Raw genomic sequence first — 66682 nt, forward strand, 5'->3', positions numbered from 1 at the left:
GTGGATGGGTGTCTCCTAGTCTCAGACTCCCAGGCATGAGAACCTCCCGAGGAACTAGGAGCAGTTTGCAGGAGTGGAATTACAGATGTTTCCGTTTCCTATTACATATGTGATATCTGAACACGGAGCAGTGACAACACAAAGGATTCTTCCTAGTCCACAACACAACTTCTCCTAATGCTGAGTAATAATGTAAGCTACAAAAATGGCTTAGTGCTGCCAATCTGAGGATGGTGGGGAAGATGAGATCCTCTTGTAGGAGTCTCTCATTGTGCCTATGTTGGAGGAGCTCTTTGTAGGTCAAGGTTTTTCTGGTTCACTTGAATACAGGCCATGGCTTTCAGAGAGTATTATCTTGAGTTACTCACCTAGCTGCCTAATGGGTGCCTCTCTCCCTCCCTTCTTACCTGGCTCCTATGATCTCACTAACCACTTGAGCTTCCCTCTTACAGACTGTTTCATCATCCTTTTACTTGTTCGCTAGGGTTAGGTAATCTGTACTCATCCAGCCCAGCCCTACACAAGCAGAAAGATTCTTGTAAAGTGTAGGCTGTTTCGTCCTAGGTAGCTAGTTCTCTTCCAGCACTGGCCTTTTATCTTTCTTTTCTTTTATGTATGATTTCTTTTGTGTCTAAACCATAACAAAAATAAATATCATTAATAATGAGAAGCTAAAGTAGTTACCATCTGAGGTAGCTTAAGTCATAGAACACAGCTATTTGGAGCTATTGGGAAACTGCCTGTAAAAAGTGACCGCAGAATTATTGTTTAAAGGAAGTTTACTTGAGATCAAACGTCATCTTTTAAAGGCCTGTCTTTATTCTCCCTTGTTCCCTCAAGCTTTCTCTGATGTGGTTGGACTAAGGAATGCACCAGGTTTTTATATTTTTCTTCCCCTAAAGACTTCTAGAGAAGTCTGGCTTATAAAAATCAAAGTCAGAAAGGCAAAGTTTCTCCATGCTTTTTGGGGTGCAAGATCCTTGGAAAAATGGGAAATCTGTGGTTACAACAAGGAAGTTGTTAATATTCCTTCCTTCATGATCTCATTCAACATTTATTGGAGCCTCATTGTGTTCTATGACCCATGCCAAATGCTGACAGGACAAAGAGAAACAATGCAGAGCTCTTGACACACAGAACCCCTCAGGAACAACCAGGAACCCCCCAGAAACAACCCCTCAGGAACAATCCAGGACAGATAACCCCTCAGGAACAACCAGGAACCCCCCAGGAACAATCCCTCAGGAACAATCCAGGATAGATAACCTCCCAGAAGTAGCCACACCGATACCATGAAAGGAAGGGAAAGGGGGGCGGAAACCAAGGAAACCAATCACAATGATCAACATATAAACTCACCCACCCACCCAGGATGACAAACAACAGAAACATAAGTGAAGGGAGACAGTGGACAGTGTAAGATATGAAAATAATAATTTATAATTTATCAAGGGTTCATGAGGATGGGAGGGTAGGGGAGGGAAAAAAGGAGGACCTGATATTAAGGTCTCAAGTAGAAAGAAAATGTTTTTGAAATGATGATGTCAACATACGTATAAATGTGCTTGACACAATGGGTGTCCTAGACACAGAAATATCATTATGGGGATGGGTTTCAGATGGGAGAAAAAAGAGAAGAGGCATAATTCAACAGATGTATATTAACCATGGCTAGGCTTTGGACTATAAGTCGCAGGTACAAAGGTGAAAAATAGACATTCTTGATTTTTAGAGGGGGGTTTGTGGATAGTCTATAAAAGGATGAAGCACGAAACAAGAAAGTCAATACCTGGAGAGTAGCCATGGTGGAGATGTAGGCAAAATAAGTCACAGAATGATTGATAGGTAAACATTTCTGGTCATAACTGTGTAGAAATGTGCTTCTGGGAGTCTCAGTAAGCTCATGCATGTTCCTTTTTGGGGGGGGGCACCCTTCCCTAGCCCCAAAGTCCACTTTTAGCATTGGGGACCTTGCTGCTCCATTCCCTTGCTGTTCTGCTGCACTCTCCCAGTGCTTTGTCTCGGTGTGGTGGAATCAGGTCAGGTGCAATTCCCACACTGTGTCTCTGGTGCTGTCCCCTGTAGCACCATGGGTCAGTAAGGGGCATCATGTCTCATAGTGGGGCCAGCCATGTTGTCCTCTCTGTGGACTGGCTGCTCTAATCAGGAACATCATCCTCACAGCCTGGTGGGTCAGGACACATGTTCCTTTAGAACACATGACATCAGCAGCAGAGCTGGCAACAATAATATCCCTCTCTATACATTCATGGAAATGGCTACATTGCAGGGTCTGAGATTTCTGAACTTTTAAAGTACTCTTAAAAGAATTATCTATGTGTTCTCTCTGCTCCCTAACTCCACCCCCTGGAAAGTACAAAAATGGATTTGTATCTTAACAGATTGTACTTGCCTGGCCTAGACAAGGAAAGAAATATTTTCAGCCTAGCCCACCTGTCCTTTTGAAAATCTGCAATTGCAATCCTATATAGTAGAAGGAACGCAGACATTACAATCAGATAGATCAACTGTTGCAATGTGAGCTGACGTTAAGGAAGTAATTTCTTAGTGCCTCTGTTCCTCATCTATGGCATTGGTATAATGATCACCAGCCTAACAGGCTTATTGGGAAGACTTAAATGAACTCAAATAGCTGAAAAGACTTGAGTTGACACATTCTAAGCACTTGATAGATGTTTGCTTATTTTTTTCCTATTAAAAAATGCACATTAAAAATCCCCAAGGCTTTTAGATGGAGGAGCCCTGGTGGTATAGTGGTTACAGGTTGGGCCGTGACCTGAACAGTTGACAGTTTGAAACTACCAGCAGCTCTTCTATGAGTCAGCATTGACTTGATGGCAGTGAGCTGTTGAGTGACTAGCCCTAATCAGTCACTGTGGTGAAGAAAGGATGACAACTTATCTCTCCAAATGGTCTCCTAGCAACTCTGCCCCCAAAGGGAGAAGGGCTACCTTTGGGGGAAACAGATGGACCATATTGCTCTTTGCAGCCCCTTAGAATTTCATCATAGAAAAAAAAATTGGCAAAACATTAGGATGAGGAATCATGGCAGGGGTTGTGACAACAAAGCAGCCTATCATATAAGCTTCATTGAGATTGAACAAATTTTACATCTTCTCCTTGCCAAGAGCAACAGTGATAATAGTAATACTAGAAACAGTAGCAGTAGCAATAACAATTACTTCCTGGATTCCCTTTGCTGACAAAAGGTATGTGCACATTTTATGTGTCACTTTTGCATATAAAATTTCTATCTGCCTCTGTAACTGGAATTTCTTGTTGTTGTATAATTGCCTATTTATGACTTGACCTCCCCTTATCTCTAGGAACCACATAATGGCACGGACTGTGTCACCTTCATCTCAGTTCAACCACAGGCCTGTCACTGAGTAGTACACTAAGTAGATGGTTCATGCGTGTAAAGTAATAATACGTGCAGTGATCTTATCACCTCATATAGGAAGGCGTGTGTCAGAGGAAGAGCACTTTGAAGTAACAGAAACTGAGTTTGAAACTCGGCTTTGCCTATTTTTGATTGACATCAGACATGTCTCTGAATCCCTTGACCTACTGTCCTGAATTGTAAAAATCAAGTGGTCTTACTAACAGGATTGTTGTGAGGAATGTCAAGCGATTCACTGTGCATAATGCATTGCACATAATGGTCACTCAATAAAGGGAAGTTCTAATTAATTTTTATGCAGCATTTGAATGTCAAAAAGGTTAATCTACTTTTCTTTCTCTCTCTTTCTGGGATGAATTAATCAAGCAGGACCTCAGACCTCTCGAAGGGCTCACAATAAATATGAGGAAGAGTTAGTATATATAATATTGTGCTGGGCAAAACTGGAAAAGATTTCTTTAAGATGTTAAAAAGCAAAGCTGTCACCATGGTATTTTCAATGGCCTCAAATGCGTGTGCAAGATGACAATAAATAAAGAATCGATGTCCTTGAGTTAAGTTATGATGCTGGCGAAGAATATTGACTGTTTCACAGACGGCCAGAAGAATGACCAAAATTTTGTCAGAACAGCTACCGTCAGAATGCTTTTTAGAAGCGACAATGGCGAGACTCATTTTACATACTTGGTACATGTTATAAGGAGAAGAACGTTCCGTTTGTTAGAAGACCTTCAACGAGCTAGCTCGACAAAGGGGCTGCATCATAGACTTACACCTAGCAAAGACTGTGAGGACGGCGCAAGATCAGGCAGTGTTTCTGGACCGGGCAATGTTCTGTGGTTCAGGGAACAGTCTCTGTCATTCCGCCGCACCCAACAACGGGGTTGGTGAAAAATAGCGGAGCGCTGTGCAGAGTCCTGGGGCAGCACAGAGAAGGCAAACAGCCTTGGAAGCGACGCTTGAGCTGGAGTGGGGGAGGAGTTTGGCGTGACATCTCCTCCGCTTCCGGAACCAAAGTGCTGCGGGAGCGAGCCCGGCCCGGTGGAATCTCTTTACCGGCCCGGTCAAAGCCGTTCCGTCAGTCCCCTCCGCTTCCGGGAACCGTGCCCGCGGGAGTGGACGTTCGGCTGGCCTCTGAGGTGGTAGCAACCAAGGATGAACGGAGGCCTAGGAAAGGTAACGGAAGTCCCACGCGCAAGGGGCACGAGGGTGGAAGGAGGAATCCAGCTGGACGCGGCGCGCGCCGACCTCCCCGCGCCGCGGACATCCGGGTCAGACTGGCGAGAAGCCTTCCCGGCAGCCTTTGCGCTCCGTTGCCGCATCAGGGCCTGCGCTCCCTCTTCTGCTCACCGGGTGCCCTCGGCCCTCTTTTCCGTTGAGACGCGGATTGCCCATTGACCGGGGAAGGGGCAGGCCGAGCATAGGCATCACGATACTAGGACCTGGCCCAGAAATTTCGCATGACCTTGGGAAGGTCATCTTCGTTTTACATTGTCATCAGATAGCAATTACTTCTGCGAAGGTCGTTTTGGCTTGATGAACTGATTGGGATGTGAGGCTTCTTGGTGATAAAAGAGTAGTGATGAACCGCATTTTCACTTCCAAACCTTATTTACGTGACTGGCTAAAACCGTATGAACACCGTGATTGCATCCAGATTTCCGTTGTGTTCTTTCCGTTGACCCTGCTGCGCGAAGTAGTGGCTCGTTTTAGCCGTTTATGTTACAAGGTCAATTTGTGTATTAATTGTAGAAATTTTTTCCCGGAAACATAGTACAACATAATCATTGCTGCTCATTCATGCCCTTAGAATGTCTCTAGGTTTGAGTTTTCTTAAGGACCCAAGCCATACTGTATCATATGTTATTGTTCACGTTAGCCAATTTGTGAGATTTGGGGTAAAAGAAAAAAAAAGAATAGTTTCAAAATTCCGTAGCTTGAAGATGGTCAGATGGGTGTTTGCGTTCCTGCGCTTAATTGCTTTGGTTCTGAAGAAGGCTGGAAGGAAGGGGTGGTTTGTGAAGGACACCTGTTTCCAACCATTGGGCACACCAGGAGAGTCCATACAGAACCCCTCAGTGTGTGATGCCTCTTACCTCTGCCTCTGCTACCCTGACTTTGCTCCCCCATTCTGCCAAGTGCTCTGGCCATTTGCTCTCCTTATTTCCCAAATGTTGCACTATTTTCTTGATTCTTACTCTTGTGCCTTCTCACCCAAATGTTTTATTCTCGGAGGTTCATCTTTTCCATAAACCATTCTGAGCATCCTGTCAGAAGTGTCTGTTCTTTTTCTGAATTCCTAGCAGGGATCATCTTTGGATACTTCATTACTGTCAGTAGTCTTGTAACCATTTTTGCCACGGCCTGTCTTGAATTATTCGTTAATAGTGTATGTTTATTAGGAACGCTCATGGGAATTGCATGAGATATGGGTTCAGCCCCTTACTAGCTGTGTGACCGTGGGCAGCCCATTTTACCTTTCTCTAAAAAAGGCTGTTGATGCCCACTGCATGGCATTGTAAAGATTACAAGTGTACAATTTCTTAAGATTTTCACAATATAACCTCACAGTCCTGGCACATAACAGAGGAGAAAACAGAAGCTCCAGGAATAGAGTCTAGTAAATAATAGGTTCTCAAATATTTTACAGAATGAATGACTTGCTTATAGATCATAAATATAACCTGTAAGTCATGGTACTGAGACCGGAGACTCGGTTTTCTTTCTTTTTTTACCCTTTTCACAACAGGTTGATTTTATTGATTGTAATCATCACAATAGGTATCCCATATTGCTGTCAGATATGGTCTCTATGGGGTTCACTGTAAAACCATCAGGCTGTCAAGGATCTCTGGGCCTCTCTATGCACCTGGGGTTACTACATGTAATGCTGGAGTCCACCTGAGACTCTTGCTTTTGGTCTAATTGGTTCAGTCTCTTTTGTTTTGCCCTCTTTATCAGCTGGTGATAACATACATTTATCATTGGTCTGGCTGCTCCTTTATGCTTTCTTGAAGAGTTCCTAGTATCTGGGATGATTTTATTCTCAATGAGGTCTTCTGAGCCTCGCTGTAGGACTTCCATTGAGCAGACCTCTTCTCTGTCCTTTTTTTCCCCTGTGCTTTTGAATGGCTGATTGCTTTGTGCTGATGGTTGGCTCTTCCAGGTTTGTGGTGGTTGGGCTGGTCCTCTCTCGTGGTGGGCTGGTCCTCGAGGACTCATGGTGATTGGCTGTTCCTTACAATTGCTGGTCAGTGCTTTCTTCACTTGGCAGTGCTTTCTTCACTTGGAGGGGGCTGTTCCACACTTGTAATTGGTTGTTCTGTGGAAGAGCTAAGCTCATCTGATTGGAAGGCCACCTCTATGTTGATGCCAGCCAAGAGTTTACCCCTCAGCGCCTACTGGTCCCAGATGTATTCCTTGGGGCCTAGATTTTCTACCTCTCCCAAGTATTTCACAATTTCATAATAATGCAGGTTTTCCTTCTCTGTGCAACGAGAAACGAAACCTTCTCTGCTCTTTCCATTTGTCTGCTCTTTCGTTGTATGTGATTCATACAACCAATTATATTTATCTCACATTGTAGTGTAGTAAATGATTTGCATATCTAACTTCTTCACTAGAAGGATTTGTGGGAAAGGAGCTGTATTTTCTTCATACACCTAGTTCATAGTGTATTTGGTCTAAATAGGTACCTGACAAATGTTAAATGAGTAAATAAATTAACAAATGGTGATGCTACATAGGAAGTACATAGTTGAACTTTTTCCTTGGGACCCTAGGAGTTTGGGGCTCAGATTATCTTGCATTTTAGATGGGTGAGAAGCCCTGCGTTGCTTGCATAAAGTTAGGTTGAATCATAAAATTTTTGTGTGTCAAAAGAGTAGTAGTACAGCAAGATGGATTTGGTTAAGATATTAATGCTGATACTCCTCATACTTCGGAAAAAAATATTGATCAATAGAGATGGCAGGATGGTGTCTGGGGAAGTCAGAATGCACCAGGGAAAGGATACTGACTCAATTTGCACAGAGAATAGACGACCCTGGAGTGTCTAACTCGCAGCTGGATGTCACTTGCCCTGAGATTATTACTCTTTTCCCAGACATTACCATTCTTGAACCATACAGTGGTGATCACAAAAGATATATGCCACAACAGGTATATGCCTAATATATTAGCCCAGAAGTAGCAGCCCTATAAAAGATAAGGTGTTTTTCTGGTAAAAATGAAGGCTAAAAAAAAAAAATGAAGGCTAAAATGGATCAGAGTTTCTATGAACACCTAGCAGTGAGTGTTGAAGCCAATTAGTAGGATGCCTGAGCCAGGAGAGCTAGAGGGTCCCAGTTGTCACTACCAAGTGCTCTGGGAAGGGATCACCTTAGAAGGTCCTGAGTAGAATGGGAGAAAAACATGGAGCAGAACTGGGAGTCATACCAGAGACCAAGCCAGTCTGGAACTGAACTCACCCATGTGTGAGAATAATCCACCAGTTAAAGCTCAAAAGGGCAGCTTTTACCCAAAGACAAAGTTCAGAGTATTAGGAAAGCATGGACAATGGAAACAGGAAGCCTCCAGAGGAAGTGAGGTAAGTTAGGGTATGTTGGGAGGATTGCAGTGAATAAGTTGAATTTTACTGTGTATTTTATAAAACTATGGTCTGTCTGTAAACCTTTACCTAATTAAGATAAATAAAAAATACACACAAAAAATTAATTAGGAGACTTCTGGTGGCATAGTGGATGACTCACTGAACTGCTAACCGAAAAGTCAGTGGTTTGAATCCACCATTTGCTTTGTGGGAGAAACATGAGACTGTATATTCCTGTAAAGATTTGAAGTCTCAGACTCCCAAAGGGGCAGTACTACTCTGTCTTCAAAGATCGTTATGAGTCAGAATTGACTCGATAGCAGTAGGGTTAAGAGGACACACATTTGAGAATACCAAAAAGGGCAAGAAGAACAAAGTCCACGAAGGTTATTTCCTGATTATGTCTATACTGTAAGTTCAGAAGGATGGGAACATTTTTCTATCTTGTTTATGGTTTTATTATTAGCATCAGTTACACAATTAAGGTACTCAATACATATTCTTTAATAAATGAGCTGAATAATCACCACCACCATTATCACCACTGTTAGCGTTTTAACCATTAACCATACACCTTGTACTTGCTAATCCCTTTTCAGGTAATGCCTAATCATGTCAAAGATTCTCTCATCCCCACCCCCCTCACTTTGTGATTTTTTTGCGTTTATTATTTATTTTAAATCATTTTATTGGGGTCTTGTACAACTCATCACAATCCATACATCCATTGTGTCAACCACATTTGTACATTTGTTGCCATCATCATTCTCAAAACATTTCCTTTCTACTTGAGTCCTTGGTATCAGCTACTCATTTTTTCCCCTCGCTCCCCTACCTTCCCTTCTTCATGAGTCCTTGATAATTTATAAATTATTATTTTGTCATATCTTACACTGTCCAATGTCTCACTTCACCTACTTTTCTGTTGTCCGTCTTCCAGGGAGGGGGTTTTATGTAGATCATTAGGAATAGGTTCCCTCTTTCTACAAAGTAAAATATTTTAATGAAATGTGTAAAGACCTAGAGTTAGAAAACCAAAAAGAAAAAAACATGCTCAGCTTATAATAAACTGAAAGAACTCAATAAAAAGTAAACCTTTAGTTACAATATTGAAAAATTCTGTGAGCAAAATATTGAACATTGTAGGACCCACCAGAAGAAGATGGAAAGAATACACAGAATCATTGTACCAAAAAGAACCAGTCGGCACTCAGCCATTTCAGGAGGGAGCATATGAGCAAGAACCAATGGTGCTGAAGGTAGAAGGTGAAGCTGCACTGAAAGCATTACCAAAACCAGGGCTCAGGAATTGCTGGAATACCAATGGAAATGTTCTAACAAGCTGATGAAGCACTGGAAGCACTCACTCATCTATGGTAGGAAATTTGGAAGACAGCTACGTGGTCAACTGACTGGAAGAGATCCATACTTGTACTCATTTCAAAGAAAAGTGACCCAGCAGAATGCTTAAATTATAGAACAATATCACATGCAAGTAAAATTTTACTGAAGATCATCCAATAATGGTTATAGCAGTACATTGACGGAGCTGCCAGAGGTTCAAGCTGAATCAGAAGAGAACTTGGAATAAGGGTTAGCATTGGTAGACCTTGGCTGAAAGCAGAGAATGCCAGAAAGATGTTTACTTATGTTTTATTGATTATGCAAAGGCATTCAACTGAGCCATAAAAAACCATGGATAGCCTTGAGAAGAATGGAAATTTTGGAATATTTCATTTTGCTTATGCAGAACTTGTGCATGGATCAAAATGAAGTTGTGCAGAAAAACAAGGTCTACTGCTTGGTTTAAAATCAGGAAAGGTGTGTGTCAGGGTTGCATCCTCTCACCATACTTATTCAATCTGTAGGCTGAGCAAATAATCAGAGAAGCTGGATTATATGAAGAAGAGTATGGCATCAGAATTGGAAGAAGGCTTATTAACAACGTGTGTCATACAGATGACACAACTTTGCTTGCTGAAAGAGAAGAGGGTTTGAAGCATTTGCTGATGAAGTGTGGATTCCAATTCAATGTAAAGAAAGCCAAACTCTTCGCAACTGGACAAATAGTACATCATAGCAAACAGAACAAAGTGAAGTTGTCAAGGATTCTGTCTTAAATCAGTGCTCATGGAAGCAACAGTCAAGAGATGAAAAGATGTGTTGCATTGAGTAAATCTGCACAGGACCTCTTTGGGGTGTTGGAAATCAAGGATGTTACTTTGAGGACTAAGTTGCACCTGATCCAAACCATCGTGTTTTCATTGGCCTCATACTTGTGTTAAAGTTGGACATTGACGAAGGAGACCTACGAAGAATCTATGCATTTAAACTGAGGTGCTGGCAAAGAATATGGAAAGTACCGTGGATTGCCGGAAGATCAAACAAAATTTTCATGGAAGAAGTATAGTCAGAATGCTCTTCAGAGGCAAGAAGGGCAAGACTTGGTCTCATCTACTTTAGACATGTTGTCAGGAGAGACGAGTCTCTGGAGAAGGATATTATGCTTAGTAAAGTAGTGGAGCAGTCAAAACGGGAAAATCTTAGACAAGATGGATCGACACAATGGTTGAATCGATGGGCTCACACATAAGAATAATTGTGAGGACGCACAAGTGGGCTGTTTCGTTCTGATGCACACGAGTTAGATTCAGTTTGATGGTACCTAACCACTCCGACGACAAAAGTAACTTCTGCTGCAGATTGTGGAGCCCAGGGAGAAAAATAAGAATTGTCAGGTAACTACAGAACTTACTTTGTGTCAGGATTATGTGATAGTGGAGAGTGGAGAGATCCCCTGGTTATGGAGTCACTGGAACACATCACTTATTAGCTTTGGTTTCCTCACTATAAAATGGGGACAAAAATATCTAAGTCACGGAGTGGTCATGAGGATTCGAGAGTGTGTCTTCTTGCAGGTTCTCAACAAATGGTGGGACTATTGATGCTACTATTATTGAAATATCAGTAGTATAAATTGGAGTCATTGCATTTTGAGACAGACTGGAGAACTTGCCTTTTGCATTCAAACAGACTTAGGTTTGAATTCCTGACACTCTTCCCAACCCTACAACTTGGAGCAATTTACCTAAGCTTATTTTTCCCCTCTATAACATGGAGGCAATCATTTGTAAAGGGTAAGTATAAAGTACTTAGCACAAAAGATATACTAAAAAACTGTAGTAACAATGCTGTTTTAAATGACATTGATTAATATATAAGCATAAATGTATTTAGATTGAAATGATCAATCCTGTTAATAATATTCATACAGTTGCTCTCAGTTGCTGGCATCACAGGTCCCAAACCCACTACTCTCAACAAGCTATTCTCCCACTAGAGCTGCGGTTCTCAACCTGTGGGTCGCGACCTTTTGGGGGGTCGAATGACCCTTTCACAGGGGTCCCCCAATTCATAACAGTATCAAAATTACAGTTATGTAGTAGCAACAAAAATAATTTTATTATTAGGGGGGTGGTCACCACAACATGAACTGTATTAAAGGGTCGTGGCATTAGGAAGGTTGAGAACCACTGCACTATAGGTTTTGCCCCGTGACTTTGATTCTTCAGAACTGTGCATTCTTTCCCTGGTTCCCGGTTGCCACGCTCAAGGGCCAGGTATTTTTATAACAGCTGCAGCAGCTGTGTCCTTAGTCATTCATTTCCTGCATGACAGCCCTCCTCTTCCACATTACCACTTGTTCCAGAGCCGGAACTGCTCATTTGCTGACTGAGGAGACGGAGGTTGGCATTTGTGGATACAGTCCCAAAATAGATCGCTTTTGTCCTGATAAATAATGCCAAGCATTGCAGAGGAGAAGAAACACATTTCCCAGAGCTGAAAGGGAGAGTTCATGCCATAATTTGAGTGCCTTCCAGAAAGTTGTCAATTCTGAAGTCTGGCTTTTTGATAATTAAATCCTAGGCTATTGTAAAGACTTCAAATTCCAAACGGTTAAAATGATGAAAAAGTCATCTCATCTACATCTCCCCATCCCCTAATGCTTCTGTATGAAATGACTCATTTAAAATAGATGCTCTGTCCACTCTCATTTCTGCTCAGTTTTTCATGGTTGAAAGGTCTTAGAGTGATCGGCTCTTAACTCCAGAGAGGGGATTACTAGCCAAGGTATGGCAGTTTGTGGGGAATCCAACTAGAGAGTTCAGAGTTCCAGGGGCTCTCAGTACCTGGCTCTGCATTTTTTGCTCGTCAGTATTAGTTTAAACATACTGCACACACCCTTTACAAAATCCTTTAGCATCTTATTTCATTGTGATTTTTTAGGAACATGTCGACATTTTGCCATTCCTACTGTCTATTCATGTCCCTCCCAGTCTTTATGACCTCATATTCTCCAGAGACCTTTGCTAAGTTGATATCTTTCTTCCCTGATTTCCTGAGCACTAACCTTTTAATTCATTTGAGAGAGGTATAGAGTTATGAGAAAATTGATGAGCTAAAAATCTAAGCTGATAGTAGCTGTATGATTTGGAGCAAATACTCAATCTCAGTTTCCTCAATTCTAAAATGAGGATAATATACTTACCTTGTAAGGTTATTTACTTTAGATATATGATAGTCACCAAAATAAATGTGAGTGCTTCAAAAATGGTAGTGATGGTTATCACATGTGTGCTTCTTTCCAGTCACGTGTTCATCAAAACAAACCTTTACTGAGTGTCTGCAGTGGATCTGAGATGACTATGACCTGACTTTTGCCCTGATGATCTCTTGGCTTAACACAGGGGTCCATGGTGATCTTAAGGATTTTAGTGAATCTTTTGATGTGTATATTGTGGATATTTTCTATACATGATATTACATATTATTTGGGCCTTTGCCCCTGGCTTCTTGCACAGTAGGCTGCCATCTGCAGTTTGAAAGCAAAGCACCAGCCGCTCCTCGGGAGAAAGCTGGGGCTTCTACTCCCTTAAAGAGTTGCAGTCTTGGAAACGCATGGGCAGTTCTGTGCTTTCCTGGAGGGTCACTATGACTCCACTGCAGTGAATTTGGTGGGGTTTTCCCTTTCTTACGTATAGGATATAAAGGTTTTCATAGTTCATGTTAGATTTTGTTTTTATATTTCCTCTCAAGTTAACTGTCTCCTTGCATAGTTGGCACATAATAGACTTTTTTTTTTTAAAATGAAGTTTTTCTTGGAGAATAGTTTTAGATTTATAAAAAAGTTACAAAGATCATAGAGTTTCCATATACCCCACATTTAGTTTCACCTATTACCAAAGTCTTATAGTAATATGACATTTGTCACAATTAATGATTCAATATTGATACATCATTAATCCCCCCCCCCCATATCTCTAGTTTTACCTAATGTTATTTTTCAGTACTAGGGTTCCATCCAGGATATCATAATATTTAGTTGTAGTGTCTCCTTAGGCTCTTCTTGACTCTGACCGTTTCTCGGACTTTCCTTGTCTTTGCATAATAGACTTTGAGCACATATATATTGAAGGAATTGAAATGGTTACCTTTAGTGACTATGCGCAGGATTTTCTCTTTATGCTATAGATGTAAGGACATTTAATAGTTGTCTAGTTATTTCATAAAAAGATCGCTCTATGCTACTCTCCCTTAGTGGGTGCCTCAGAGTCCAGGCTGAGTGAGACTGAAATTGTGGGGGAGGGAAGACTTAGGGCCAATGGCCACTGCTCAGGCCTCCTCTCATTGTTTATTAGTGTATCACTGAGGCGGTGTGCTGTAACAGAGGCAGAGACCTATTAGCCACCGAGGAGTAATAATTTCTTGGAATATAATCTCTCGACCTCTGTTGCTTTACCTGAAAATTTCCTTGGGGTATTGTTTTGAGATGTAAAGAGGATTTAAGAAGGTCCCTTGCATTATGCTATATGCTAGATACATCATAATTATTGATGGATACTAGAAAAAATAGATTAAGTTGGGTAACAGTAACAAAAAGCAGGGGCCTCTGTTTCTAAGCATTTTCTGTGGTGATAGAATAAGAGAGATGAGACATTGACCGCCTGCATGTTTGATGTTGACTCTAGGACACCTTTTTTGCTAGACAAGAACCTTGAATCCTTTTGGAGTGTGTATTCTGAATTTCTTGACTTCGTGAGAAGAGGTGCTTGGAAGCTGTGGATGTTTAAGATTGTCCTAACGTGTCTGTTTGGCTGTAGGTGCTGTGCCTGAGGAATGATCCCGTTTTCAAACAAGCCATTTCCCTCTTCAGGTAAGGATAACAATTAATAAGTAGAGCTAACCTCTGTATCCTTTTTCTTAGTTGACACAGAATTGTTCGTTCATTGTTTGCATGTCCAGTAAGCATCTCTAACCTAACTACGCGACATTTTACTCCTCCTTCCTAATTCTTAGTAAATGGCAGCACCATTCGTAGAGGTGCTCACACCAAAATCCTGGTCATTCTCGCCACTGCTCTTCTCTCTGCATGAAATTCGTTTTTTAAAATGTTTATATTTTGAAAAAAAATGTTTATATTTTGATGTTATTGAAAATACACGCAGCAAACATTTATCAATTCAACAATTTCTGCATGTACCAGTTAGTGATACATAGTGCCTTTTTTGAGTAGTATAACCATTCTTACCCTCTTTTTCTGAGTTCTTTCTCCATTGACATAAATAAGTATACTGCCTGCTTCTTAAGTTCCTATCTCATCTTTCAAGTTGTTTTTGTCACTTTGATACCATATAGATCGTTCATAAAAAGCATAAAGCAAGTTAGACGTTTTGTATTAGTAAGCTGAACTATTGTTTTGGTGTTTTTGCTTTCTTAAAAAAAATGTTAAACAGACTTTTTGTTAGGTGCTGAGTTAGTTTATTGTGCCAACTTGGCTGATAAACACATGTGGGGTTAATTGAAGGGCGGAGGGATAAATGGCTCAGTGAGCCTCGTCTTTCTAGTTCTCAGGTCCCTTGCTTTGTGATTGTCGCACCAGGCTGCAGCTGCCTTAGCAGTTCCCTGCTTCAGCTGGCAAGGCTGACTTCCTGCAAGACATTCCCAAGGATAAGCCACATGGACCTACCCCAATGCAGCCCTGGGTGCTGGATCAGACCCCTGCCAGCACTGAGATGCTTACACATTCACTGACTCGGCTTTCCTCCTGCAGTCAGCATCGTTGCATCTGTTATGTGAGATAGAGGAGGACTTTGTGGACTGGTGTTGGACATATGGGTTAATGAGCTAATGTTGGACTTGTGGGTTTGGGCAGCCCTGGGTTGGGATGTTTTCTTGATGCACATTTAACCTATATATTAAACTCTATCTCATACATGAGTTTCTGTGGATTTGTTTCTCTAAAGTACCCAGACCAACACAGGCACCATCAACTCTGCTCCGACTCATAGGGACCCTGTGCACAACAGAACTAAGCACTACACGTTCCTATGCCATCCTCACATTGTACCCATGCCCAAGCCCATCGTTGCAGCCGCTGTGTCAATCCATCTCATCGAGGGCCTTCCTCTTTTTTGCTGCCCCTCCATTTTACCAACCATGATGTGTTAGTCTGGGTGCTTTAAAGAAACAGATCCACAGAAACTCAAGTGTAAGAGAGAGTTTTATATAAAGGTTAAGTGCACATGAAGAAAACATTCCAACCCAGGGCTGCCCAAGCCCACAAGTCCAACATTAACCTTTATGTCCAACACCAATCCACAAAGTTCTCCTCCATCTCACAAGACAGACGCAACGATGCCAACTACAGGAGGAAAGCCGAGTCTGAATGTGTAAGCATCTCAGCACTGGCAGGGGTCACCACATGCGTGCTCCAGCACTCAGGGCTGCATCAGGGTAGGTCCATGTGGCTTCTCCTCAGGGACATCTTGCAGGAAGTGAGCCTTGCCAGCTGAAGCAGAGAACTGGCTCAAGCAGCAGCACCCTAGTCTAACCATCACAAAACAAGAGACCTGAGAACTGGAAAAGTGAGGCTCACTGAGCCATTTATTCCTCCGCTCTTCAATTAACCCCACATGTGTTTTTCGGCCAGGTTGGCACAATAACCTAACTACCTCACATGATATCCTTCTGTAGGGACTGGTCTCTCCTGACGGCATGTCTAAAGTATGTAAAACTGTGTTAGCATCCTTGCCTCTCTGCTGCATTCTGGCTGCACTTTTTCCGAGATAGACTGATTTGTCTTTTTAGCAGTCCAGTCCAGGGACCTTTGAATATTCTTTGCCAGCACCACAATTCAAATGCATCGATTCTATTTCGGGCTTCCTTATTCAATGTCTAACTTTTACATGCATAGGAGATGATTGAAAATACTATGGCTTGGAGCTGATATCAAGGGCTCAAGTAGAAAGAAAATACTTTGAAAATGATGATGGCAACATAATGTACCAATGTGCTTGATGCAATGAATAAATGTATGGATTGTGATAAGAGATGTAAGAGCCCCCAATAATCATATTATATATAATTAATTAAGTAGAAAGCTCGAGAAAATACTATGGCTTGAGTCCAGGTGCACCTTAGTTCTCAAAGGCACATCCGTGCTTTTCAGTACTTTAGAATCTTGTGCAACAGATTCATGTACTCAGTGCATCCCTGCTGCTTTCATGAGCACTGACTGTGGGTTCAAGCAAGACAAAATCCTTGACAATCTTTTCTCCGTTGATCATGATGACACCTCTTGGTCCAATGTGAGGATTTTGGCCTCATTTACACTGAGCTGTGATCCATATTGAAGGCTGCAGTCCTTGATCTTCATCGGCAAGTACTTCCAGGGCTCCTCCCTTTCAGCAAGCAAGGTGTGCCATTTACATATTACCGGTTGTTTATAAGCCTTCTTACACTCCTGATACAACATTATTTTTCATATTGGTTTTAAAGTTTAAGAGAGATTTTTATCTTAAAGTTTAAATTTTTCTCATATTAGCAGGGGTTCCTCCAGCTTTCATGGTTGCAGAAAGTCTTGACTCTGAGATTTTGAAATTCTATTCTGTATTTCCCTCTTCTGATCAAGAGCATACTCTTCAGTAATGGTAGCCAGGTACCATCTAGGTGTGGTCTCATAGTAAAAGAGGTCCTGGTTCATGGAGCCAATTAGCTACATGTTACAGTTCCAGCTCCTGTTCCCGACTCCCCTTCTTTATCTGATGCTACAGGCAAATAGAGATCAATTATTTTGCCTTGGATGGTCTTTGCAAGCTTTTAAGATCTCAAGTAGTACTTAACAAACAAGGAGGTAGACCAGAGCGCTAAACTTGTTATTAAACCATTTGAGTGGGAGGTGCCATGAAACCATGACCCTGAACATCCACACAAAGGAGCCAAAACCAATTAAGTGTTTACTTATACATAAGCAGGGTCAGCAGCCACTCTCTTTTGTTGTTACTGTAAATGTATGTCTCCCAACTTTTGCAAATTCAGATTTTTGTAAGTGAATACCTTATTGACAGCAATTGTAATAATTGACTGTGTCACCCTACCCTTAATGCTATTTCCATCCTCGTTAAGTCCCTCTTCCTCCTCTATCCTGCCCCTGGAAACCACTAAGTCTCATTCTCTATAAATTTTATTTTTTTGTCTTTTTATATAAGGGGAATTATATAACATTTGTCCTTTTGTAATTGATTAATTTCACTCAATAGATTGTCTTTCAACTGCAACCAGACTGTGGCATGTATGAAGACCTCATTTCTCTTCCTGACTGAGTAGTATTCCATTGTATTTCATTTTTTCAGTCATGAATTGATGGGCTTTTAGGTTGATTTTACCTATTGGCTATTGTGACTAGCACCATAATGAACACTCGTGTGTAAATTTCTCTCGGAGGCTCTGCTTTTGAGTCTTTGGGGCATCTATAGCTAGCAGTGGATTTGTAGGGTCATATGGATCAGGCAGTGTTTCGTTCTGTTGTACAAAGAGTTGCTCTGAGTTGGAACCAACTTGATAGTACCTAATAACAATTACATTGTAATTCTATTTTGGAAATGCCACACTAGTTTGCACAATGGTTATACCATGATCTTGTCATGGTTCTGTTTAAAATGGGGCAGGATTTTCTTACTACTCGTGAAGACTTAAACGTTTTAGCAGAATGTATAGGGATCTTTATAATGTGTCCCCAATAACTCTTCCACCTTTCTTTCTAAGCCCTTTTTGGGGTGTAAGTTTGAGTTATACCCATCTGCTTGCTGTCCCCAAGCACTTCATATTCAGAGCTTTGCCTGAAATGCTTTTCCTCCAGTGGTAAATACTGGGCACAGTGCCTACTTGTTTTAAGACCTTTTTCAAAGTTTCACCTTCCTGCTAGGTGACCACACTGTCCTTTGTGTTGTCCCGTATCTTGTATACGTTTCTGTCCTCAATCAGTACTCTATTATAGCACAGTATTGTGTATATAATCGAGGGCAAGGCTTACTTCAAATTCATAGAAGCAAACTATAAAATTTATAAACAAAACTATAAAAATGTGAAGCTGTTTTGTTCCCTGACATAATCTCCACTAAGTCTGTATACTTCTAGAGATGTGTTTCCATCTCTCTAACTCGCCCCCAAAGAGTTGTGCACACTTTGATTTGCACCACATCAAACAGCAGTTTTGGCATCCTCTAGGGACCCAAGCCATGCTCTTTTTATATGTTCTTTGAGTTTGGGAAACAAAAAGATGTCTGGAGGGCCAGGATTAGGGTGGTGGGGTAAGTACAGTTTGTTTTCTCAAGGAAATCTTGCGGGACAACCCTTGCTACCCTCAAAGAACGTGCAAGGGCATTGTGGTGATGGGAAAACACTCTCCACAGTGCAACCTTTTATTCTGGCCTTTTTCTCATTAATGAAGTTTGCATGTTCTTAAAACATCTTTCTAGTAAATCCTCATGATCGTCCTGTGTCCTTTGAGAAAATGTATCAAGATTATAACCTAATCATCTCTCAAAACAATTGCCATCTCACCTTCTGAGCTGACCTCTCTGCCTTGAATTTAACCGTTCCAGCAGATCCGCTTGGAAGCCACTGTTTTGATTGGCCCCTCCATTTTTAAACAGTGTTATTGACATATAATTCATATGTTAATACAATTCAGTGGTTTACTCATATTACAGAGAGTTGTGTAACTTTCACCATCATCAATATTAGAACATCTTCTTTCTTGTGTTCATTATTAGCTCCCTATCTCCTTCCAACTTCCCCTGCCATAACCATTGATACAGTTACTGCCTCTAGACTTACAGATCCTGAATTTCATATACAGAAAAACATACAAAACAAAAGCAAAAAACTCCAGCAACAATAACAAAATAAAACTGTGAAAAACCTCAATCAAAAAGCAGAAAATATTAAAATCCGGAACAAAAACAAAAATTTTTAAGTGAGCAAGTGATAAGGTGTTAAATTTTAACTGACCTATGAGGGGGTACCCCCTCAAAAACTGGAAAAAAAGTTCTGGTGGGTAGAACTTTGATAGTACATATTTTTCCCTGCTAAGCAAGCATTGAGCAACTCGCTCTGAGTTAGTGCATCCACTGGGGTCACTTGGGAAAGTTCTCTCTGGTCACCATGAATTTTCTGGTAAAAACAGTTTCACTCGAACCTTGTTTTATGTGATGTTTAATTTAAGAGACCAGCATGCAGCTGTGAGATTTTGTTTCCTGCTCATGAAAAATGCCCCAGAAACTGTTGTGATGTTGAACACAGCTTACAAGGACAGCACTATGGGAAAAGATCAAGTGTACAAACAGCTTTCTCATTTCAAAGTGAAATGTTGAATGACAGATGTTAATGATAAACCTTGTTTTGGATGTCCTTCAGCTTCCTGAATGGACTAAACTGTCGACTCATGGTGCATTTGGAGTTCATTACACCACCAGATCAGGCTATTTATCAAACTTTCTATGTAGAGGTTCTGAAAAGATGGCATAACAGTGTGTGACAAAAAGTGCCAGATTTGTGGTAGACAGGGGACTGGTTTTGCCCCCATGACAATGCACCTGCTCATTCCTCCATCCCGGCAAAAAAACAACATGCCTGTCTTGCCCCATGCACCTGACTCACCTGATTGCACTCAGGGTGACTGCTTTCTGTTTCCATGAAGGAAGAGGAACATGAATGGACAGTGAGTTAGAAGAGGTAAAGGGAAAACAAGGGAGGTGCTGTTAGCCATCCAAACAGATGAGTTTGAAAAATGTTTCCAAGAATGGAATTGCAGATTTGACAAATGTATTAAGTGTAATGGAGAGTGTTTTGAAGGTGATAGGTTGTATGTTAAAAAATTTACGTAGCTTTGTGGGAAAAATCCAGTATGAAGCCACATTCCAGTGTACTTGGAGGATTGCTATTCACATCTGTGGCCTAGGGTCAGAGGAGATTCACCTAAGGCTTCATCCATTTAGAAACGCTGCAAATGACTGTTGGGCTTTCACTGTCATCCGTAGCATTCTGCAAACCAGGCATTCAGAATGTAAGCTCTTTTGATTGGCCCTCTTACTGAAGGTACCCTAATGAGACTTAGGGATGGGTATTATTGAGAACTTACATGCAGCCATCCACTGATTGAAGAGTGATGTTTAAACACACTTTATGTGGAATAAACCTATGCATGTATTCACTGGAATCCAAGTAACAATACTTTTTTTTTCTGTCAGTTTTTGAACTTTTGTTAGTTGACCAGCCACTAGTTTTCATCCACATTGACTGTCTGTAGGTTTTAAAATTGGTGACAGAAAGGTAGGTAACTGATGCATAGAGCTTGTTTAGTGAATCATCATCCTCATTACATTTCCTGGACAACCATACCAGATATGTATGGGATGTGCCTGGTTCCTTTGTCCCAGAAAGCTTTGTGGAGCCCGGTGTCCATTCATACATCTTGTGTTCCTATCTCCTTGAGTGCCTGAGGGGCACGTCTCTTGAAGGCTAGCCCATGGATACGCTTGTACATCTCACTGATAACCAAACGTTCCCTCTTCTCACTGCCCTCCTTTGTGGGACCCATAATGCCAGGACCAGGCTGGAAAGGAAGAAGCGTGACAATACGTTTTTATTCACCCTCATATATTGTCCAACTAGACCATGGATAAAAGCACCTTTCTTACTTTTTATTCCTTAGGCTCTTGCACATTAAAAGTAAACACATCCACCCTCATTGAGTCAATTCTGACTTGTGGCATCCCTGTGTGTAACATAAGAGAACTCAGCTGCATAGAGTTTTCTTAGCTCTGAACTTTACAGACAGAGATCACCAGGCCTTTCTTTCTGGTGCCAACAAGTTGGCTCAACTGCTAATCTTTCATTTGTATCACCCAGGGTCCTTTCTGGCACATAGTAGTAGGTGCTTAATAATGTTTATAGAAAGAAGATTGGCAAGGGATCTCAGTGAAGATCATTCAAGTTCACTTGTGAATGAATTGTAGTTATCTTTATTAAACATACTTTACCCTTCTTTTTTAGGTGCAGAACTTTCGGAGAGAATCCCATCTGTTCTATGGGTAAGCAATTATTTTGTGATGATAGCTGCCTGTTTTACGTGATGTAATACTCAATCATATTGGTTTAATTACCCGTGTGATTGAATATTAGGTCACTTAAAGTCCTAATGTATCTTTGAGATTGGCTGGGCCATATTCCATATCTCACATGTACCAGGGTAGTGGAAAAGAACATAAAGTAATTGTTAAGAGCAAGAACAGTGTAGACTGTTTGAATTCTGATTCTAGCATGTATCAGTTCTATCATCTTTGGCCAGCTAGTCAACCTCTCTGTGTCTTGGTTTCCTCACGCAAAAAAAAATGGAGATGATTATAAAACCCACTGCTGTTGAGTCAATTCTACCTCATAGCAACCCTGTAGGACAGAATAGAATTGTCCATGGAGTTCTAAGGCTGTAAATCTTTTCAGAAACACAGTGCTATATATTTTTCCCATGGAAAATCCATAAAGTGATCAAAAACTTAGAGAAATCTATGGACTTACATGGAGGATATGTTGGGAAACAATAGCCTCATGTTTTGATATTTTTATTTAATTAAAGTATGTATTAGTGTTTAACAATAATTTTGACTTGTTTGTATATATTATTTTGTGTGGCTGCATGGTACTGCAGTAAATGAAACTATTTTGGGGGAAGATTGTGAATATGATTCTGAAGATGTTTGATTGAAGTGCCTGAGAAGAGGATATATTAACTAGCCCATAGATATACTCATCTTTTAAAAAAATCACTTTATTGGGGTCTCATACAACTTTTATCACAATACATCTATCCATCCTTGTGTCAAGCATATTTGTATATTTGTTGTCATCGTCATTCTCAAAACATTTGCTTTATTCTTGAGCCCTTGATATTTGCTCCTTATTTTCCCCTCCCTCCCTGCTCCCCCTTCCTTCATGAACCCTTGATAATTAAAAAAATAGATATCAAAGTTTATTAGCGGATACTAGGGTCAGTATACAGAAAGTGGAGGGTGGAGGATAGCGGTGATGGAAAAAGTGCATAGATCATGGAATGTTAGCTTGCAAACAGATTCTTGTCAGTGCTGTCAAGAAGGCTTACACCTGTAAATAAATGAGTAGACAAGAGTTGTGTGATAGATATACACGGGGCTTCAAAAGGTTTGTGGGAAACTTCCATTATTTTCGAATTTACTTGAAGTCATCGCTGGGGCTATTTCTTGCTGCTGGTCTCTTTGCTGGCCTGCTCTTCCACCTGCATGACCAGCACCAGGGCCTTCCTGAAAGCTTGCATGATTGAGAGATAATTGGGAAGCGTGGCTATGGTGGGTTCTTCTTTCTCAATGTTCTCCAGGAGGTAGTCTGGCTGCTTGGTCATCTTGGGAGAGCTTAAGTCAGGTTGGCCCTTGCTTTGAGCTGAAGATGTTCAAAGAATCTGGGGAGAAGGCACCGCTGGGCATGCCGACTACATATTGCTCAGGCTACGGTCGCTTCTCTGGTACCACGCCCTGAGCACTTGATAATTTATAAATTATTATTATCTTGTCTTATCTTACACTGTCCAACGTCTCCCTTCACCCACTTTTCTGTTGTCCATCCATCAGGGAAGAGGTTATATGTAAATCCTTGTAATCGGTTCCCCCTTTCTACCTCACCTTCCCTCCACCTTCCAGTATCGCTAATCTCAGCACTAGTCCTGACGGGATCATCTGTATTGGATTCCTTGTGTTTCCAGTTCCTATCTGTACCAGTGTACATCCTCTGGTCTAGCCAGATTTGTAGAATTGGGATCATGATAGGGGGTGAGGAGGAAGCATTTAAGAACTAGAGGAAAGTTGTATGTTTCATTGTTGCTACACTGCACCCTGACTGGCTCATCTCCTCCCCGCAACCCTTTGTAAGGGGATGTCCAGTTGTCTACAGATGGGCTTTGGGGCCCCCATCTGCACTCCCCTCAATCACAATGATATGATTTTGTTCTTTGATGCCTGATAGCTGATCCCTTCGGCACCTCGTGATCACACAGGCTGGTGTGCTTCTTCCTTGTAGACTTTGTTGTTTCCGAGCTAGATGGCTGCTTGTTTACATTCAAGCCTTTAAGCCCCCAGGCACTGTATCTTTTGATAGCCGAGCACAGATATACTCATCTTAAGCTCAAAATTTAGGTCCAGGTGGGAGCTATATATCCATGTGAAGTAATGATTTGGTTGGTTTTCGTTGACAGGGGGCGAATCAGATTGATTAAAGAACGAGAAAAGGTAGAGAAGGGCCTAACATCTAGTCAGGACCCGAAGCCCTCCAACACTGAAACATTGGGTAGAGGGATGAAAGAGAGGCTAATGAGTTGAAAAAGGAAGCCAAAGTCACAGGAGAAAGCTGAGATCGTATCGTTTCATAGCAGTCTAAGGAGAATGTTTTCAGAAAGAAGTCCCCATGCTGTTTGATCATGGTGCTGCTGAGAGAAAGCTACTGTAGACAATGGTAGAAAACGTTTTGACTGAGTGTGAAGCAAGACAGATGGCAGGAACAAGAACAGATTATGACGTGGAAGAAAAATGGTGGGGGTGGTGTTTTTTTTAAGTGGTTGTTTCATAATTAAAGTTTTCATTTTGAGATATAAAATGATAGAAAAGTAATACAGGTAATCTATCAAGTGAAAATAGGATTGGTGACCATTAACATTTTATAATTTTTCAGTCATCTTTGTTTTGTATTTAAAATTTGTTGTTGAAGAAAGAAAAATGTTATAGATGATGTTTCATTCCCTACATTCTCTGCCTTGTTGTCATCCCTTACCTCTACCCAGAGACAGAGTTTATTTTGAACTGAGGAACATTTTTTATATGTGTGCTTTTAATTACTATTAAAATTAACAATTATTAAAACTTCAAATGAATGAATATGGTAAAAATAGGTACAAAATGGTAAATGATGAAAAGTAAAAATTTCTTCCCCTTTTTCAGCCTTACTTCATAGTAGTGTCTACTGATACCAGTTTCTTGTCCATCTCTAAGGAAAGTTTTATGTCTATGTGTAGATACACACACATAAGACTAATTGTACACAAGTGGAATCATATTACAAATCATATTGTATGAATGTATTTTAATTCTGGACAGTTAGGTTGATAGGTTTTCACTATTTTAAAAACTGCTGCAGTGAACATTTTTATACATACGTCTTTGCAAACTTGTTCCAGTATGTTTGTAAGCTAGATTCCTGGAATTGAAATTGCTGAGTCAATAGATTGTGAATTGAATTTTTGTAAGTATTGCCAGATTGCCCTTCAGAGAGGTTGCCCTAATTTCAGTTTCCATTACCAATGTATATGCCTATTTCTGCCCAAAGAAGGCTATCTAAATTATTTTGCTTTTTTTGCTAATGAAAATGACCTCTCATTGTTTTCATTTACATCTTTGAGAAAGTTATTTTTTGTATGTTTATTGGCCATTTTTATTTCTTTCCTTGTGAGCTGCCTGGTTATATCAGTTTCCAAACATTCCTTTTCTTCCTGGACTCCTTGACATCATCTTCCTTTTTGTAACTCATTGTAGAAAAAGCCTTGTCTTTCTTCTGTGGATCGGCTGGTGGGTTCAAGCTGCTGACCTTGTGGTTAGCAGCCCTATACCTAACAATTACACCACCAGGGCTCCAATGGTTGGTTTTTCTAACATGGAGGTGAGTTCAGTTCTAGCCCTGAAGGATAAGGGCCATAGTCTCAATTCTACCAGTAGAAGAACCTTTTGAAAGAAGAAAATTAGTATTTTTCTACCGTATATATCTTCAAAGTAAAAACGTTTAAAGTGATGTTCAGAAACAGTGTAAGAATGATATCCCATACTTACCTTCATATAGGTGGGCTCAGGGTACATGTGTAAGGACATGTGTCGGACCAGCATCTTGGTCCAAAGGAAGGGCCTGACTATATTGACTATCCTTTCTTACTGGTCTAATTGTACATAGAGAAGAAGTTGTACACATACATAAGGAGGTAAAATGAAGGGAACGCAGAGAGCCTTCATTAGAACATGAGCAAGAAAGTAAGAAACATGGTACATTCAAGTCCAGATCCAAACTAACAACAAACTCATCTGCCATCAAGTTGGTTCCAACTTATAGGAGTCCTGGTGGTGCAGTGGGTTACCCATTGGGTTGCTAACCCCAAGGTCAGAAGTTTGAAATCCTGGCTACTTTTCGGGATAAAGATGAGGCTTTCTCCTCCTTAAAGACTCACAGCCTCGGAAAACCTCCAGGGCCGCTCGCCTCTGCTTATGGGCTAGCTGTCAGTCAAGTCCAGATGGTGGTGGTTAGGTGCCGTCCACTTGCTTCTGACTCAAAGCCACCCTGTGGACCACAGAACCCTCTGTGCAAGTCCAGGCAGTTCCCGTGTTCATTAAAAGAACTAAACGAAATTGTAAAAGAACAGGACTTTGAATAAAAGTAGGCAGCTGCCAGGAACAAGTGATTGCAGATCGTCTTGGTAAAATATCTTAATAACCTTTTGAAATATACAACTACTGAGCATATATTGTCTGCCCTTGAGGACCTCACAGTCTATTAAATGGAAGAGAATATCCTGTAATTAGATTCTTGGCTCGGCCACTTACGTTTTTTTTTTCCTTTATCTCTACCTGCACATCCCTGCTGAAAATGCTTGTTTCTATATTGAAGGGAAAATAATTAAACTGAAGCTGTTTGCCATAATCCTGGATTGAGGAGTTGGTGTCTAATTTAGTAAACAAGGACATTGAAGGACAGCTGGCTCAGGCACTATGTAAATGCAAGGCTGGTGAAGGGGTGGAGGGGGGGCATACATAGTTACACCTTACAGATGTAGTAACTGAACGGTTTTCAAAGCCTCCTATTGAAACCATAGGGTTCTGTGTCTTCCTTCAGTGAAAAGAGTCATCAGTTTTCGCAGGAGGCTGCAGTGTTGATGTGCTGGCAGGAAACTCAGCCTCCTGGCCCAGAGCAGGGGAAATCAGTTCCGCATCTGAACTCATTGGAAACCAGAGGCTTTCAAGCATATAAATTTTATAATGAAAACAACTGGCTAATTAAGCAGTTTAACCACTGGTAATTTGACCAAAACCTTTCATTTAAGAGAGAAAATGGTTAATTTAGCAGTGGTTTGAACCAACTTCTTAATTAACCAGCTGCTCTAATTATAGGAATTGCCCCACAATGTGTGTGAAAATGCCTCCTTGCCAAAGCATTCCAGTAGACAGAAGCTGCGCTGAACATTTGCTGCATTTTTAACTAAAATGCGTCATCCTCTCACAGATCCATTTTGGTCCTGCTGTTTGAAGCCATCAGTGAGTGAGTGAGTTTCTGGTACATAAAAATGGTGATAGGCATATGAGTCTTTTATTTACACAAAATGTTTTACTTACTCTTTTTTTAATGTTTTGCTTTCTAATGGAGACGGGAGAGCTGTGACTGAAGTGTCAATTCTTGATGATCTTGGCAAAAGAAGGGTGTTGCAGAGAAGGTTGCACTTGAGCTCCTCCCGAGGTTATGTTGGGGTCCACCAGTCAGAGAGGCAGTCCGCGCAGGAGGAGCAGCCTAGCACGGCACAGAGGCATGGAAACTGTGTGGTTTACATACAGCAGCCTAAGGAGCTGTGTGGCGGGGGAATAGAAGTCTAAAGCCCCAGAGAAGTGGGAGAATAAGGAAATCAATTAATTGGAGCCAGATTATAAAAGTCCTTAGCTGCTTACCTAAGGAGTTTGAGCTTGGGGCAGTGGAAAGCCGTTGAGATTTTGAAAATATAGCAGAGACCTCTCTCCCTTATTCATTAACGTCTCTGCAATTATGTAGGATGACTAATGGCTTAATGAATAAAAGAAAGAGAACAACATGATTAGATTTGTGCTCATGCTCTGTTGTAAGAGCGGAATGCGTGTGTCATCTCCTCCGTCTCTTTGCCACAAGACAGAAGAACTAGACGGTGCCCAGCCATCATTACAACCTTTCTGTTTAACAACCTTTTTTAAACAAACTTTTTATTGTGAATTAGGTGAAGGCTGACAGAGCAGATCATTGTTTCACATTGAACAGTTCATACGCATTCGGATTTAACTTATCCTTGCAATCCTGTCAGTGTACCATCCCTTATTCCACTTCCTCCCTCTGTTTCCTACTTCTATTCCTCCTTCTTTCCTAACCCTTTTCACTTTGTCTTTGGGTAAATGCTGCCCTCTCACCCTACTGATAATTGATTCATCTGACGTGCAGGCGTATGCAACCCCAGATCGGCCATAGTTTACCAGTCTATCTGACCAGGGTTACTTAACATTTTGGTTAAAGATGCTCTGCAAAAATTCTGATCAAAAAGGGGAAAGAGTTGAAAAAGAATTTCATGTTCTCATGAACTGACTCCCTGTTTTCTGGAGCCATTGGTTTTAGATGATCCTCAAGCCCAGAAACCAAATCAAAATAAAACTCTTTTTGCTCTGAGGAAATCTTTAAACCTTAAGCCAAAATTGTTCCTTGAAATTATCTTTAAACCAAACAAGAATTTAGCTTAATAGTAAGAAATGTTTGCTTTCATTGTTGTGCTTTTTAAAAGAATTATCTCTATGATCCAATTAACAACAGCCATTCGAAAGGTTAGATGAAGAGCTTAGGAGGCAATGAGTTTATGCTAACAGTAGTGGAATAATTTGAAATAGGCTATCAAGAAAGGTGGTACAACTTGAAGAATGTAATTAATATCACCGAATTGTCCACTCAGACATTGTTGGTGTATTTTGTCATGTACTATAAGGAGGAGGATCCAGTACTGTCAGCGCTATAAAAAAAGAATAGGGAAGGATACTGGGGGTACAGGAAGACTATCACCACTATCTTAGCTCTATTGGAACACTGTAATGTTCCATCAGCATTCTCTCTCCTTTTGACACAATCGCTGAAGACAGAATGGGTGCACAAGCAAATGTGGTGAAGAAAGCTGATGGTGCCCTGCTATCAAAAGATATAGTGTCTGGGGTCTTAAAGGCTTGAAGGTAAACAAGCGGCCATCTAGCTCAGAAGCAACAAAGCCCACATGGAAGAAGCACACCAGCCTGTGTGATCATGAGTTGTCGACGGAATCAGATAAGAGGTACCAGAAGACTCCGAACAACAACAACAAAAAACATATTGTTGAGAATGAGGTAGATCAGAGCAGAGACTCAGAACCTATCTGTAGACAATAAGACAGTCCCTCACAGAAGGGTCACAAGGAAGGGATGAATCTACCAGGGTGCAGTCTAGCACCAATGAAACACAAAAGACTCCTCTTTGAGGCTTTTTTAGTCTTCCTTATCCCCACCATTATGACCCCAGTCCTGACTTTGATTTCTGGCTAGACCGGAGCATGTACACTGATACACATAAGAACTCACAACACATAGAATCCAGGAACAGGAACAGAAATGGGAGTAGCAATACCAGGAGGGAAGAGGGAAAGTGAGGCTAGGAGGGGAGGAAGGGGGAACTGAGCACAATGATTGACACACAATTCCCCCCACCCTCCCTGGGAGGTATGAACAACAGAAATGCGAGTGAAGGGAGACAGTGGTCGATGTAAGATAAGGAAATAAAATTTATAATTTATCAAGGTCACGAGGTGGGGGGAGGAACAAAAGAGCAACTGATGCCATGGGCTCAAATAGAAATTAAATGTTTAGAAAATGATGATGGCAAGATATGTACAAATATGCTTGATACAATTGATGTATGGAATGTTATAAGTGCTGTAAGAGCCCCCAATAAAATGTTTTTTTTTTTTTAAAGTCTCCTGTATACAACTAAAGGGATCTTTTAAAAGCTTACATCAGACCATGTAATTTCTCTGTTGTGGTTGTTCAGGATGAAGTCCAGGCCGTTAACACGACCTACCATGGTTGTTTCTGACTCACCACTTGTATCTCTGGTGCATTCTGCACCCTCTCGTTTTGCTTCAGCCACATTGACAGGCTCTCTTCTTTGCCTGCCTAGGACCTTGTGTGGTGCAGTTTATGTTCAACTGCCGATCTAAAGGCAGGTTTTCCAACCCATCCAGTAGCACTGTAAGAGAAGCCTGGCAATCTGCTTCTAGTAACATTGCCCTTAAAAGGATTCAGATATCAGCTCTTTTGGAGAGGTCCCAATTGTAGAATGTGGAGCCTGAAGACAAGAGGTTAAAGTACTGATTCAGAGAGATGGAATCAGGACAGGAGCAAGAGGACACCTCAGTTATAATCAGTGTTCTTTGGGGGCGTGCCTTTTCCTTGCGTGAGAGAAAGATGAGGCGAGCTGTTCCTATGAGATTTACAGCATTGGTCACCCTGCATAGGATTGTATGAGTTGGTTCAAACCCACTAGCCAATCTCTAGGAAAAAGCTGAGGCTTTCTCCTATCAAGATTTATAGCCTCAGTATACCGCACGGGGTAGTTCTCATCTGTCTTACAGGGTCACTGTGAGTCAGAATCAGCTGGATGGCAGTGAACTTTTTGTTTTGTTCTTTTAAAATGAGTCAGAATCCACTCAATGGCAGTGGGTTCCCTATATGGTGAATTTCTACTCCTCTTCAGGAACACCACTGTAATCTCTTTTTTTGACCCTTTTCACTACATTCACTCTGTCCCCCCCTCCGGCGTCCCAGTAGTAAAGTTAGTTGTTCTTTCCTTTGTGTACAGCTTTATAAAAGTATTTTTTACTTTGTCAGGTCATTATCTCCTTCCCATTCCCCTTGCCAGTCTACTGTGATTGCCTCACAGACAAGTAGCATGCTTCATTTGTCTTTGTAAATGCCCCAGTGCCCGTATAGTTGTTGGCATGTAATAATAATACTATAGATTGGATGACCCTCATTTTCTAGGTGAAATAGTGTGGACCGTGAATAGAGTGACATTCTCTGAAGCCAGGCAGGCTTCTGTCCTGGCACAAAGCAGACCTTCTTGGAAAAGATGGGCTAAGAAATCCTTCGCTCTCCATTAGAAAACCTTGAAGTCGCTGGTTCTGTTACGGCCCAAGAGGAGAGGAGAGAGAGCCTTCTGTAACTATGAAATATGTTAGCTCCTCATTCAACAGTAGCTCTTGTCAGAGAATGTCTCAAAAAAGGATGGTGGTACGAATTAGCTGTGCCCTAGGTGCCGAAAGGAGAGAAAAATGGCCTAAATGGAAACTTTGCCCAGAATCAAGAAATATCCTGGTTTTTTAAGCCCAAGTGTCCCACTCTCCCCAAATCTCACCATTCTTGCTACGTAGACTTTGTCTCCTCATGTGCAATCTGCTTGCACCCCTGGAGGAGCTTAGAAACAGTTTCATCTTTGTTTCTGATTTCTAGGTGGCTTTCTGCTGAGTACTCGTCGGCACTACAAGTCAAGGCCCACCCATGGCATTGGAAGATACAAGCACCTAATTCAAGCGCAAGAGGTAAGAGAGGAGCACCTTTAAAGGTTTCGTTTCCAGCCTTTGCAGACTTGAAGATCAGATATGTACTGATTGGATGTATAGAACGGATAGGAGTTTCTTTATTCACAGTCCTCGGTTATTTAGAGTGGGAGTTATCTGGATTAGAGATATTGCTAACAGCTTCTTATCCACAGACCAAGTTATCCCAGTGGAATGGTGAGGTAATATTATTAGTTGTGATAATTTTTAATAGTTCCTAATATTAGTCCAATGTGGTTTTGAGAGTATAAGTGATAAATTCAGTGTTGAAGGAAAATGAATGTTTTGTGGTAAGTAGAGGGAAATAATTATTTGTTAGCCAAATAACTGATTTAAAAAAAAATCATTTTAGTGGGGGCTTGTACAACTTTTATCACAATCCATACATCCATTCATTGTGTCAAGTACATTTGTACATTTGTTGCCATCATCATTTTCAAAACATTTTCTTTCTACTTGAGCCCTTGGTATCAGCTCCTCATTTTCCCCCCTCCCTTCCCCACCTTCCTTCCCTCATGAACCCTTGATAATTCATAAATTATTATTTTTTCATGTATTATACTGATTGATGTTTCCTTTCACCTACTTTTCTGTTGTCTATCCCCTGGGAGGGGGTTATATGTAGGTCATAGTGATTGGTTACCCTTTTCTCCCCTCACCTTCCCCTTTCCCTCCTGGTATAGCTACTTTCAATATTAGTCCTGAGGGGTTTATCTGTCCTGGATCCCTGTGTTTCCAGCTCCTATCTATACCTGTGTACATGCTCTGGTCTAGCTGGATGTGTAAGGTAGAATTGGGGTCATGATAGTGGGGGGGGGCATTAAAGAGCTAGAGGAAAGTTTTATGCTTCATCGGTGTTATACTGCACCCTGACTGGCTTGTCTCTTCCCTGTGACCCCTCTCTAAGGGAATGTCTAATTGTCTACAGATGGGCCTTGGGTCTCTACTCTGCACTCTACCTCAATCACAATGATTGATTTTTTGTTCTGGGTCTTTGATGGCTGATACCTGATCCCATCGACACCCCTTGATCACACAAGCTGGTGTGCTTCTTCCATGTGGACTGCAAATAGCTGATGTTTTTTTAATTGCAGATATAAAAAATACATGGTCTTTGTGAACTTATGGTCACAGATAGCTGGGAGTTAGTTCTGAGCATTTTAAGAGCATTTACTCCATTATCTGGCCCTAACTGCAGGATTGTTTCTGTGATGGTTAGGTTTCTGTGATTGCCCAAGGGATTTTGTGGTGGGGTGAACATAGCATTAGCCTGAAAATCCGATCTGGCTTTCAACCTTGATCCTTCCACTTCCTGTAAACAGTACAGTTTGGAAGGTTTTGTTCTTCCTGGGGATACTTCAACATCACTTTTAGTTCCCTGGCTTTCGATCTTGTACCTCTGTCACCTCTGCTGCCTTGGCATTGATGGTCCATGGGCCTCAGAAGCCACTCACCTTGCCATGTTCTCCTCGGCATTACCCTAAGATCAAGGAATTTCATGAGAGAAACATGGTAGGTCTGAGGAAACGTGCCCTACTGAATGAGGCCTTTGTCATGTGATAGCATCGGGGTTTTGTGTTGGCTGCTAACTGCAAGGCCAGCCGTACAAAACCGCCAGCCCCTCTGCAGGAGACAGGCTTTCTACTCCGTGAAGAGTTGGTTGGGAACCTGTTGGGGCAGTTCTACAAGGGGCTGTGAGTTGGAGTCCAGCTGTGGCAGTGAGCTTAGTTTTAGGTTTTACTGGGAAGAGAACTGTGGGACGCAGGTCTAGGTTCTAGGTTCATTCTGCTCCTGCTCAGTAAGTTAACCCTATCATACTGACATGGTTTACATATGTAACAAATTATACGCAAAATGTTTTTTGTGTAGGAATTTTTCTAAGAAGTCTATGAACCTTTATCAGGCTTTTCACAAAAACTGGAAAATTTGTACTAGATTATCTTTTTTTTTTTAAAAAAAGGTCATTTTATGTGCTTGATACAAGGGATGGATGTATGGATTGTGATGAGTTGTACAAGCCCCCAATAAAACGATATTTTTTAAAAAGATCATTTTATTGGGCGCTCTTACAGCTTTTATCACAATCCATACATCGTTTCAAGCATATTTGTACATCTGTTGCCATCATTATTTTCTAAACATTTACTTTCTGTTAAGCCCTTGGTATCAGCTCCTCTTTTTTTCCCCTCCCTCCTCACTACTTGTGGCCCCTTGATAAATGATAAATTATTATTATTTTCATATCTTACACTGACCGCTGTCTCCCTTCCCCCACAGTTTCTGTTGTTTGTACCCCTGGAGGGTGGGGTGGTTATGTGTCAATCATTGTGATCAGTTCCCCCTCTTCCCCTCCTCTACTCACCTTCCCCCTACCCTCCTGGTATCACTACTCCCACTCTGGTACCTGTATTCCATGTATCGTGAGTTCTCTTCTCTCTCTCTCTCTCTTTGTTTTTTTTTTTTTTGTCTCATCTCTTATCTGTACCTGTGCACATGCTTTGGTCTAGCCCGCCATGAAAGGCAGGACTAGGATCATGATAGTAGTGGGTGAGAAAGCCTCAAGGAACCAGAGGAATAGTGTGGGTTTCATTGTGATATAGTACACCCTAGTTGACTCATCCCTTCCTTGTGACCCTTCTGTGAGGGGATGTCCCATTGTCTATAGATGGGCTTTGGGTCTTTGTTCCGACCCCCCTCATTCTCAACATTATGGTTTTTGGACTGGATTTCAGCCCTGGTGTAATGTCATGATGACTCTATGGTGCTATGAAGTACTTATTGAACAGCTATTATGTGCTGGACACTGTTTGAGGTTTACTTTACCTTTTCAGAGCAGGTTGCAACCTTATAGGCTGTATGAACTAGAAGGCATTCCTACTTTGAGGGACAGACGAACCAATAAAGGATTAAGACTCAGAGAACTATGCTCCCAGGCAGAAAGTGCTGAGTGCCAAATGAAAGGTACAAAGTGCTCTTAACATTCAGAAGGCGTGATTTACACCCAATCTGAATTGTGACATCTTAGAGGGAGTTGCTGGTGTTGTTTCATTTTGGGACATTACTCTTCTTAAAAGTCCACATAAATTAGCAAGGAATCAAATTAGTTTTGTTTGGGTGGTTTTGTTATTATTTTCTTGTTTTCTTCCCTCTAAGTCAGATAATTGTCAGTATACACCATTCCCTGACCCACCCCTTAGCTGTAAATAAAAAACAGCATATTCCCATCGGTCCCCATTTTCCTCTTTAGCCTCTTTGCCCCTCTCCTGGATACCACACATTAACTGTGTTGGACTTCAAATCATCCTGTTGTTTCAAAGCCTGTCACATGCCTTTTAGCTACCTAGAAAAGTTTCTTCCCTTCTCTACTCGACTGACTTCTCAACTTTTAAACACCACTGAAGAAGCAGGGTGAGGAAGGCAAAAATGAACCACTCCTGAGAAGTCGTCCTGGATTCCCAGGTTGCTTACCCTAGTTCCTGTGCTTCTTCCTGCCACAGGCGTCTTACTCTGCTTTGATGACCATCTTCCCTTTGATGGGTGAGGCCATGTCTCATTTTTTTCCTGTATTCTCAGTGTCCAGCACAGATCCCAGCCTCAAGCAGGGAACAGTAAACATTGATTGAGCTGAATTAAAATGTGGCTCTTGGAACGATCTGAGGCGTGGTGAACCAGAACTAGCAAATACACCCCCACTGTGTGCAAACAACTGTCTCCTGATGGCTGGTTGCTTGAGGGGAGAGATGTTTCCTTTGGTTAGAGCTGTAGGCTTTAAAAAAAGAATGTCATTCAGTATCTCGGGGTGGGTGGTTAGAACAGTACCCACTCACTTCCATCAAGTCAGGCTCGTAGTGACCCTGTATAGGGTTTCTGATAATATGAATCTGTGTGAGCAGATAGCCTCAACTTTATGTTGAATTTTAAAAGCTTCAGGGTTGTTTTTTTTTTTTTGAGGAGGGAAATGATTTCTATTTGATAGAAATAATAATGATAAGAATTTTCCTAAGACCACTTGCTTGTCCAACAGCTGATCTTAAGCTAAGTAGGATCAACGTCTGATCAGCCTCTGATCTTGCTGTGGTCCAGCCTCTGATCTTAAGCTAATAGCAGCTCAATCAGAGGACTGTCCAAAGGAAAAGGTGGGTGAATGAAAACAAGACAGCATAATAAATGGCTGTCCATTTTTAGTTGTCCTATGTTCTACTTTTCCTGGCCCTGAGTCGAAAGAGTAAGGTGTGTATTTTATAACTCAGCCAGTTTCCTTCCTTCTTATTGAATGGCCCCGTGGAGTCAAGATTCCTTTGGAAAGTTCAAATAGTCATTTTTGACAACTACTTGTTTTGCCGTAGCATCCATAGAACAGAAATTTTGCCATCGAGCACATCCTATCGGCCAGACACTGTGCTGTGCTCTGATGATGCTCAGGTGAATGGGACACAAGCTTCCAGTAATCTGGTGGGAAAGATGATACTTAAAATTATAACCTGGAAAAAAAATTGTAACCTGACAAATAGCCCTTGAAGTTTTTTAAAACCCAACAATAGCTTAGCTTAAGTGGTAAAGAATGGCTGCCTTGAACAGTGTGCTCTTTTAAGATCTACCTTTCTGGAACGAAATCAAGCACATCAGTAGCTATATAGGAACCAGCTGGAAGAATTCAGAGGGTGAGAATGGTTGTGCTACTTGAGGGATGTAACTATGTCCCTGAATTGTACATGTAGAAATTGTTGAGTTGGCATTTCTTCTGATGTGTACATTCACAGCACCACAAGAAAATAAAATACAATATGGTAAGTGCTGTATGAGGGGAATGGATGAGCAAGAGAGAAGATAAACAAGCAATTCTTGAAAGTCACTGAAGGTGTCATAGAGTTCAACTCAACAAACCTTTATTAAATGCTATCTCGCTCCTGGGCACGGAAAGTTGAACAGGACAGTCTTTGAGGATATTCAGTTCACAGGGTAGTTGCTAGCAGGGAGACTCTAAAGAACATGGGAAAGTTCTCTTGGGGTTGTCTAGGCACAGGGAGTGACTCCTATGCAGACCTGACTCAGCCCCTTTGTCTCTAGCCCACAGAAGCCCTTGCTTATCTTACCCATTCTGACAACAACCCACAATGACAACGCTGGTAGGTTTTTAGAAGGATTCACATTTGACGTGAGTTATCGTAATGATGCCGTTCCTTTGTCAATGAGCCTTCACACACATTATCTCAGAGCCTCTCCAACCGTGCTCCCTCGGAGCACTGGCGGTCCTCGAGCTGAACAGAGCCCTTCCTGAAATTGAATGACTGTCTTCCCTATAGTTTAGAAAAAACGCATTAAATTAATGGATGGAATTTTCTAAATACCAAGTTTTTCTCTCATCAATGTTCCTTGATGTAAACAGGTATCAACAGAGAAACTCATGTCGATTGCCATGTCTTTTGAGATGTAGAAGACACCCTCTATATAATATACTCATGCTCATCTTTCCTGATAGTAAAATTGTTGTTGTATACGATGAAAATATGTCCATAAGAATATTTCATGATGTTTCACAAAGAGAAATAGGATGTTTTAGGCCCGTGGCAAACAGAACAAATTAGAGAACAGGCCTTTTGATTCAGCTACAATATTGTGAGGTGGACAAGCAGAAAAGGAAATTTATTCAGAAACATAAGTGATCTCTCTGTGGCTACTATATGGCTCGTAGAGCCAGAATTCAATTCAGCAAACTGTCAGCACTCACTATTGCTGGGCTCTAGGGAGACATGGGAATGAAGCAGTGCCACTGTGTGTTAGGAAGGTAGTCTGGTAGCCAGGGCAGAGGGACGCGGGCACACTGACTGTAACATCAGCTTACACACAGCAACGGCTGTAGGGCTGAGCACAACGGGAAGTGTTTTGATCTGTGGGTTACAGAGTCACAGTGAGGGGAGCTGACTAGACAGCCCCGAAAGCCGACCATCACAGCAAAGACCCTTTTCCAGCCGCCATTCTTCCCAAAGACCTTGGTTTTGCGTCTGTAGAATGGGGTGATATTTTTGAACAAAACAAGTTTTTGTTTTTTTCAATTTAGCCCATGGTAATTTATTTAAAACGCAATAGAGAAAAGGAGATTAAATAAGTGTAGGCTAACTTCAAGTTGAACTATATGGATTATTGATTTGTACAGATTAAATCCTTATGTGACTGGACACTATTTACACAAACTGGGGGAGTTGTTGGAGGGGGTGCTGCAGAGATTTATCGCTATACCAAGTTCCAGCTTCTCCAGGTGGGAAAAGGATTTTTGTTTGGATTTTAATCAAAAATAATCTTGGAGCACTCAGAATTCAGGTCGCACATCTAATTTCCCAAGGTGACAAAACAAGTTTTGTGGTTTTTTTCCCGTATTATCTATTTTATTTATTTATTTATTTATTTATTTTTAAAGCAATTTATTAGGGGCTCATACAACTCTTATCACAGTCCATACATATACATACATCAATTGTATAAAGCACGTCCGTACATTCCCTGCCCTAATCATTTTCTTTTTTTTCTCCTCTTTTCTTTTTTTCCATTGTGTTAGGGACTCATACAACTCTTAGCACAATCCATACATATACATACATCAATTGTATAAAGCACATCCATACATTCCCTGCCCCAATCATTCTCAAAGCATTTGCTCTCCACTCAAGCCCCTTCCACCAGGTCCTCTTTTTTTTTCCCCCTCCTTCCCCGCTCCCCCCTGCCCCCGCCGCTCATGTTCCCTTGGTAATCCATACATCGTTTATTTTGTCATATCTTGCCCTATCTGGAGTCTCCCTTCCACCCCTTCTCTGCCGTCCCTCTCCCAGGGAGGAGGTCACATGCGGATCCCTGTAATCAGTTCCCCCTTTCCAACCCACCCACCCTCCACTCTCCCAGCATCGCCCCTCACACCCCTGGTCCCGAAGGTATCATCCACCCTGGATTCCCTGTGCCTCCAGCCCCCATATATACCAGTGTACAACCTCTGCCCTATCCAGCCCTGCAAGGTAGAATTTGGATCATGGTAGTTGGGGGGAGGAAGCATCCAGGATCCGGGGGAAAGCTGTGTTCTTCATCGGTACTACCTCGCACCCTAATTAACCATCCCCTCTCCTAAACCCCTCTATGAGGGGATCTCCATTGACCGACACTTGGGCCTTGGGTCTCCACTCTGCACTTCCCCCTTCATTCAATATGGTGTGTGTGTATATATATATATATATATATATACACACACACACATGTATACACATACATACACACATGTATCTTTTTTTTTTTTTGCATGGACAAAACAAGTTTTAAAATGTATCCCATACCCATGTGGGGGACTGTCTGGGGAAGCCATCCCCTAACACATCATTATGGGTGCAGTAGGCGCAATTGTACGGCGATAATAAATAAAGATCATAGCAAAGTTATAGAGAACATGAGAGATAGAAGTGAAGTATTGAAATAAATGGAGTCAGACACGATTCATGGTAGCATGCTCACCTCAGCCCTGCCTGATGGTCCAGGTGGAGGGAGAGAGAGATCTTTAATGTTAGTCCAGGCTTTTATATTCTCTGGGGACATGCAAGCCCCCTAATTACAGGTGAGGACCTACGTCACAGGAAGGGGCTGTGCTATAAGTAATACAGTAATGAGAGGGGGTGGTCTAGGGACATACACGCAATAGGAAGAGGAGGGATTGGGGGTATACATGTTAACTTTGACCTATTCTCTGGGTCTCCATAGGATCCATTATCAGTAGAGTGTAAACCCCACCTACAGGAACCAAATAGATGACTGCAGGCATCCATTGAACTTAACAGCAGGGAGTGGGGCCCACTGCAGTCTAGCAACTGATCGCCCTCAGGGAGGATGCCTGTGAGCATCTGACCTCCCCCCACGGGAGACCAAATGCAATCCTACAGTGGCCTCCGGGAATCTGGACAGGCCAGTCATAGGAGTGCAAAGTTTGCCCAACCAGTTTCCTCCTTCGTGCCAGCTTCTCCATGTGCAGTCAGGACGACCTTCTCCAAACCCAGCCCCGGTCAGGTACATCCTTGGCACAGTGTCTTTATGCAAAGCTGCCTGTGACAGTTAGGTGTGCCTGGACTCAGGCTGTAGGAAGGAGAGAGGAACAATGAATGTAAAAGCGAGTGTGAGGCTAAAATGATCAGAACTGGATTTGGTATTATGTGTAGTCAAACTCGTGTCCTGGCTCAGAAGTGAAACACGGGAAGGGCTCCTGCAGGTGTGAATTGGTCTGGACAGAGCTAGGTCAACATGGAAAAGCAAATGAGATGCCAAAAGGCATACTGGAATCAGCTTTCTTTTTGTTTGTTTTTTCCCTCTCAGAGTGGCCCCGTTGAAGAGACAACCACTTTCTCTGCTTAAACAAAGCCTCTTACAGGCTTCAGAGAAGTCCTTCCTCTCTCTGTTGGAAAATTCTAGCCACTCTGAACTTAAGCATTCTTCACAGCTCTGACGGCAGTGCTGACTACCCTGAAACATCCTGACTACTGCATTTGGCCACTGTTGTGGTGGGCTCGGCTAGGTGGTAGCGTAGTAGTTACAAGTTGGGACTTCTAACCACATGGTCAGCGGTTTGAGACCACCAGTCATTCTACTGGAGAAATATGAGGCTTTCTGATCCCACAAGGAGTTACAGTATCAGTAACCCATAGGGACAGTTTACCCTGGTCTGAGTCGGAATTGATTACAGTGAGTTTATTTTTGGTTGAGTGGCGGGCTGTCTAGAAGAGATAACCAGCCCTTGATGATTGATGTTTAGAGGTTGGTTCCTCACTTACAGAGTCCTCATGGTGCTATGGGGAACGTTGGACTGCTAACCCCAAGGTTGGCGTTTCAAACACACCAGCTGCTCTAAGGGAGAAAGAAGAGGCTATATGCTCGCATAAAGAGTTACAAAGCTTTAAAAACCTCCTGCAGGGTTTCTATGAGTCAAAATTGGTTCAAGGGCTGTGGGTTCCTTTTCCCTTTTCCTGGGGCAGCCATTCTGTTAACAGCATTAATAATACAAGGAATAGGGCGGGTGGGCCGGGGGGGGGGGGAGGGGGAAGAAATGGGGAGCTGTTATCAGGGACTCAAGTGGGAAGAGAGTGCTTTGAAAATGATGATGGCGGAATATATGCAAATGAGCTGGACACACTGGAGATGAGTGTATGGATGAGATGTAAGAGCCCCCAATAAAACTATTTAAAAATAAATGCATAAATAATGCAAAAACTGCAGAGGAAAATATCCCCACATTGGTTTTCAGGAGGTCTGGATTTTAATTCCTGAAACCCATCCATCTGGAGGATGCTTTTAATATCTCTGGACTTCATATTCTTTATCTGCAAAGAAAAAGAACTAGAATAAAATAATCTTTAAATTTCCTCTTGTTTTAAAACTCATTATGTGTTTTCTCTGTCAGGCCTCGCCCTACAACCAGCCAACCACGTGACCTTGACTTGTCACATCAGCCCCATGTGCGTCAGAGTAGAGCTGTGTTCCATAGGGTCCAGTGGCTGTTGTTGTGGAAGTTGGTTGCCAGGCCTTCCTTCCATGGCACCTCTGGACCTGATATGTACCATATAAAGTGAAAGTAATAATTCCATCACAGTCATGATTTCTTGTATGTTTATATGTGTGCCACTGATTACACTAACCACTTTATAGAGTATTTTGTTCAATTCTTTTTTAAAAACATTGAGAGCTTTATTGTAACCATCCTCATATCAATTGTATCAAACACGTTTGTACCTATGTTGCCATCATTATTTTACACATATTTATTTTCTATTGACCCCTTGATGTTAGCTCCTCTTTCCCCCCCTTTCTTCCCCCTTCACCCTTGTGGTCCCTTAATAAATTACAAATTATTATTTTTATATTTTACATTGACCACTGTCTCTCTTCCTCCATGGTTTCTGTTGTTCGTTCCCCTAGTGGGGGATGTGGTTATATGTTGATCATCATGATTGGTTCCCCCTTCCTCCCCTCCTCTCCCCACCTTGTCCCTGCCCTCCTGGTATTGCTACTCCCATTTCTGTTCCTGGATTCCATGTGTCCTGAGTTCTTATGTCTTAACCATATCTGTGTACATGATCCAGTCTGGCCCGCAGTGAAAGGCAGTACTATGGTCATGATAGTGGGGAGTGAGGAAGCCTCAAGGAACCAGAGTATTCTTCAGTGCTTCACCGCACCCTGCTTGACTCAACTCTTCCCTGTGACCCCTCTGTGAAGGGATATCTTATTGTCTACAGATGGGCTTTGGGTCTCTGCTCCGATTCCCCACATTCTCAACAATATGGTTTTTTGTTCAATTATTTTTTTTTAAAGCATTTTATTAGGGATTCATACAACTCTTATCACAATCCATACATACATCAATTGTGTAAAGCACATCTGTACATTCTTTGCCCTCATCATTCTCAAAGCGTTTGCTCTCCACTTAAGCCCTTTGCATCAGGTCCTCTTTTTAAAATTTTTCCCCTCCCTCCCCGCTCCCCCATCCTCATGAGCCCTTGATAATTTATAAATTAATATTTTATCATAATTTATAAATTATTATTTTGCCCTGTCCGATGTCTCCCTTCACCCATTTTTCTGTTGTCTGTCCCCCAGGGAGGAGGTCACATGTAGAAACATCTTTGTGAGATAAGATTTATTATTATTACCAGCCTTGTAAAAAGATCCCATACTTGGTCCTTCCCCGTTTGCCAAATTGAGACATTGCTCTCTTAGGTTGACCTGAAGAACATGGGTATGAGAGAATCTCTCTCAAGAACAATTCTACTGGCTGACCCATAGCCCTACAGGGAACAACACCAGAGACACAGTATGGGAATTGCGCCCGATCTGATCCTGCCACACCGAGGCAAAACACTAAGGGGGTGCAACAGAACAGCAAGGGAATGGAGCGGCGAGGTCCACAGGGAATGCTGAAGGTGGACTTTGGAGCAAGGGCGTGGTGCCCCAACAGACTGGACTGGAAAGCACTCCTAAAGGCCAACAAACAGTCCTTGAACTAACTACAAGCTTTTCTTTCTTGTGTTTTGTTTTGTCATTGATTTGTTGTTGTTGTTCTTTTCTTGTATATTGTTGCTTGGTTTTGCTCTGTATTGTTTTTGTACATGTTATTATCTCCGCAGGTCTGTCTAAATAAGATAGGCTGGTTGAACAATCTGGAGGAGAAAACAACGGGACCGACAGTTCCGGGGGGACATGGGAGACGGGGAGGTGAGGGAAAGGTAGTGGTGTAAACAAACCCAGGGACAAAGGAACAACAAGTGATCCAAATCAGTGGTGAGGAGGGTGTAGGAGGCCTGGTAGGGTGTGATCAGGGATAATGTAACCAAAAGGAATTACTGAAACCCAAATGAAGACTGAGCATGATAGTGGGACAAGAGGAAAGTCAAAGGAAATAGAGGAAAGAGCTAGAGGTCTAAATAAAGACATGTACTTATGCAAATATATTTATATATGAGGATGGGGAAATAGATCTATGGGCATATATTTATAGGTTTAGTATTAAGGCAGCAGAAGGACATTGGGCCTCCACTCAAGTACTCCCTCAATGCAAGAATACTTTCTTCTATTAAATTGGCATTCTAGTGTATGTGCTGCCGAAGGGAGCACTAAATTGGCATTCTATAATGCTCACCTTTCCGACACAAACACTGAAGACAAAGTGGGTGAATAAGCAAATATGATGAAGAATGCTGATGGTGCCCGGCTATCAAAAGATATAGCATCTGGGGTCTTAAAGGCTTGAAGGTAAACAAGCGGCCATCTAGCTTAGAAGCAACCAAGTCCACATGGAAGAAGCACACCAGCCTGTGTGATCACGAGGTTCCGAAGGGATCAGTTATCAGGCATCAAAGAACAAAAAATCATATCATTGTGTGCTCACCTCCATGATAAGATTGGTGAAGACAAATGGGTGCATAAGCATATGTGGTGAAGAAAGCTGATGGTACCCAGCTGTCAAAAGATATAGTGTCTGGGGTCTTAAAGCCTTGAAAGTAAACAAGCAGCCATCTAGCTCAGAAGCAACAAAACCTACATGGAAGAAGCACACCAGCCTGTGCGATCACGAAGTGTTGAAGGGATCAGGCATCATCAGAACAAACAATCTTATCATAGTGAATGAGGCGGGGAGTACGGAGTGGAGACCCAAAGCCCATTACAGAAGAGTCCCCTTACAGAAGAGTCTTGGAGAGGAGACGAGTCAGTCAAGGTGCAATGTAGCAATAATGAAACATCCAACTTTCCGCTGGTTCCTAAATGCTTCCTCCTCCCCCAGTATCATGATCCCAATTCTACCTTACAAATCTGGCTAGACCAGAGGATACACACTGGTACAGATAGGAACTGGAAACACAGGTAATCCAGGGTGGATGATCCCTTCAGGACCAGTGGTGTGAATGGCGATACTGGGAGGGTAGAGGGAGAGTGGGTTGGAAAGAGGGAACCGATTACAAGGATCTACATGTGACCTCCTCCCTAAGGGACGGACTAACAGAAAAAGGTGATGAAGGGAGATGTCGGACAGGGCAAGATATGACAAAATAATTTTTAAATTATCAAGGTTTCAAGTAGGAAGGGGGAGTGGGGAGGGAGTCGAAAAAATGAGGAGTTGATGCCAGGGGCTTAGGTAGAGAGCAAATATTTTGAGAATGATGAGGGCAAAGAATATACAGATGTGCTTTACACAATCGATGTATGTATGGATTGTGATAAGAGTTGTATGAGTCCCTAATAAAATGTTTTTAAAAAAAGAGTTGTATGAGCCCCTAATAAAATGATTTTTTAGAAAAACCTATTGGCATTAGGGAGGGGTAACATAAGACATATAGGCAGAGATTGTTATTTCTCCGCCTCACCCCCCAAAATATGTTTTCTTCTTCTCAATAGCAAAGAGATACAAGTCGCTAACACTCTTGGTTGGTAACTGAAAGGTTGAAAGTTTGGGTCCACCCAGCGGCAGCTCTGCTTGCATATAATTTATTGTAACCGATAGTTTTCAAAGGATGGGTATATAATTGCAGGACACTAATACGTTCTGTTCTATCTGTTAATTTTTTAAAGATTCTAATCAAAGCTAAGGAGTGTCTACTTAGAAAAATAGGCCCAAATCATTTGTGGGGGAGAGCATGGATGCCTTGAAATCTCTCCCTGGGTGTTCCATGTTAGAAATCTTTGGTATGACATCATGTCACAAACATTACAAACAGGGAAAACTGGAAGCCAGAGGTCAGAGATGAATCTCAGCCAGCTCATAGTAGAAGATAGTCACCTACAGGGGGCTTTTAAAAAGTCTGTGGAAAATAGTATTAAAAGATAATGGACTTTTCCCAAAAGCCGTTTCAAGCCCCCGCGTATGTTCATGTTAAAGTACTGCCTTAAGCATTCCCTCTTCTTTCATTGGCTGATAACGCTGCTCAGCCCGTAAGAGAAGTTGCCAGTACTTCCCAGGAGAACTTCAGTTTGTAGAAAGGGTGGTCAAAGAGCACAATGGTAAACAAATTTATGTAAGGTTGTTTTTCTTTATATTAAGATGGTTTGATCGACATTTCTTGTACAATACCTTGATGTATTTTGTTTATCTTTTTGTTTTCTGTTCAGACCAGGAAGAAGGGAAAAGTGGAAGTGAGACCCATTAATGTGGGGACAGATTACGAGTACGGTGTTGTGAATGTTCACCTGATTGCGTACGACATGGCCCTAGCAGAGAGTTGTGCCCAGCATGTTCACAACCTTTGCAACCATTACTCCATTAAAGTCGAGGAAAGGTATGAAGGGTGGTTTTGCATGGGATAGTCTTGGCATGAGTGGCATGCTCTGATTTTTTTTTTTAACTCAGGTTTTGAAATATAATTTGTATGTCATAAAATTCGCCCTTTAATGGTACAGAGTTCTAGGAATTTTGACAAATATATGCAATTTTGTATCTATAACCACAATAAAAAAATCAAAATATAGAACAGTTCCATTTTCTCAAAAAGTTCCCTGGTACTTCTTCCCACCCCTAGTCCCTTAGCATCGACCGACCATATTTTATGTCCTTATTATCTTAAAATTTCCAAAATATACAAAATGAAGCTGTTTGTATCTGACCTCTTTTACTTAGCATAATGCATTTAAGATTCATTTATGTTTGTACAAGTATTGAATGGCTGAGCAGTATTCAAGTATGTGGGTGGACCTTAACTAGCTTATCTGTTCACTAGTTGATGTACATTTAGGTTGCATGAAGCTGTCAGACACCTGCCTCTACATGTTTTTTTGTGGACGTATGTCTTCTTTTCTCTTGGGGCATCACCTAGGTCTGGGATATTTTAATTATATGTTAAGTATATAACTGAAAGAAACTGCCGAATGGTTTTCCAAAATTACTTCATCATTTTGTATTCCCACTAGCAATGTGACCCCTCAGCTTGTTCAGCATTTGGCATTTTTAAAAACAATTAGATTCTAAAGGTATCCTGTTTTACCATGTAATAGCTTTAGCTCGTCTGTACCCAGTGAACAATGATGTTGAGCATCTTTCCATGTCTTTATTTTCCATTTGCATATCTTCCTTAGTGAAGAGTCTTCAGATCTTTGTCTATATTTTTAATTAGGTCATTTGAGAGTTCTTCATATATTTTAGATAACCAGTTATTAATCAGCCAATGAAAAATCCCATGAATCAAAATGGTCCAATCTACACTTGGAGTAGGCAGTATTTTGTTTCATTGTCATGGGACTGACATGAGTCAGGGATTGACTGGACAATAGCTAACAACCTCAGCAACATATCAATATAGAACACCATCTTGATTACTGAAATTCCAACCTTGTGCCTCTTTTTAAAGCTGTTTTAACTATTGTAGATTCTGGCTTTTCATATAAATGTTATATTCAGCTTGTTGATTTCTACAGAAAAAAGACTGATGGGATTTTGATTGGGATTCCATTGGCTTTGTAGGTCAATTTAGGGAGCGTTGACATCTTAACTATTTCAAGTCCACGATTCATGGACTCTGTGTTTATCTCTCCACATACATGGGTGTTCTCTACCTTTTTCCTTTGTCATTTATTCTTTAGATTTGTTGACAAACTGGAGGGAAACTCACATTTACCGAGTACATTTTCATTTGTATGGAAAAGCATTGATAATTTAAAACAATTACAATTGTTTTTTGTTTAGTTTTTATAAGGTATAATTTAGACTCAGTAAAATGTTGCCTTCTTTGTGAATAGGCCTAGTTTTGATAAATGCACACAGTTGAGTAAATATCATCATATCATAAAACATTTTCATCATCCCCCAAAATTCTTTCCTGATCCTTTATAGCCAGCTTCTTCCCTACCCCCATTTTTGGCAACTACTGATCTGTTTTCTGTCCCTATGGTTTTGCTTTTTTCAGAATGTCCTATGAATAGGCTCACACTCTATTCATGCTGTGGCATTTACCTTCCTTCATTAGCGTCCAGCACTGGAAATGCTTCCGAGGTGTACCCCGTCATAGCGGCAGTTGGTTGCTTTCTGTTGCTGAGTTAGCATTTCGTTGGATAGTTGTACCACCGTTTATCTGTTCATCAGTTGAAGGATATTTGAATTGTTTTTATTTTTTATCAAATATGCATAGGTTTTTGTGAGATCAGTTTTAAATATGCATAGGTTTTTGTGAGATCAGTTTTTGTTTCCTTGAGAGTGAACTTTCTGGATTGAATGGTAAATGCGAGGGGACCACAAAAAGTTCACGAAAAATTCCATTATCTTTCCATGAACTTTTTGAAGCCTGCTCATATGTTTAGACTTATTAGAAACTGCCAAACTGCTTTCCAAAGTGACTACACTATTTCAAATTTTCAACAGGAACATATCAAAGCTCCAGTTGCTCCATATCTCAAAATTCTTTTTGAAATGAATTTCTTTACAAAGTAAGCCCCGATCTAAAGAAAACTATTTTTAAGATCTTTGGTTAGGTGGTTTACCATTGTGGAATGGTAGTACATATCTCAGAATGTGGCCCTGGCAAAAATTATACTTTCTTACTCATTTCATTTTCTCAACCCTATGGCTTAAATCTTAGTGTATTCCCATTTTACAGATGAAAAACCAAGACTCAGAAGAGTTAAATATCTTGCCAAAAGTCACAGGATGAGTAAGTTGCCAGGATCTTAACTTAGTAGGGCCAAATTTTAATTCTTAGCCAAATTTAAATGTTAAGCTCTTAAAACATTTAAGCCTCTATAACCTAAAATGTAAATGTGTTAAAAGTGCTCTTTACAAAATTTGATCAGCTGTGACTTTAACTCTCATGGACAGGACTTTACTTGTTTGGGGCCTACGGCTGTGCTTTCTCTTTCTCTTTCTTTTATGCCTTGTTGCTCTTTTAGCAGCGGCAGCAGTACACCTTTCCCATGGCCTTTAGTGTTCTGGGCTGTATGATCTACTTTTGTCTCAGTACCTCTCTCCCTCCGCACCTAGCCCCAGACCTTCCACGTGGGGGACACTTAGTCCTCTACCATACAACCTGAAATGGGACTACGCAATCTAGTTCTGTGGTATGCTGTTCCTAAAGCTCAACGAATGTGCTTTTAATTCATTTAGAATTTCTTGATTAAGCCCTTGTTTCTTTGTGGTGGGCACTGTCAGAGATGCTGAAGTGAATCTGACAGAGCATGCATCACACCCTCAGAAGTCCTGACAAAAACATAACGTGGAAGGTGATAAGGGGAAAGGAAAGTGGAATGTCAGTTCCAAGAAAGAGAATGACATGTCATTTAGAGCAATGCTTTCCAAGTCCCAAAGACATCGGTTATGCCAGAATGTGCGTGAAGGCTCTGCTTCCTTCCTCGAGGAAGTCTTGCTAATAAAAAAACAGTCAACTAAGTTAGTATGTTTAGTGACTGATAATTGTCCATCTTACCTTGGACTTAATCAGTAGCTTATCTGTGGACCACACTTTGAATAACAAATAGTTACGAATATAAACTGTGCATTCAAACTGCTCATATTCTATTTAAATTCCAGCTCTTCCAGTTGCTAACTTTATTACTTTGGACCATTCTGAATCTCAGTTGTCTACTCTGTATAATGGGGAGGATAATTTTTCTATTTTACTGAGTTCTGAAAAATCAAACAAGGTATTATATAACAGCACTTTAGCAGAGAGACTGTCACACTATAAATATTCTATAAGTACAATTATTATTAATAATTAATGAAGTTTTATTTTCAGTTGGCCGGGTTAGGGCTGATGTCCCAAAGGTTGTATTGGCAAAGAGGTATGAAACATCACTTACAGAATATTACTATCACATCTACAGTGTTTTAAACATTCAAAAGGACTCTTTTTAAAGATGCTATTCATTGAAACTTGATCATAAAAAGCCCTGCTTGCATCTGAGTGAAGACAACAAGGCAAACCTTAAGCACCCACTGTCAGGCAGGCAGGCGGGCGGTTACGTTTTGTTTTGTTTCTTTTTGGTATAGTATCTGAATTGTAAAAGGCACCTTGCATATAGATTAAAGCATGAATTCTGGAGCCAGAGTGCCTGAGGTTTCCTCGTGGTCAGATACGTTCTTCGTGTGATTAACATTGGGCAGTGTATGTAGCCTCTTTGTGCCTTGGTTGCTTCCTCTGTAAGAGGAGGCTGATAGAAATGCATCTACACAAAGATTATAGTGAAAATCAAGGGGGTAAATATATGTGAAGGGCTTATGTTGGCTGTGATTATTATTATTATTGTTATTATTATTGAGGCTTACCAAATAACATAATAAGGTTTTAATTGTCGCTTACTTTTTTCCTGCTTCTAATTCCTTCTAGCCAGGTCACCACATGGCAGTTCAATTGATCTTTCTAGAATGCAAATATGATTATATCATTCTACTGTTCAAAATCCTTCTAGGACTTTCCAACCCTCTAGGGCAAAATAAGTTTCTTACTTAGATTGTTATAGGCCCCTTACCTCAGCTTGCTGAACTCATATTTCCCGCAAAACCTTCTTGCACTTCCAGGCACATTTGCCTTTGTTTCTGCCCTTGTCACTTCAGGACCTTTTCACATGCTCCCTAAGGCACATACAACTCTGTCCGTTTCAACTAGGCATGACATTTTCTTAGACTTCATCTTGAATGTCACTTCTTCAGGGAGCTCCATTAAGTTAGGTCCTTCTGTTGTATGTTTAGGAGCAGCAAAGGATATATGACTTCCTTTTCATATCACTCATCTCTGACCATTTTAACTCTGTGACAACTAATTGGTCTTCTCTGGAGGTACTGTCTGGTAAGCCTTGGTCAGTGGTTTAGACCCACTAGCCGCTCCTGTAGAGAAAGAGGAGGTTATCTGCCCCGCTAAAGATTTACAGCCTCGGAAACTCCTTGTAGGATCTCCATGAGAGAGAACAGAGTCAATGGCAGTGACTTTGTGGCTAGTAGACTTATAAGGCCAGGACTGTTGGTATCTTCATTAGTGGTCTAACCTTAGGACCTTGTTGACGACCTGGCCCATAGTAGGCAATGAACAAACAAACATTTGTTTATTTGGATTGAGTTCAGCTAGGCATAGATAAAATTCTTAGAACAACAGAATGAGTGTACTGTGCTGCTTTTTGCTACTTTCCTGGGTCTTTGCTCCACATTTTCCAGAGCACAGAAATGTTTGTTTTTAGCAACTCACTTCTCTGTGTTGATTGAAGCTTTCAGACCCTCATATTAAGCTGTCTCACTGCCCAGCTTTGCTGAGATGAAATGATTTTCTTTTCTTCTGATTTTCATTCATCTTGATCCATTTTTCTGCTGGAAGTCATGGGGAGGGTTGACAGCCTTGACCTTGAGATGGAATAGGGCAGGAAAGCAATGTGCAGCTTTTGTTCTGAGAATGGTTTGCCTTGCTGCAGCTGGAACTCACCCAGTAGGAGAGAAGATGAAGGGGTACTTCATGGGGTCCTTTACTTTGCCTGCACCCAGCTTGGGGATATGGCAATCTTTCTTATGTAGAAGAAACTTCCATGCCTGAAGATGGAGCTGACCCTCCAGCCCCTGTAGAGAATAAAGGCATCTCCTAGCATCACTCTCCATAAAGCCACTCTTTCTTTCAGGGGAACAAAATCAAGTTATAATTTTAAAAATTGAAGTACAGCGAATGTATGGTAAAGCCCACCGATCTCAAGCTCCCTAGCAGCTTGGCAATTTCCCTTGTACTCGGTCCCAGCCAGTACTCCCCAAGTAGCAGCTGGTGCTTTGTGTACACACATGTCAGATTGACCCTTGTAATTCTGCTATTTCCCTATTCTGTTTTCACTGTCTGGTCACAGGACTATACGTATTTACTGCCAAACATCTAAAAAGTACAGAAAATATGCTGAAGAAAAATTACCCAAACTCTTACTAAAATGACTTTTCTACTTTGGAGTGAACCAACTTCCCAGTATGTCTGTCAAATTATGTCTGTTTGGTTCCCAGTGTTTCTTTGTCAGGTTTTTCTTTTGTTTCTCTTTGAAGGCCTCTGTGTTGCCTTGCTCTTATTGATACTGCTGCACTTTCTTAGAATGCCCTTCAGACAAATACCTGTGTGCTTCTGTACATTTTGGTAAACCTGTACTTCAGCTGTGAAGCCCTCCCAGAGCCCCACTTTTCTCCCTCTTGTTCCGATACTATTTAGTAAACCCACTGCGGCTGAATCCACTCCAAATCATAGTAATCGTATAGGATGTAGTAAAACTGTTCCATAGGGGTTCCCAAACTGTAATTCTTTAGGGACTTAAACTGCCACATCTTTTCTTTTCTTTCTTTCTTTCTTTATTTCGTGAATTAAGTGAAGGCTTACAGAGCAGATCCTAGTTTTACGTTCAACAATGCATACACATTCAGATTCAACACAGCAATTGCAGTCCCCTCAATGGACCACCCCTTATCCCACTTCCTTCCTTCCTTCCTTTCCTGTCTCCATGCTTCCTCCCTAACTACCCTTCTGCACTTTGCCCTTGGGGAAATGCTGCCTTTTGATGCTAAATGGCTGATGATTCTAACAGGACTGTGCTGTGAGTTCAGTTTCAGACCTAGGAGGCGACTGCCACACGGTTCTCCCATGGAGGGCACACCTTTTATTGTCACCATACTGTATTGTAGATGTTTGTGTACTGTTTGAAAGCACAAACTGTGTCTTGTCCACCATGTTGTTGTGAGTTTTCATTGAGAGCAACCCTGTGCACAACAGAATGAACACCGCCCAGTCCTGCATCATCCTCACGGCTCTTCTTCCAGCTCCTCGTGGTAGCCACTGTGACAGTCTTCCTCTTGTTCTGTGCCCATCCACTTGACTGTGCCTGTGATAGCACCGGCTTTTGGTAATGCTCAGTGAGTGAATGAATAAACAAATTAAAGAAATTTTGCTGGAATGAGTAGTGAATAAATATATGTGTAGTATAAAGAAGGAAAAAAACCTACTTTAGTCAGTCTTACCTGCAGAATATTTTATATCTGTAACATAAAGAAGGAATAACCCCTATTTTAGTCAGTTTTACCTGCAGAATATTTTCCAACTACTAACCCACCTTTGTTTCTATCTTTTGTATTCCAATCGCCAATAACTATCAATGCATCTTGAATGCATATTTGATCAATTTTAGACCACAGAAGTTGGCAAAAATCTTCAATTTCTTCATCTTTCGCATTAGTGGTTGGTGGGTACATTTGAATAATTGTCATATTTACTGGTCTTACAGGTGTGTTTGGGTATTACCTTGACAGCAATCTACTTCAGGCTGGATCTTAAAGTACATTTTGACTATCCACTGGAGAAGAAGGCTCTGCTTGCCTTCAGTGGGTAGTGGCTAAGGCTGCTGCTACAAACCCTACAAGGCTTACTTCAACCCCAACAACAAAGATTATTTGGCCCCAAACGTCAATACTGCTGAGGTTGTCAAGTTGCGTTTCATTCCTTATTGCTCCAAACAGATGATGTACCCAGAGTTTGCCTGTGAAGCATGTCTAATGATGAACCTACTTCTTGCAGAACTGGCTGTTCTTGAGCAGCACACGTACTTATTGTCACATTTTTGTCAGAACAATTTATTAGCCTTGGGGATGCAGAAAGGCAGTCTGTGTCTCTCCTTAGGGAGTTTAGAAACGTCTGGAGGAGCTGTAAAGACATCTGTTTTTTGCTCCTGGTTGTAGATCAACGCAGAGTTGGTTTAGTGTCCTTTTGACTCCAGGTGTTACCACGTGTACTCATAGCTGTCCCCCCGGGCTCCCCTGTTGGGAATGGGGTTAAGTGTTGCTGCTGCTGCTGCGGCTGGAGGCGTAAGGAAACCCTCTTAACGGCAGACTCTTCCTTCCCACAGTTACGCGATGCCCACAAAAAGCACGGAGGTGTTGCGGCTGCAAGACCAAGGCAACAAAATGTTCCTGGACTCAGTCCTGACCACCCATGAGCGGGTGGTGCAGGTAGGCACTCGGGGGCTCCACGTGCATTTTCCTCTGCGCTCTCCTTTGTTGTCTCCTCCCAATGATGGTGGTAAAGTACATATAATATGAAATGTATTGTTTTAACCGTTTTTTAAAATACTTATTGAGGGCTCTTACATCTTATCATCACAACTCATACATTCCTCCTGTGTGTCAGGCACATTTACACATATGCCGCCATCATCATTTTCAAAGCATTCTCTTCCCACTTGAGCCCCTGATATCAGCTCCCCAGTTCTGCCCTCCCCCTCCCTCACGAACCCTTGGTAAGTTACAGATTTTTTTTTCCATATGTTACATCGTCTTCCATCACCCCTCACCTACTTTTCCGTTATTCGTTGCCCTGGGAGGGGGTTCTAGTTTAACCATTTTTTAATGTACAATTCACTGGCTTTAAGTCCTTTTTATCCAACCGTCACTGTTATTTCCAGATCTCCAACAAAAGCTCTATATCCATTAAACAGTAGTTCTTCCCTCTAGACCAGCCGTTCTCAACCTGTGGGTTGAAACCCCTTTGCGGGTCAAATGACCTTCCACGGGTCGCCCGATTCATAACAGTAGCAAAATTACAGTTATGAAGTAGTAACAAAAATAATTTTACTGTTGGGTGTCACCACAACATGAGGAACTGTATGAAAGGGTCACAGCATTAGGAAGGTTGAAAACTACTGCTCTAGACCCTGGTAAGCTCTAGTCTACTTTGTGTGTATATGAATTTTCCTATTCTGGATATTTTATATAAACGGGATCATGTAATATATGAGCTTTTGTGTCTGGTTCATTTTATTTCTCATCATCTTTTCAAGGTTCATACAAGTTACAACATGTGTCCACATTCCATTCCTTTGATTGCCCCAGTAATACACTACTATACGACCCTCAAGGAGCCCTGGTTGTGCAGTAGGTTAAGCAATGGGCTGCTTACAGAAGAGTTGGCTGTTTGAGCCTGCCAGCAGCTCCGAGGAAGACAGATGAGGCTCTGCTCTCATGGTCTACTCTATGCGGGAGGGTCACTGTATGTGAGAACCAGCCTCCCCTTTGAACCACTCAAGTAACACCAGCAAAGGAATGTACTAGGGGAGGGAGCACTACGTATGGTGCTTACACAACTCATTTTAAAAGCAATTTAACCATGAGAAGAAAAATGTATTAAAATTGATTATCATGATTATCTATTTCTTCTTGACATGATGGAAATATTGACTTGTATGACATGAGGATTGTATGTCAATAAAACTGTAAAAAAATAAACTGATTGTGATGGTGTATATACAACTCTTTTTAAAAGCTGTGGAAGTATATAATTGCTATGTGACTATTATATTAAGAAAGCTACTGAAAAGAAGAAATGTATTAAGGCAGTAACATTTAAAAAGTAATTGGGATTAATATATATATCAAATCATTCCATAGTTCAATCACATCCAGCAGAACTGAACATTTGCTACCACAATGTGTCCAGACATTGGTTTTCTACATGGACCCCTTGACATCGTCACCCCTTGCCCCTGCCGCCACCTCTGTGCCCTCCTCCCCCCATATCCATTAATCTACTTGCTGACTCTATAGGTTCATCAGTCCTGGTTTTCATACACCAAAACACAAGCAAGGTTTAATTCTTAAGAAGTAAATTATTTCCATCACACTGTGACAGATCTGACTTGCCACCGAGGCCTGTAGGATACCATTTTATCCCTTTGCTAACGCTCAAGAACCTTCATAATTCTATTTTTCTTTTTCATACCCCATTCCCTCTGACTGTTTATAGAGCTACTTTCACATCCCTGAGTACTTTGTTACACCTCCCCACCTTCCTGAATGTGTTTTCCTCTGTCTTAAAAACCCTCCACACCACTGCTGGATTCTCCCTGTTTACTCCTGGCTTTCTGCACGTTTGCACCTACGTGTTACCTCTCAGGTATTTTTCTCAGGGGTTCCCACAGCTCCCTGCGTGCAGTTCTTCACACATCTGGAACACCAATCAGCTTCTGAGCATGGGCTGGACAAACTCTTGATGCAGTTATGACATCCTAGAGGAAGTAATGTCGGCAGTGATCCTGTCAGCAAGCAGACAGCCAGCAGCCACCAAGGGAACGCCTGGGGACAATGAGCCATAAGCCCCTCTAGGTGTTGAAGCTGCAGCCTAAGCCTCTCACAGTGCTGCAGCTTGTATTTGATTCCATGCCATCTTGGCCCTGTCCCCTACCTTTCATGACCCTCCCTTAGTTTTCTCTCTCTCTCTCTCTCTCTCTCTCTTTTTTTTTTTTTTGCAGATCAGTGGGTTGAGTGCTACATTTGCAGAGATTTTCTTGGAGATCATCCGAAGCAATCTTCCTGAAGGAGTCAGATTGCTAGTGAAGGAGGTAGGCATTAATTTGGAAAGAAGCCCCCTTGGCTGGAGCAGCGGCAGGGTGATGAGCATCGGACGGACCCGCTTGAGAAGCAATGGGGAAGTGTGGGTGATGAACCCAGATCAGAGTCAAATAGGCACACAGGGTTATTGATTGGCTCTTCTGAGGCTTCAGAGATGGTGCTTGCGGGCCACAGGAGCCAACCTCACCCTGGAGGTAGGGGTGCTCTACAACAGCCCAGAAGTCCTTCCTTTCAGACAGATGTGTAGCAGAAAGAACCTGCTTTAATATTAATGAGCAGTATAGTAAATCACAGAAAAAGGGAAAAGTACTTTAGAGAGAAGATTTGGGGGCCTTGACTTTACATCATCTGATTCACTGAATCTATTGAATAACATTATTCAGAGGGAAGTTTGGTCAGGCATGGAAAACCTAAAAAACATTAGAAGCCTTAAACTAAGTATTGTGTATTCTGGTCCTATTGCCAAGACGATCCTTATAATGACACAAGTACGAAGGGGCTTCAGAAAGTAGGGGGGGTGGGATTCCATTATTTTTAATCCCATTTTCCCCACCAACTTTCAAAAGCCCTCTCATGTCAGTTCATATTAAACTGGTATTTGCTTCCTCCCTTATTCTGAGTTTATTCTTGTCGAACCTCTTATGCCTGTGTTTTGGGCTTTATATAGATTAATATAGAGGGGTAGAATGTGCTGGTCGTGTTGACTTCAAATTTTCCAGTCCCCGTGACACTTACCTCTTTTATAAATTGAAATTTTGGCATTCTCCCCTTCTCTATTTTTAATGCCTCTCTTGTGATACTTAAATTGTTTGGACAGTTCTTTCTGTGCCTCTTTTTTCACATCCAATCTGAGTTCACGAAGGCAGGGAGGCTGTGATTTAACCTTCAACCCCGGCACCTAATACAGTGCCCGGTGCATATTAGATACTGTTTGCTGTGCATATTGAGTGATGAAAACCTCTGTGCTAATTCCTACTTTTTTTCCTTCTCCCCAGCACACTGAAGAAGATTTCAAAGGAAGGCTCAAAGCTCGACCAGAACTGGAAGAACTGTTGTCCAAGTTGAACTAACTCACGGGCGAACGAACCTTCAGTGCCAGCACTGGGGGAATGAGTGCTAACAAGAGCGGAATGAAGCAGGAGATCATGACTCTTACAGACCAGAAGTTCACGTTCTTACCATCCAGGATGCCTCTTCTCCTCTGTGGTCCAGCTGTGCTTGCCATTTGTCAACCTAGTTATCCTCAATCTAATAAAGATCTACTAGGAAGTTTTCCCAGCCTGTGGGGTCTTTAACCTCTTATATTTTCTCTTTGCCTTGTTTTTTAGCAGAAAACATGCTCCCCTTCAGCATTTCTCAGTTAGAGTGAACTTAGTTTCAAAAGTAATTTAGCCTGGAGCCCTTTAGTGAAGCAGAGGGTCAGAAGTAAACTCTCTATGGTAGAAGTCATAGGGAGGGGCATTTGGATTTTGATATTTAAAAAAGAACTCTTCTAGACAGAATTAGGATCTTATAACCCTAAGTAAAAAAGTTACTTCGTGAGGAGGTGAAGGATTTGCCCTAAGTATTAAGGCAGATGCTATGTAACTACTAAGGAGGGCCACCTAGAATGAACTTTAGCAAAGAACTGAAGGGAGTTTTTGGACAAGGGTTAGCAAACTACTTCCCATGAGCCAAATCTCACCCACCTCATTTTTGTAAATACAGGTTTATTATAAATACCAGTTTCCATGCTCTTTTGCTTGAATATTGTCTACAATTGCTCATTAATCTTAAAGCAGTTTCTTTCTGCTACACAACTGTCTGAAAGGAAGGACTTCTGGGCTGTTGTAGAGCTCAGTCCTACCTCTAGCGTGAGGTTGGCTCCTGTGGCCCCATGCTCGTTTGCTTAAATATTGTCTACAATTGCTTTCATGCATCAGAACACAGACTGTTGGACTCCACCTCGATTGTCTTGTTTAGTAGTGGAGTGAGGTGCTAGACCGTGCATTTCTTGTACGTGTCCACATTATGCTGATGCGGTTATTCCAGGGTTAGTCTAGGTAATGTCTAATCTTCCCATTCTGAGCCTGAAAGCTTTCATGCATAGTAACTACCATTTGTTGAGCTAGACTCTGTGTTGGGGCTACATTGCTGTTAACACTCCCACTGCTACTTCCTCCTCAGAGGTCTTTTGTTCACGGTTATGATACCTTGACTGATGCTTCCGTGGAGGTGACTGAGGAGCTAACTAAAATGAAGTCCTTGATTCCATCAATAGTTCCTGTTTACTGGTCCAGTTGTGAGGATTTTGTTCTCTTTATGTTGAATTACAATTCATATTGAAAGGCTGTCTCATCGTCATCAGTGTTTCAAGTCCTCCTGACGTTCAGTGAGCCAGGTGTGTCAACTGCAAATTGCAGGTTGTTAGTGAACTTCCTCCAAGCCTCATCCTGCATCCTTCCTCTAGAAACCGAAAAAACATGATCGTCTTGTTCCAGTTGTCCAGTTTAGGAATTTATCCATCTTTGGAAGCAAGACTCCAGTGTCTGTAAATCACGAGATCCTAGAGATATTCGACCCAAAGGACCCCAGGCCAGGAGTCAGTTCTCCTAACCCTCTTGTTATGAATGCAGGCTAGAGGCCCAGGGAGGTCAGTGCTTTGTCCAAGGTCATAGGGCACATCGCTAATGGATGAGTCAGGTTTCTCTCTTAAACCAGTGGCAGCTGGATTCTGTCACCTTGGAGCTCTTATGTCCCTGACCATGTTGATGATCTATCTCACCAGAGTCAAGGAACTTTTGTTGCTCATGATGTGTCTGCACTGAGACAGAGGAAGCAGCGTTTCATGTCTTACCCTGGCAGGAGGGATGGGAGGTGCTAGAACCCAAGGGCTCCAAAACAGGATCACAGGGCTGTGAAATCAAACGGAAGTGGTCTCCTGACTCAACACTGAAAACAGTCTCCTTTGGATCACAAGGAAGGAGCAAGTCAGCCACGGTGCAGCACAGCACCAAGGGAACACATACCACTCCTCTAGTTCTTGAATGCTTCCTCCCCCCACTATCATGACCCCAGTTCTCCCTACAAATCCAGCCAGACCAGAGCATGGACACTAGTACAGAAAAGAGCTCTTAACATGCAGAATGCAGGACAGATAAACCCCTCAGGGACAGCAATGGGAGTCGCTATACCATGAGGCTAGGGGGAGAAAGGGAGAACTGATTGCAATGATTGACATATTAACACCTCCACCTCGCCCCCCGCCAGGGGGAATGAATAACAGGAATGTGGGTAAAGGAAGACAGCAAATAGGTAAGATATGAAAGTAATAATATATAATTTATTAGGGGTTCACAAGGGTGTGAGAGTGAGAGAGGGAAGGGAAAAAGGAGGAGCTGATACCAAGGGCTCAAGTAGAAAATGTTTTGAAAATGATGATGGCAACATATGTACAAATGTGTTTGATACATTGATGTATGGTTTGTTATGAGCTGTAAGAGCCCCCAATAAAATGATTTATTTTTAAAAAAGATGTGGGAAATCCACAAAATAATGTAAACCAAAGTCAATTAATAAAAGGACATCTCAAAATAATAAATATACAAATAAAATCTTTTTCTTTTCTATGCCTATTATAAGGATAAAAAGGTAAACAGACCTGATTTATGCCTACTTTCTACATTCATTAGTTTTGAGAACTCTGTCATCATTTTAGCCTCATTGAACATGAGTTTTCTGATGGTACCCCTCCATAAAATGGACATTTTTTTCAAAGCTGTGTGTTTAAATTGTTTTACAAGACAACCTTATCACCTTCAATGTACTTTCTATTACACTTAATACATGTGTCGAATCTGTGATTTCATTCTTGGAAACACTTATCAAACTCATCTGTTTGAATGGCTGACAGCACCTCCCTCATTTTTTTCTTCACCTCTTCTTAGTCCTCAAATCACTGTCCTTTCATGCTCCTCTTCATTCGCAGAAACAAAACAAGTTGCACGAAGTGAGGTCAGATGAGGTGTGTGGGGCAAGAAATGCATGCTGTTTTTTGCCCAAACTGGCGCGCAGAAGGCTGCGTCAGCAGGTGTATTGTGCTGGCAAAACCAGTCCTGTCTGCCACCATCAGGCCCTTTTTGTCACACATAGTTAGGAAATTTTAGCTTGATTAACAGTCTGACCTGGTGGAACAAACTCCAAATGCACTATCCCCCTCTCATCAAAAAAATAAAATATAATAAAAAACAAGTGAGCATGGCCTTGATCTTTGATGTCACTTGAGGAGCTTCTTTTGGGCAAGGTGATACTGATGTCTACCACTGGCTTGAGTGATGCTTGCTTTGGGGGTTGTAAGAATAGCAACATGTCTTGTCACCAGTAATGACCTTGGAAAATAATGCCTGGGTCACTTCAGGGCTGTTCTTTCAAAGCACAGTATGTTCCTACTCTACATTTTATCCTGGTCAGTCAGAACCTGAGGCACAAATTTCGTAGAGACCCTTCTCATTCCCAAATCTTCCTTTAAAATTCTGAACCGAGCTCCAAATAGTCCAGATACCTTCCCCATCTCTTCAATGGTTCGTTGTCATTGGTCTTTGAGCACAAGTGTGTGAATTTTGTTGCCATTTTCGTTCATTTGGGAAATTGATGGGCATCCACAACAAGGTTTGCCATCATTTGGCATTTCACCTTTTTTGAAACGAGAAAACCACTTGAACATTGAGTTTTCCCCTAGTGCTGTCCTTGTAACCCATGTCCAATATGAGAACAGTTTCTGTGGCATTTTTCCCAAGCAGGAAACAAAATTTCACAGTTGTTTTCTTAAATTGGCGTCACAAAAAATAAGGTTTGAGCGAAACTGCTTTCACGAAAAAAGTCACTGTGACCAGAGAGTCAATTCCCAGGCCTCACCACTGGGTGCAATAACTGAGCCAGTTGCTCAATCCTTGCCTAGTTGGAAAAACATGTACTAAAAAGCTCCGCCTTCATGGAAGTGGGACAAGAGGAAAGGAAAAAGAAATGGAGGAAAAAACTAGGAGGTAAAGGGCATTTGTAGATGTCTAAATACAGGCATGTACATATGTAATTATGATGATGGGGAAATAAATCTATGTGTACATATTTATAGGTTTAGTATTAAGGTAGCAGATGGACATTGGGCCTTCACTCAAGTACTTCCTCAAGGCAAGAATATTTTGTCTTATTAAACTGGCATTCCATGATGCTCACCTTCCCGACACGATCACTGAAGACAAAACAGGTACATAAGCAAATGTGGTGAAGAAAATTGATGGTGCCCAGCTATCAAAAGAGATACTGTATGGGGTCCTAAAGGCTTGAAGATAAACAAGTGGCCATCTAGTTGAGAAGCAACAAAGTTCACATGGAAAAGCACACCAGCCTGTGTGATCATGAGGTGTCCATGAGGTGTCGAAGGGATCATCCTATCATTGTGAAGAAGGGAGAGTGCAGAGTGGGGACCCAAAGCCCATCTTTAGGCAAATGGACATCCCCTTACAGAATGGTCTTGGGGAGAAGAGCCAGTCGGTGCAGTGGAGCAATGATGAAGCATAGAACTTTCCTCTAGTTCTTTAATACTTCCTCTCCACCACTATCATGACCCCAATTCTACCATACAAATTAGGCTAGACCCAAGGATGTACACTGGCACAGATAGGAACTGGGAAACGGAATCCAGGATCGATGATCCCTTCAGCATCAGTGGTGAGAGTGGTGATACCAGGAGGGTGGAGGGAAGTTGGGGTAGAAAGGGAGAACTGATTACAAGGATCTACATATAACCTTCTCCCTGGGAGACAGATAACAGAAAAGTGGGTAAAGGGAGACAGTGTAAGACATGACTAAATAATTATAATTTATAAGTTATGAAGGGTTCATGGGGGTGGGTGGAGAGAGAGGCCAAGGCATGGTGTCCCAACAGACTGGACTGGAAAACACTCCTAAAGGCCAACAAACAATCCTTGAACTAGCTACAAGCTTTTCTTTCTTGTGTTTTGTCATTGGTTTGTTGTTGTTTTGTTGTATATTGTTGCTTGGTTGTTATCTGTCTTGTTTTTGTGCATGTTACTATCTCCGCAGGTCTGTCTAAATAGGATAGGCTGGATGAACAATTGGAGGAGAAAACAACAGGACCGATAGTTCCGTGGGGACATGGGAGACGGGGAGGTGGGGGAAAGGTAGTGGTGTTAATAAATCCAGGGACAAGGGAATAACAAGCAATCCAACTTGGTGGTGAGAAGGGTGTGGGAGGCCTGGTTGGGCATGATCAAGGGCAACGTAACTAAGAGGAATAGCTGAAACCCAGGTGGGGACTGAGTATGATAGTGGGACAGGAGGAAAGTCAAGGGAAATAGAGGAAAGAGCTGGGAGGCAAAGGGCATTTATAGAGGTGTAGATAGACATGTACATATGCAAATATATACATGAGGATGGGGAAATAGATCTATGTGCATATATTTATAAAGTTAGTATTAAGGTAGCAGAGGGGCATTGGACCTCCACTCAAGTACTCCCTCGATGCAAGAATACTTTCTTCTATTAAATTGGCATTCTATGATGCTCACCTTCCCAACACAACCGCTGAAGACAAAGTGGGTGAACAACTAAATGTGGTGAAGAAAGCTGATGGTTCCGGGCTATCAAAAGATATAGCATCTGGGGTCTTAAAGGCTTGAATGTAAACAAGCGGCCATCTGGCACAGAAGCATTAAAGCCCACATGGAAGAAGCACACCAGCCTGTGTGGCCAAGAGGTGCTGAAGGGATCAGTTATCAGACATCAAAGAACAAAAATATTGTATCATTTTGTGCTCACCTCCCTGATATGATCGCTGAAGAAAAATGGGTGCATAAGCAAATGTGGTGAAGAAAGCTGATGGTGCCTGGCTATCAAAAGATATAGCGTCTGGGGTCTTAAAGTCTTGAAGGTAAACAAGCGGCCATCTAGCTCAGAAGCAACAGAGTCCACATGGAAGAAGTCCACCAACCTGTGCGATCACAATGTGTCAAGGGATCAGGTATCAGGCATCATCAGAACAAAAATTTTACCATAGTGAATGAGCGGGGGAGTGCGAGTAGAGATCCAAAACCCATTTTTTGGCCACTGGACATCGCCTTATAGAAGGGTCTTGGGGAGGAGACGAGCCAGTCAGGGTGTGATGTAGCACCCATGAAAAACACAACTTTCCTCTGATTCCAAAATGCTTACACACACACACACACACACACACACACACACACACACACACACACACACCACTGTCATGATCCGAATCCTACCTTGCAAGCCTGAGTAGACCAGAGGAGGTACACTGGTACAGATGAGAACTGGAAACACAGGGAAGCCAGGGCAGATGATTCCCTCTGGACCAGTGGAGTGAGTGGCGATACTGGGAGGGTGGAAGGAGGGTGGGTTGGAAAGGGGGAACCTATTTCAAGGACCTGCATGTGACCTCCTCCCTGGGGGACATACAACAGAAAAGTGGAGGAAGGGAGGCGTGGGACAGAGCCAGATGTGACAAAATAATAATTTATAAATTATCAGGGGTTCATGAGGGTGGGAGGAGTAGGGAGGGAGGGAAAAAATGAGGACCTGCTGCCAGGGGCTTGGGTGGAGAGCAAAAGTTTTGAGAATGATGAGGGCAACGAATGTACAAATGTGCTTTAAGCAATTGATGTATGTATGGATCAAGATGGGTGGTGTATGAGTCCCTAATAAAATGATTTAAAAAAAAGGGGGGGGGAGTTGGAAGATGCCATTATACTTTAATTCATTTTTTCTACACTTAAAAAAAATCCCATCATATACTTAACCTTAAATAACACAACATTTAATGGTATTTTTAAAATATTATATGCCATCTATGTAAAAAAATGTTTTGAAACTGACTGTGGTAGCAATTGTACAATACTGTTTTATGTGATTGATGGAATGTTATGATATATGTAAGAGCTCCCAATAAAATATTTTTTTAAAAATAAGGAGCTGATACCAAGGGTTCAAGTAGAAATAAAATGTTTTGAGAATGATGACAACAAATGTACAAATGTGCTTGACACAATGTATGTATGTATGTATTGTGTTAAGACTTGTATGAGCCCCCAATAAAATGATTTAAACAAAAAAAGGAAAAATAAACCATATCTAACGTAAAAAAGAAAAAGTTCTGCCTTTTAGGAGGGGTATCACCTCGTATATACATACACATGTATGTATGTATGTATAAAATGAACTATCAAGTATTTACTGAATGTATTTTAGATCTCATGTACTTCAGAATACTTTTTAAAAACTGTTTACAGGTGATCGTGTACAGAGCAAATTGATTTTGCATTAACATATTTTAAAAAGTCATTTTATTGGGAACTCTTAGATATATAACAATCTCAGTTAGATCAAGCATAATTGTACAATTGCTGCCATTTTCAAAACATTTTCTTCTTGAACTCTTTGATATCAGTTTCCCTTTATCTCCTCTACCCTACCCCACCCCTCAGGAACACTTATTATTATTATTAATTATCCATTCACCTATAATACTGTTATTCGTACCCCTTGAGTGAGGTTATAGAATAATCATTGCTATCAGTTTCCCATCTCCCAGCTCTTCCTATACCCTTAGGGAATCATTACTCCCATTACTATTTCTGAAGGGTTTATCTGTCTTGGATTTCATGCATCGAACAGCCTTAATTATACAGATTATACAAATGGACATACACAGGTCTCACAAGATTAATGGGGTGAAACTAAGACCATAATAGTAAGGGGAGGAAATATTAAAGAACTAGAGGATATTTATGTGTTTCATCAGTGCTAAACTGCACCCTGGATATATTATCCCTTCCATGTGGCCCTTCTGTGAGAACTGACCAATTATCTTTTTTTTTTCTGACTAAATATCTTACAGGTGGGTGTTGGTTCTCCACTTTGCCTATGGTGCTTCATGTCAATATGATTGCTTATTTTTGAATTTCTGATACCTATTCCCATCAACACCTCATGATCACACAGGCTGGTATGCTTCTTCCATGTGGGCTTTGTTGCTTCCCTGCCAGATGGCTGCTTGTTTTACTTCAAGCTGTTAAGACCCGAAACCCTATATATCTTTTAATAGCTGGGCACCATCAACTTTCTTCACATTTGCTTCTGCACCCATTTTGTCTTCAGCAACCTTGTCAGGAAGGTTTGCACATACATCTTGATGCATCACATTGATTGCCTTTGTGCTTCCATTTCCATTTGTCCTTATTGCCTATTCCTTCCTGTTTCTGAGGTTTATTCTTAGGCAAATTTTGCTCTTTTGGTCTCATATGATTGTTCTAAGGAATGATTATCTCCTTGTGTTATTGTTCACCTTAAGCCTTCATTTGACTAAAAGTGGAGCTACAGGTCTAAGTTAGTTCCAAGCCTGAAGAGTATCTCAGGGCTGTAGTCTCCAATAAGTCAGGTCCTTTTAATGACTTTTCCCCACGATTTCCTCCAACTCTATATAGGAATGTTTATTGCAATCCCTGTTATTCAGCAGTGGTAACCAGGCACCATCTAGCTCTTTTGCCCTCAGTCTTTTGGAGTCTGGAGTCTGGCCTCACATGGTCCATTAGTCCTTTGGACTGTTTCTGATTTTCTTTACTCTTTGCTCTGAGTGTGAAGAGGCCATCTTCTCAGATGGCTGCACACGATTTAGGAGACTTTTTCTTAAAGGTTATTTTTCTATTGAGTCATACATTATATATAGTTTGATCAAGTTTGAAGACATAGCCCCCCATATAACCCTCCAGTCTATCTGGACAAAAAACATTTTGAAGATGCCAGAAATTTCCCTCATGTTCTTTCATTCTCTTCCAAAAGCAATTTTATCACATTTCTCTTACCAAACATTTGTCTATTTCCTTGCACATTTAAATGGAAAACCTACTGTATAGTATGTTACTATAGTTTATTGTGCCAGCCTGGCCGATAAACACAAGGAGGATTAACTGAGGGGCAGAGGGATCAATGGCTCGGTGAGCCTCACCTTGGTTGTTCTGTGCCTCAGTTTAAAGGGGTACACTACCTGTGGGATGCCTAGCCTGTGGACTGTGTCGCTGTAAATTGAGGTCCCTTTAAGCCCACACGATTGGAATTGTTCATCTCTGGAGCTGGGGAATGACAGTTGGGGACCTGCCTTGCTGTTTGCTGCCTGGATATATATAGCCCAGCTCTCTCTACAGAAAGGGACTGGCAACTGGCAGCTATCAAGCCTTAAAGGACTGCTAGTGTCTCACTGCTTTATAATTTAACTGTTAATTTCTTGTATTATCTATCTGTATATAATTTAACGGTTTATTTCTTGAATTATATATCTATTTTTATAAATATATTTATATATAATTACTAGCAATCTGGTTTGTCTCTCTAGAGAACCCTGTCCAATACATATGTGTACTCTTTTATGCCTGACTTCACTCAGTTTGTTTTTGAGATTTGTTCATGCTGTTTCATTCCTCCGGCATATTTTTAATTTTGAATGCCCCAGTTAGGTTCGGCTCAAACTGTAGCTGATAACAGCCATGAAAACATGAGGGGCAGGGAGGAGAGAAGAGTCAGTGGATTGAGAATCTGGATAGCTGGAGTCTAGTCTTGGCCACTATATGACCTTTATTTCCATTTTTCACTGAGATCACAGGGACTAGAAGAGTCCTGTCCAAGGCTATCTGGTTAGTCATTAGCAGAGCCAGTCTTGGCTCCAGCCAGTCACTTCCTGGCTCATTGCTTGTTCCCCTCCCCCCATTCCATTATTTTGCCTAAGTCCACATTTGGGGTTTAGAAAACTGGGGGGGGGGTTTGAGTGAGGGAGTGTTGAGTAAAATAGTATTGGCTGTCTACCACCAGTTGGTGCCATGAGCCAGCAGTGAGGTCCAACAGAATAAGCCAGGACCAGCGGATCATACCCAAGCCCTGACCCTCATGAATTTTGACCTCTGAGGACCTAAAAGTTCCAAGTGAACTTTGAAAAGCTGTGCTTTTCTGAGTTTGCAGTCCACCTATATGGAATCAGACCTGCTGGAAAGACACTGCACAGAGGTGGGCTAATGTGTCTTATGCTATTTCATCCGCAATTTGATCTCTTGAGGCTGGGTTTGCCCTAAAATGACTGATTCCCAGGAGAACCTGAAACGATTCAGTTAACCTTACAGTCTCATAGAATAACTTTTATTCTTTGACATTTCAGACTTGGGGAACCAGTTTAACATTTGACAGTATAGCCTACCTCTAAAAGATACACAGGTTCTGAAGACTGAAAACTCTTCTAAAGTTGAGTAGGCCCCTGATACATAGTGATCCCTTGCCCCACAGCAAGGAAATGCTGCCCATCCTACATCGTCAACATAACTGGTTGTGGTTCATAGTATTCTGACTGATATCCAGAAGCCTGCCCAGCTTGTCTTCCTAAAAAGCTTTCATTGCTAGAAAGACAGGTGCTAGAGAAGGAAAGAATCCCTCCCATTTCCTCTGCCTGCTTTCTGTCCTGGCGAAGCTGATAAAGTGAGCCAGCAGCAGAACTCTGCAGAGGGAGTGTAAAGTTTCATCGTGGACTCACTCCAGTTCCCTTTGTCCAAATCTCTAAAGTCAGCAGTGCAGGGACTCAGCTTGGCGACGTTACCTGAGGGAGGGTGGAAGGGGTATCTTCTTACGCATCTAGCAAAACACATTACATTGCACCTTTGTGCTGAACTCCAGGCCAAGTCCTAGCCAAGGACTTCAGAAGGAAAAAAGAGCCAAACCATGAGTCTTTTCTAGGCTTAGCCAAGAGAGCCACCCAGCCAAGGGGGCTCTGCACTCATCCCTGGCACCAAGCTTATCTGCAGATGACTTGGAAGGTGTAAATGATATAGACAGGTATGGACTGTCTTTAATTCTAGTTTCACAGTTCTGGGCTACAGAGAGGCTATTGATCTAGTCTAGATCAGTGTGGGCAACTGGTACTCATTCTTTTTGGGAAAAACCCACAAAAACCGAACTCACTGTCATCGCGAC

At 41.6% G+C, this 66682-nt stretch overlaps 1 protein-coding gene across 3 annotated transcripts; it reads left to right on the forward strand.

Annotated features, from left to right (window-relative positions):
- The first annotated feature begins 4445 nt into the window (after positions 1-4445).
- On the forward strand, positions 4446-55934 carry MRPL48 (mitochondrial ribosomal protein L48). Of its 3 annotated transcripts, none has more exons than XM_075546257.1 (8): positions 4446-4600; positions 14177-14229; positions 21411-21448; positions 30725-30813; positions 44449-44615; positions 52165-52267; positions 54562-54651; positions 55657-55934. In XM_075546257.1, the coding sequence occupies exons 1-8, from the start codon at positions 4580-4582 to the stop codon at positions 55729-55731; spliced, it is 636 nt and encodes a 211-aa protein (XP_075402372.1). In that variant the 5' UTR covers positions 4446-4579; the 3' UTR covers positions 55732-55934. The 3 variants fall into 3 exon arrangements, with proteins under 3 accessions (XP_075402372.1, XP_075402373.1, XP_075402371.1); XM_075546258.1 differs by lacking the exon at positions 4446-4600 and adding an exon at positions 4782-8012 and having other exon boundaries at positions 54567-54651; XM_075546256.1 differs by lacking the exon at positions 4446-4600 and adding an exon at positions 4789-8012.
- The last annotated feature ends 10748 nt before the right edge of the window (positions 55935-66682 follow it).

The sequence above is a fragment of the Tenrec ecaudatus genome, chromosome 4, assembly GCF_050624435.1.
Source record: "Tenrec ecaudatus isolate mTenEca1 chromosome 4, mTenEca1.hap1, whole genome shotgun sequence".
Classification (NCBI taxonomy): Eukaryota; Metazoa; Chordata; class Mammalia; order Afrosoricida; family Tenrecidae; genus Tenrec; species Tenrec ecaudatus.

Coding starts and splice junctions, on each gene's coding strand:
- MRPL48 (XM_075546256.1), top strand. CDS start 7,896: ATGTGTGAGAATAATCCACCAGTTAAAGCTCAAAAGGGCAGCTTTTAC. Junction 14,230..21,410: donor CAAGCCATTTCCCTCTTCAG/GTAAGGATAACA, acceptor CTTCTTTTTTAG/GTGCAGAACTTTCGGAGAGA. Junction 44,616..52,164: donor TCCATTAAAGTCGAGGAAAG/GTATGAAGGGTG, acceptor TCCTTCCCACAG/TTACGCGATGCCCACAAAAA.